Source organism: Capricornis sumatraensis, chromosome 11 (assembly GCF_032405125.1).
Source record: "Capricornis sumatraensis isolate serow.1 chromosome 11, serow.2, whole genome shotgun sequence".
Taxonomy (NCBI): Eukaryota; Metazoa; Chordata; class Mammalia; order Artiodactyla; family Bovidae; genus Capricornis; species Capricornis sumatraensis.
In genome coordinates this window covers 90,744,718-90,816,806 of record NC_091079.1, presented here as the reverse complement: position 1 = coordinate 90,816,806, position 72,089 = coordinate 90,744,718, and positions in this window count along the sequence as shown.

Below are 72,089 nucleotides of genomic sequence, written 5' to 3'. Positions count from 1 at the left end.
CTCTTTTGAAAGTCAAATAGCTCTGAGAGGAGAATGTACATATATAATAATATAGTCTTGCTATCCTAGAAGAAAAGTGTCATAGCACATTGAGTTCAAAAGTTGAGGAGAGAAATTATGGAGTCAAATTTTACATGTTTTAAAGTTTGCCTAAGAATTATATCCATTTTCTTGATCAAAAAATAGTGGTATTGAGAGGAGCATGTTCAATAAATGGACTTATCATTATCAATGAATTTTAAATTGCTTTAAAGAAACATATTCTTAAAGAAACTTGTTCTTGATTAATTTTGTCTTGATTTATAGTTTTAAAAAATGTAAATGTCAATGGATTTAGCAACAAATAAATAATCTTTATAGATACCATGAAGTATATTTGAAGGAAATTAAGTCAAACAAGAACTTTCTATATTTTGACCTTGTTCTAGGCATAAGGGAAACTCCAGGAACCCTACTATTCCCATCAGTTCAAATGAAGTGGTTGATTTCTTTTTAGTTGAAATGAACATTTATTTTAATTATTTTAAAAATTGTCCAGACAATCATAAATTTCAAGCTATCAGAGAGAGCAGAAGTGTGACAAGGAAAGCAGTAATGAGTTCAGCTTTTCTATTATATGTGACCACGTGTGCGTTTGTTGTCTTGGGGCAGAAGTGAGAGCAGAAATAATATTGATGATCAAACTTGTGAATTGCTGATCCAAACCCCTATTAAAACTTTGTTAAGGTCACAGAAAGGTAGATCTTTGGCAAAAATTAACTCTCCATATGGGAAGTACACCACTGAATACTCCTACACGAAATAGATATAGTGTCAACACGCTGCTCCTGGTCACTTGGTGTCCACTGAGCTCTGTTTTTGGGCCCTGTTATTTATGAACTTTGTGACCTAGGTTCAATATATAAATTTCTGAAAAATTCAGTTTCCTCTTTTGCAAAATTTGCTTTATGCCATTACAAAAATATACTTTATTGAATGCCTGAGAGTGAAAGTCGCTCAGTTGTGTCCAACTTTTGGGTCACCATGGACTATACAGTCCATGGAATTCTCCAGGCCAGAATACCAGAGTGGGTAACCTTTCCCTTCTCCAGGGGATCTTTCCAACCCAGGGATCAAACCCAGGTGTCCCACATTGCAGGTGGATTTTTTACCAGCTGAGCCACAAGAGAAGCCCAAGAATACTGGAATGGGTAGTCTAGCTCTTCTCCAGCGGATCTGCCAACTCAGGAATTGAACCGGGGTCCCCTGCATTGCAGGCGGATTCTTTAGCAAGGAACTATCATATGGCAAATAACATAGATCATCTCATTTCATTCTCATAACAGTACTATGAGCAAAAATGAGGCAAAATAGAAAAAAAAAATCTTGCCCAAGACCACAGAGCTGATAGATAAAGCCATCTTAATCTAAATCTTGTAGTCTTCTAGTACTTCATACAGCCCATCAGGACTTGGCATAAAAAATAAAAACACACACACACTCCCCAAATGTTGAATCTCCTCTTTGTTTCATCCTACAAAGTAGTATTGTTATTGAGATGGAACTTTCAACAAAACTTTCTGTGGGGAAAGTCTGCGAAGGTAAGAAAAAAAATAATACTTTCAGGAGTCTTTCCATACTTTCAGTGGCCCACTAGTCAGTAGATGAAAAAATCTTTAGCAAAGGAAAGGGGTGACAGGAGAGATGGAGGAAGGGAGTGGTGAAGAGACGGGCAGTGGACAACGTGAAGATTATGGGGGCAGAGGAGGATGGTCAGGGGTAGTGAAAGGTTTTAGCAAGAGTTTTGAGTTTGAAATTCTGGGGTAAGAAAGTAGTGTCTGAGGAGACAAATCTAAGAAATGTTTCTATCTGAAGCACTGTGTGAAACCACTGCAATGCTCTTTAAGGAAACTCAAAACAAAGATCTGCCTTATTGTCAAAGAGTATGGGTCTCAGTTGCTGTTTTTCTGTTTTTGCTTTTTAAGTGAGATGTTGTGCAGGCACCGGGCCAGACCATTTATGCAGTTTTGCTGCTTCAGGTAAGGATCACTGCATCGTCATCACCGTTGTCTACAATACCTAAGAACTGCAGGTCACGGGAGAGCGGCGAGAAGGGCACAGCTCAAGTCCTGGCCTGAATTGCTAGAGCTGAGTAGCATACTCCTTTGTATACTGGGGATCAAAATGTCTGTCTCAAAGGGGTGTGAGACGGATGTGAGACTCACTTGTGTCTGACTGTTTGCGACCCCATGCACTGCAGCACACCAGGCTTCCCTGTCCTTCACTATCTTTAGGAGCCTCCTCAAATTCATGTCAGTTGAGTCAGTGATGTCATCCAACCATTCCATCCTCTGTCACCATCTTCTCCTCTTGCCTTCAATCTTTCCCAGCATCAGGGTCTTTTCCAATGAGTTGGTTCTTTGAATCAGGTGGGCAAAATATTGGAGCTTCAGCTTTGGCACCAGTCCTCCTAGTGAATATTCAGGGTTGATTTTCTTTAGGATTGACTAGTTTGATCTCCTTGCTGTCTAAGGGACTCAAACATTTTCTCCATACCACAATTTGAAAGCATCGGTTCTTCTGTGCTCAGGCATCTTTATGGTCCAACTCTCACATCCGTACATGGCTATCAGAAAAACCAGTTTTGACCTTTGTCAAACAAAAGGAAATATCTGCTTTTTAATACGCTGCCTAGATTTGTCATAGCTTTTCTTCCAAGGAGAAAGTGTCTTTTAATTTCATGGCTGCAACAGTTACCATCTGCAGTGATTTGGGAGCCCAAGAAGATAAAAGCTGTCACTGTTTCCATTTTTCCCATCCATTTGCCATGAAGTGATTTAGGTGGTGACAGTGTATTACAAACTATAAAAGCTTCATGAATGTAAGTTATGATTATCATGCTGTACTCAGATTTGTTAGTTCCCAAGTGATTCTATGATGAGCAAAGACCACCTTACTTAAAGGCACATTTGAATTTTTCTTTCTTGTTACTCAGTGGCTTTCTATAAATTAGTCATTGTTACATGACTCTGTCCTAGAATGAGGCTTGGAGAGTCAGGAATTTTGGAGAATTGTACTTTAAGTGTATGTTCTGATGATAAGCCAGAAGCAGTAATCATATTTTCTAAATCAAAACTAAAAACAGGATCAGACAACAGAACAGAGTATTTGAAACAGGGTATTTCTAGAAAAATCAAAGTTCATTGGTCACTAGAACTATAGACTAACATTTCTAGCAAAGACTCTCCAACCCTTTTTTCAAGGTCTTTGATGAAGGGCAAAATTCCAAGTTTATAAATGGATGCACTATAAGGCTTTTAGTTTCCCCGTCTTCACCCAGGGGGACAGATAATTAGTGCTTTCGCAGGTCTAAATAGGAGAACAGAGGCCAGAAATTTGACTATCAATGTGAGCTTACTAGGAAAAGACATATTTGTGCCATGCATCACTAAGGATTATAACAGATTAGCAACTACATTTGAGTTAATTAAAAATAATCAACTATAATAAGAAGAGAGTTTCCAGAAAATTAGCATATTGATCAAGTTGCTGTCTAAACAACTTGGAAAATACAGAACAAATTTTGGAGGCCCAATGCCAAGTATCTGAAGAAACTCATTAAAATTTGCTTAAATGTTACACAATTCAATTAATTTTATTAATAAAGGTCATAAGATATATAACAACTAAATAGAAGGCATTTAAGCTTCAGAGTCTATATAATAATACAGAACTTAAAACATAAAATGTGTGACTTGAAGAAGGTAGGATTGACTATAAAAGGTGAAGATTTAAAAAGTGAGAATAACAATGTTTGGCAATAAATAAAACTGTAGGATGTGTTATGAAATACTTGAACGATGACTTAAATTTTGAAATAGATAACACTGTATTTTTTTCCACAGAACATACTTTTCTATAGAATGAACAAAGTTGAGAGACCATGGTGTGGTAGCAGAAAGAAAGCACAGGCAATTATGAGAGTCCCAAGCGATTTCCAGGTGCAGCTTCAAATACAGCATCCTTTTTAAGTAGTGTAAGATGTACTTTGTCTCTGGATTAGCAGCCACCAAGAAGAATCTGGTTTTAGAAGAATTTGGGTGATGGTTTACAGTTGGGTCTTCTGTGCTCCCCTGATTGTATGGCCACTTAAAACAAGTGTAAACCACCAATCAATAGGTCCCCGAACTATGTAAGCAATCTGGCCGTGGGTGCCACCACTCGGGTTTCAAATTTTAAATAAATAGCACATGAAGAATCAATAGCTAGCCAATCTTTGCAATACTATATTTTGCAAAATAAATTCTCTTATCAAATCAAGGGGTCACAAAGCTTGCCACTAATTTATATAGAAAGAAAAATCTATAAACATGAATCTTACTTAGCTACTTGTATAGTTATAGCTTGATTGGATTTAGATCTAGTTACGATCTATTTGAAAGCGTTTTTAAAAATCTTTTAAAACATTGCCACTTGAGAAACTCCTAACTTATCAAAGTGAGTGTCTTCTTAGCAAAATAAAATGTTTGTTATATGAAGGTTTCAGAGTCTTTAGACAATTAAAAGTTGATTTGGTAAAATAGATGACCTGATCTAGTTTCCAAAATTTTCATAAAACACATTGGATGACGCAAATTAACCAATGTTAAAATGTTTCTACTCATTTGAAAATTAATAATCTTTGTTTCATTTATCAGATTTACTTGATCCAGCTATTTTTCAAAAGGATTTATGATAGTTTTTTTTTTGTTTTCTTGAACACTGGTGTCTACTCTGATGTTTCATTTTTGTAACTTCAGTTCTTCTGTTCAACAAAAAATATACATGGGAAAGGGTGACTGAGAAAACAACCTTTCTAGGAAGTAAAGGTAGAATCCAGACTTGGAGGATAACCTCTGCCAAAAGTCATAAGCAAACTTTTCCTTCACTCCGGCAGCTCTGAGCTCACTCATAACCCATAAAGTGAAGATATCCATCACTCAGCTAGGCAGTACCTACACCAGTGGGAGGGTGCGAGCCAGCAATTGCTATGCTGACTGCTGAGCTTTGATAATAAACTTGTAACTATAATGGGAGTTAGGTGCCCAAAGGAGAAAAAGACAAACACAGGCCCAGGGCTCCTTAGTAAGTTATTTCAAAAATAGGATGAAGAGTGATACAGAAATTAGAACTCAATATCGTGAACAGATAAACAGTTCTCACTCCTTCCAAGTTGTCTAGGTGATTTGCAGAAGACTGGGGAATTACTTGATTCCCTTTTACTTTCAGAAATAGATGAGGTAATTAAAAATCTTCCCCAAGAGAAAGTTCTTGGCCCTGGTGGAGCTACAGGAGATTTCTCTAAAACCTTTGGCTTAGCCCTCTCTGTACATTTGCTTGACAAGCTCAGTCACTTGAAGGACTCAAGTGGATTCATCCTTGCCAGCCCTTACATCCAGATTATCTTAATTGCTAAAAGGGATAAAGATATAGAAAACTGTACCACATCTAGGTTGAACCCCCTGATTAAAGTGGATATCAGCCCTTGGAAAGGATCCTGACAGTTCTCATTATTTAAAATCTGGGGCACAGTAATTAGGTGGTTGTTTGAGGATGGTTCATTCTTTGCATAAAATAATTTTTTTAAACCTGGATACCAGTTGTTCTGTCAGAATCACAGGGCACTAGCAACCCCCTTTTTTTTTTAAACTAAAAGATAGTTTTTATTTTTTGACAGAGCAGTGTGTATCAGGGATGTATCATAGGGTCAGCAATTTAAGATCTTCCATTTTTTAATAATGTCTTTTGTTCATTCTCAAAATGAGTAGAATAATCTCTGTTTTGCTATATCTCAGTGTCCTCAGGACTGATGTGGGAAGGCTGGTGTTACATTATACTATTAGCCTATTGCTATATTGCTATACACACACACACACACACACACACACACATGCTCTCACACACAGATGTGGAAGGGATAAATTAAAAAAAACATGTTTGGCAGAAACCAACAAAATTCTGTAAAGCAATTATCCTTCAAATAAAAAACAATAAATTAAAAAAAAAATTTTGCAGTGTGATTCCAGCTATATGATATTCTGGAAAAGGCAAAACTTTGGAGACAATAAAAAGATCAATTGTTGTCAGGGGTTGGGAAGAAGGGCAGATAAACAGGCAGAGCACAGAGGATTTTGGGAGCAGTGAAACTATCCTTCATGGTACTATGATGGTGGATTCATGCCTCCACATATGTGTCTAAACCCACAGGCATACCACATCAAGGGTAAACTCTAATATAAACTATGGACTCTGGGTAATAAAGATGTGACAGTGTAGGTTTATCAGCTGTAACAAGCGTACCACTCTGGTGAGGGATATTGATCATGGGACACCATGTATGAATGGGGGTAGATGGTATACACAGGAAATCTTTATACCTTCTACTCAATGCTGTGAACCTTAAACTGTTCTAAAATATAAACTCTAGTAAAAATACCTTGCAAGAACACATTATTTTTGGTTCTTAAAAGTGAAAAAGAAGCCCCAGGCAACTTTTCGGGTAATGAATGTCAAAATATATGTTTGCCAAGACTATCTAGATGGTTGAGGAAAAAATTTTGCATATGAAATTTCCATTTCACGTGGGAGTAAAAAGTTCTCAGTCTGATGCTCCAGCTAAGACATTCTATAAATATTTCCTTTACTAGAGAAGTGTCTCTAGATGCCTGCATGCAAAAACTGGCATTTAGAATGACTTGGTGGGAATCCCTCTGCCTTCCAAGGAGATCCTCCATGGAAACAGGAGAGGAGTCTTTCTACTGTAATCTACTTCTGTGGGTCTTCACAGTCAACATGAGTGTATCTGAAACAAACCAAAAAAAAAAATATCTTTCCCCTAAAAAGTAGTTCAACTCCTGTTTTAGTGAATGTATCACTAACATTCTCATTCCCTAGCACTTCAGATACAGCATTACCACACTCACACTAGGCTCTGTCTCCTTAGTTTCACGAACCAGGTCGATTCCACCTTAGAAATAAACCTTAAAACTAGTCTCTCCTTTTACCTTGATCTGGACTAGAGTTTCACAGACTATAATCCAGCCAGATCTGGTTCAGTGTTGGCTTCTGTGAATAAGGCTTTATTAGAACACAGCTACCTCCGTTTGCTGAAGTACTGTCTACGGCCACTTCCCTGCTACAACAGCAGCGTGGAGTAGCTGAGACAGAACTCATGTGGTGGCAAAGCCTAAAACATTTATTCTCTGACTCTTTACAGAAACATTTCAGACCATTTATCTGTAGACTTCATCTTTTGCTTCAGCTATTAAAATAGCTCTTAAAAAAAAAAAAAGCTCTACATTTTTTTCTGCCTGCATCTTTTCTTGCTACATTCTGCTTCCTACACCAGAGGTCCTAAAACACTAACAAGCTTGTTTCTTACCTTTTCCAAAATGAGCATACTTTTTGTCACAGGAAAGAAGCCAAAATGGCATAAGGGCCTTCACAATAAGCCGCAACACGTCTGCTGGGCTTGCCCTTAGCTGTTTCCACCGCTGTGATCCGGTGGTGTTGTTCACTCGCCCAGTCGTGTCTGCCTCTTTGTGGCCCCATGGACTGCAGCGTGCCAAGTCTTTCTACCACATATTCACTGAGATCCTACTTCAGTGGATATATTCAGCTTTTGCACATGCCAGCCACATTACCAAAGACGACCTCCCTTCGAGAGAGATGGAGATTTCTCCACCCAGCTCTTGAACCTTCACCTCCAAAATCCATTTTCTTTCTTAAAAGTCAGCTCAGCTGCCATTTCCCACCCGAAGCTGTGCATCTGTTCCCTGGGCACTTTCTCTAGCATCCCTTTGTTTTCTGGACTTCTATGGGGCTGAGTGCCCACACTGACCGTGGCATCCACAGCACTCTATTGTTACTCATCTGTGTTTGTGTTGTCTGTTTGCACGAATCTTGTCTCACTTAGTTTAGCGTCAGGAACATTTAGCACAGTGCTTGCCATCACTTGGGCATCGGAAAATCACTTTCACTCTAGCATGGAGCTGATCACACATGTCTACAGTGTTCAGATTCACATTTTTAGAACTGGGCAAAACCTGGCTCGATAAAAATTTGTGTATTTTCTGTTTTTTTCCTTATTATCAATTACTAAGAGTTACATCATAATAGCTGTCTTCAATAAGGTAATGATCTATTTGCAAAAATGAAAAGGAGCTAGATCCAAAGAGAACATGTAAGGCTGAATTCAAATAAGAGGTGGAGGAAATCTTGAGTTGTAGGGGCTTTCATGAAGATTAGAGCAGACAAAACAGTTTTGCAGAAGAGACAGGACTAGCTTTCAAGTGCCTTAACGGACGGATAGCTTGAGTAAGTATCCAGTGAAGAACAGACTTCACTGTTTATCTACGCCTCACTTTTTCACCTCTCAAGGAGCAAGGGTCTCCTTGCTCCACACCTGCAGAGCGTCTCGTTCTCCTAGAGTAAGCTAGGAGTCCTTTCACTTCAGCTGGCGTTTCATTGTGTTGATACTTTCAATTTAGGGTCTCCTGACCCCAAATTTGGGTACCGTGTACTTTCCCCTTCATATCCCCTGTACAGAAAAACCAGTGTTTGTTTGGCAAGAATCTCTCCAAACTGTACAAGGTGATCAGTATCATATCTTTCGTGTTTACCTACAGTGATTGGAACATAGTATGCATATTTGGTCCTTGATTTTTCAATCATTTGACTGACATTTAGCGGGCATCTACTATAGGCCTTGGAGAAGGAAATGGCCCCCCACTCCAGTATTCTTGCCTAGAGAATCCTGTGGATGGAGGAGCCTGCTGGGCTGCCGTCCATAGGGTCACACAGTCGGACACGACTGAAGCGACTTAGCAGCAGCAGTATAGGCCTCTGTACCACAGTATTGCGAGTACCATAAGGAAAGTACTAGAGTACCATAACTAAAGTAGTAGTATTATAAGTGAAGCTTCAGGATATGAACTGAAAGGACCTAAAGATAAGTAAAAGATGTTGGAAAATCATTAAATGGAAAAGATGATGCATGACTGCCATATACTGTTCTTTAAACCATGAAGAAACATATCTGGGAGGAACAAAATCTTGTTTATTTTTATATTCTGTATGTTGGAATGGGAAGAACCAGTGCTGGTAAGTGGTGGTTGAACAAATGAATTATTCAATAAAAGGGGGTAGATTTTCAGGCTTCAAAATTCCTGCCTCTAATGTGGGATTCAGAGCACTGCTTTTTATATCCTTTCTAGAACTGCCAACACCTGGTGGAATTCTTCTCTGCATCTGAGATTTTAAACTTCATGCCCAATCTAGGACATTTAGCAAGGGGGTGGGGAGCAGCTACTGATAGCCGGTGCTGTGTACCGAGCGGTCAAATGTCCCCAGCTCTGTTTTCAAAAGTTGCAGTGTTTTGTTTTAAAACTGGAATTAACGGTATAGGAATGTGAGTGGGCGAGAAAAAGAGTATGCTAACAACAATAAGAAAAGTCCACTGCCATCAGCAAAATTGTCAAAACTTCATGATTCTTCTCAAATTTGTGGAATGTTTATGGTCATACCACCTGGGGTTAAGACTTCACAGATCTCAGTATCTAAAATGCATCTCATTCTGTAAGTGTTTGGGGGAAAATTCTCCAAGGAAAAGCACAAAATGCAAGGAGAGGAAGTCTGGCTTAAAGAAATTTTCTTTAGGAATTTGAACAGTGAGTCATGAAATGCTCTTTATGAAACTTTCAGATTGACACCCACTGTAGTGTCAAGTAGGTAAGGGAAAAAGTAATCTCAGTCTTCTGTGTGGTTACCAAACTTCTCACATCTTAGCTCGTTAAGGAATTGTCACAGGCACTGCTCTGAATCCCAAAAGCGGAGGGCTTTGTCTGAAGCTCTGTGCTTAATAAATGTGGCCCTAGATATAGTATAAAAATTCTCTGGTTTGAGGACATACGAGGCTAGAATGATTAATAAAATAGTTGTATTTTAAAAAGTGAATTTGGTAGTGCAGAGTCCAAATTCCCTTTTTGCTATAATTTTCAATTTCTAATTATTTGTGTAAAGCCAACTAGATATAAGACATAAATGGGCACAAAATAGACCCCCGATTCAAGGATGTATGCTTCTCAGAAGTTGAAGCTTCCAACTAGGGGAAAGGCTCTAAGGTAAGAGTTGGGATGGTAAGATCAAAATTAGAGTATTAATCCAAAGAGCCAGTAAGGCAGTGAGGACCAATATAAAAACTCAGAATTAAAGTAGGGTATGGGAGAGTCACACTAAATGGAGAGAGGGTTTGAGGGAACCAAGAAAGAAGGAATAGTGTAACCAGGATGGTATGTGATATGAGCTCAGAGAAATTTTAGAGGTTCAGGACTTAACTAAAATACTGGGATTATTTAAGCATTCAAAGGAGGGTGGGAAGCAGACTTTTCATATATTAATAAGCAAATACTGTGAAGATACTCAGGGTTAGGAAGGGGCCTGTTCCCTATTTTCCCATTCTGATCACTCGCTATGTCGTTTGTTCCATGGACTGGTCTGTCAATAGTTGGAAACCGTGGGACCTAGCCCATTTATATAAAATCAAATATGGGCTGCCTTGTCCTCATGCCTTCTACATTCACTCTCTTTCTGTTGGATTCCAGTTTGCATCTTGCTGCCAGGAGATCTCTGTCATAGTGCCGCTTGACTCATGAACTTCCAGTGGCTCCCTGTTTCTGCAAATCCCACGTGCAGACATCCAGGATCTCCATTAACCCCAATGTCTTTCCCGACTCTCCTTCCACGGCTTCCTACAGGGCTTTCTATTCTGGTAAGGGCTGTAATTTTCTCTCCTCCAATCCCTACCTAGTCTCTTAAGCTCCTTTTCTATCCTTCAACCCAACGTCTCCATTTCTTTCAAAGCCCACATTAAGGTTCCCTGGGTACAAGAAGCATTTATAAGTTTACCTTGCTTAAACTTTGATATTTTATTTTTCCATAATATACACTCTCTTAAACTGGCATGTAGCCTTAAAATTATTTCCAAGTTGACTCATATATGTGTAGGTTTTTACCCTAACTGCATGGTAAATTCCTGGGCAACAGCCTTTGCTTCTTTTGTATTCTCTTTGAGCCTCAAATAGAAGCTTGAGTGCATAGAAGGCACTTGAGTGATGCTTAGAAAGTAAATGATGACATCCCCCCTACCGTGACTCCCTAGTACAGAGTAGTAAGAATTGGGTTGTAATACAGCAAATGTTTACTTTTTGTGGTTCTTAATCAATGCTATATATAAGATTCCATAATTTACCTTACTGGTTACAGTGTACTTTATCTCAATGTGGGAATTTTAGGGTAAATTATTTTACATTTACCAACATTTCTACCTATTCGAGTTATCTGGGGTAAGAAGAGTTGGGTTGCTGCCTTGGTGATCATAGGGTAGCAGGGATTCAAATAAAATGAGACTGTTATTAACACAGGTACATTTTAGGTTCAGTCAGCAGGGCACAGTTTTCCAAAGCTAGCTCCACCAAGCCATTGTTAATCTATGGAATCTTATTATAGGCATATACACAGGTAGATAGGTATTTTTATAGCTATAAGTAAACACATAGAGATAGACAGATGGACCTATAATAGAAACTCGCATAGATGCCAGTGAGTGCAACCTCTGTTTCACATGCTCTCTTTCTTGCTTCTAAAGTCTTTATTGTCAAATCTTTGATTAGTCAGAAGGTTGCTGTGCAGTCTTTTATCAGTGTCACTGGGACTCTAATAACTTTTAAGGATGACTTGGTTCTATGCCCCCAATCTTATTTCCTTGTGTTTCAACCCAACAATGAGTATTTTATTAATGACTGTTCTGCATATTGAATGGAGAATGTTTTGCTTAAAGAGACCTATTTTTCTTTCAGATCAGTAAGAATATCATGTGCCAGATGGTTAATTCCCATGGGTTAATGAGTGTACCCACACACTTCATGATTTGAAATATCCTGCGGACATGTCCTTTGGTGAGAGGATTGCTAGATTTTAATTTACATCTGTATGAAGTACACATTTGCTTTTTTTTTCTGCTGACACCTGGAAATACAGATTTTCCTTATAATGTGTGAAATGTATGCCATTCTACTTATATAGTCCTTTGATGTTGGTGACTTAAATAATTTACAGAAATACAAATTCTGGTTGAACTTTAAGACTACATTTTAATTATCAATTGCATTTAAATTAGAGAGTGAGAACACAGTTTTCTGATGTATGTGAGAAAGGTAATAGTTGACAATATTCAAATGAAGGATTCTTCTGTCCTTGTGTCAATAAGACTCATATTTTTAACTGATAGAACTTCTTTATCATGTCCAATTGATGGGCTAAAAATTTATAGCTATTTAAGATGAAAGGGATTCTTCTAAAGCAGTGACACTAAAATGTTAGTATAATATTCAGTTCAGTTCAGTTCAGTTCAGTCACTCAGTCATGTCCGACTCTTTGCGACCCCATGAATCGCAGCATGCCAGGCCTCCCTGTCCATCACCGTCTCCTGGAGTTCATTCAATGTCATGTCCATCGTGTTGGTGATGCCATCCAACCATCTCATCCTCTGTCATCCCCTTCTCCTCCTGCCCCCAATCCCTCCCAGCATCAGAGTCTTTTCCAATGAGTCAGCTCTTCGCATGAGGTGTCCAAAGTACTGGAGTTTCAGCTTTAGCATCATTCCTTCCAAAGACATCCCAGGGCTGATCTCCTTTAGAATGGACTGGTAGGATCTCCTTGCAGTGCAAGGGACTCTCAAGAGTCTTCATGTAGAAAGGCAGAAAATAACATTTGAATATTTTTTGAGAAAAGCACAAAATAAAAACCATCACTATGTTAGATATTTTCAAATAGTTGTGTAAGAATGGTTGATACATATAGCTGAGTTTATATAATAGTTTATGCTTTAGTGATTCCAGAATGTAAAAGATGAACATAAAACACAAACAAATTCATAACAAAATATTTGTACTAACCAACAATGCATTTATAGGTTTTAAAACATAAAACATAAAATATTTTTATAGAACTCTACAAATGACTAATTTTTATGTGCAACAAAACTATATGGTCACAGCATGAACTGGTTCAAAAGCTCTATTACCTTTTTGATGTCCAGAAGAATAGCATTGTTATGGCCTTGGAAGTTACTTAATGGGACCAGTTTGAAGCAATTTAGCAGCAGCAGCAGCAGCATAGAGTATACAAGGAGGTGTAGAATTGCTTGGACTGTCGTATCTCTGGGAGGAATACAATGCATCAAGAGAACAGGAGCACGTGATAAACCATGTGGAGAAGCACACGGTGTGGAACATCTCTGCACAGCAGGAGAAGGAGACAAATGCCAAGTGCACTGCAAGGTAAAGCTGCTCATAAAGAAGGCTCGAGCACAGCCCGTTCTGTAAATGCATCTATCCCAGTTGAGACAGCTAGACATACTTGACTGACTAAATGGAGACTAATCTATTTGTGTCAACTGAAGTTACAGTTGACCTTTCCTAAAAATGAAAAGTTTGAGTTTCATATAATATGAGAAATAAAACAATTTATTGACTAGTAAGATGTTTCTCTCATCCTTCTCGCTCTACCATTGAGTTGTTCCATGATCACTTTTGAATAAGCAGTTCACTTTGAATAATTTGGTACTGAACTAAAGATTATGAAATTATAGTTTAAGTCTGTAATTAATTCAACCATTTGCAATAAAGTGATAGTTGAAACAAATTAAAAATAGAACTTTTACAGAATCTCAGAATTCCACTCCTGAGTATTTATTTTTTTAAAATGAAAAACACCAATTTGGAAAGGTAATGCACTCCTATATTCATTTCGTCATTATTTACAATAACCATGATATAGAAGCAACCTAAGTGTCCATTGACAGATGAATAAATAAAGCAGATGTAGATATTATTAGTTATAAAAAGGAATATATCTTTGTGTATGGTGTTAGGAAGTGTTCTAATTTCATCCTTTTACATGTAGCTGTTCAGTTTTCCCAGCACCATTTATTGAAGAGTCTATCTTTGTCCCATTGTATATGCTTGCTTCCTGTGTCAAAAATAAGGCACCCGTAGGTGCATGGGTTTATTTCTGGGCTTTCTATCTTGTTGCATTGGTCTATATTTCTGCTTTTGTGCCACTACTATACTGTCTTGACGACCGTAGGGCAATAGTGGAGAAACAGACATAGAGAATAGACTTATGGACATGGGGAGAGGGGAAGAGAGGGTGAGAGGTACGAAAAGAGTAACATGGAAACTGACATTACCATATGTAAAACAGATAGCCTAAGGGAATTTGCTGTAAGGCTCAGGAAACTCAAACAGGGGCTCTAGATCAACCTAGAGGGGTGGGATGGGGCAGGAGATGGGAGGGAAGTTCAACAGGAGGGGATATATGTACACCGATGGCTGATTCATGTTAAGGTTTGACAGAAAACAGCAAAATTCTATAAAGCAATTATCCTTCAATAATAAATAAATAAATTTTTAAAAAGGAATAGAATTTTACCATTTGTGACAGCATGTATTATCTAAAGGACCTTCGCGCCTTTGTCGTTGTTGTTCAGCCGCTCAGTCATATCCAACTCTTTGCGATCCCATGGATGGCAGCACACCAGGCTTCCTTGTCCTTCGGTTCTCCCGGAGCTTACTCAAACTCATGTTCAGTGACGTGGTGATGCCATCCAACCATCTCATCCTCTGTCAGCCCTTTCTCCTCCTGCCTTCAATCTTTCCCAGCATCAGGGTCTTTTCTTATAAGTTGACTCTTTGTATCAGGTGGACAAAGTATTGAAGATTTGGCTTCAAAATCAGTTCTTCCAATGGGTATTCGGTATTGATTACTTTAGGATTGACTGGTTTGATCTCCTTGCAGTCCAAGGGACTCTCAGGAATCTTCTCCAGCACCACAGTTCAAAATAACATTCTTGGGTGCTCAGCTTTTTTTATGGCTCAAATCTCACATCTATACATGACTACTGGATATACCATAGCTTTGACAATAAGGAGTTTTGTCATCAAAGTGATGTTTATGCTTTTTAATATACTGTCTAGGTTTGTCATAGCTTTTCTTGCAAGGAGCAAGTGTCTTTTAATTTCATGGCTGCAGTCACCATCAGCAGTGATTTTGGAGCCCAAAGAAATAAAGTCTGTCACTGTTTCCATTGTTTCCCTATTTATTTGCCATGAAGTGATGGGACCGATTGCCATGATCTTAGTTTTTTAATGTTGAGTTTTAAGATATACCCATTTGAATGCAGAGTTCCAAAGAATAGCAAGAGATAAGAAAGCCTTCCCAAATAAACAATGCAAATAAATAGAGGAAAACAAAAGAATGGGAAAGACTAAAGGTCTCTTCAAGAAAATTAGAGATACCAAGGGAACATACCATGCAAAGATGGGCACAATAATGGACAGAAATGGTATGGACCTAACAGAAGCAGAAGATATTAAGAAGAGGTGGAAAGACTACATAGAAGAACTATACAAAAGATATCTTAATGACCCAGACAGCCAGAATGGTGTGATCCCTTATCTAGAGCCAGACATCTTGCAGTGTGAGGTCAAATGGACTTTAGGAAGCACCACTATGAACAAAGCTAGTGGAGGTGATGGAATTCCAACTGAGCTAGTGCTGCACTCAATATGACAGAAAATTTGCAAAACTCAGCAGTGGCCACAGGACTGAAAAAAGGTCAGTTTTTACATTCATTTCACATGCTAGCAAAGTAATGCTCAAAATTCTCCAAGCCAGGCTTCAACAGTATGTGAACCGAGAACTTCCAGATGTTCAAGCTGGCTTTAGAAAAGGCAGAGGAGCCAGAGATCAAATTGCCAACATTTGTTGGATCTTTAGTAAAAGTAAAAGAATTCTAGAAAAACATCTACTTCTTCTTCATTGAAAACATTAAAGTCTTTGACTGTGTGGATCACAACAAACTGTGGAAAATTCTCAAAAGAGAAGAAAATAGCAGACTACCTCATCTACTTCCCGAGAAACCTGTATTCAGGACAAGAAGCAACAGTTAGAATCTTACATGGAACAACAGACTTGTTGCAAATTGGGAAAGGAGTACGTCAAGGCTGTATATTGTCACCCTGCTATTTCATGCAAAATGCTGGACTGGATGAAGCACAAGCTGGAATCAAGATTGCCCAGGGAAATATCAGCAACTTCAGATATGCAGATGACACCACCCTTAGGGGAGAAAGAGAAGACGAAGTAAAGAACCTCTTGATGAAGGTGAAAGAGGAGAGTGAAAAAGCTGGCTTAATACTCAGCATTCAGAAAGGGCCTTACTTTATGTGAAATAAGTCAGAGAAAGACAAATACTGTATGTTTTCAATTATATGTAGAACTTGAAAAATAGAACAGAGACGTACAATAAAACAGAAATAGATTCACAGATACAGAGAACAATCTAGTAGTTGCCAGAGGATAACAGGTGAGGGGATATGTGAAATAGGTGAAGGACCTAAGAAGTACAACCTACCAGTTATATAAAAAATAAATCATAAGAATACAATGTACAGTGAATATAGTCAATGATCAGGTAATAACTCTTGGAATTTTGCGTAATGCATAAGAATGAGAAATCACCATTTTGTATACCCCAAAGTAATACAGCATTGAAATTTAATTCGACTTTAAAAAAATAGACAAGCAAATCAATTCAAGAAATCACTTAAAAAGGGGTGTCCCAAGGGTATTTAATAATAAGATAGTCAAGTGGGCCTTAGGAAGCATCAGTACCAACAAAGCTAGTGGAGGTGATGGAATTCCAGTTGAGCTGTTTCAAATCCTGAAAGATGATGCTGTGACAGTGCTGCACTCAATATGCCAGCAAATTTGGAAAACTCAGCAGTGGTCGCAGGACTGAAACAGGTCAGTTTTCATTTCAATCCCAAAGAAAGGCAATGCCAAATATTTCTCAAACTACCACACAATTGCACTCATCTCACACGCTTGTAAAGTAATGCTCAAAATTCTCCAAGCCAGGCTTCAGCAATATGTGAACTGTGAACTTCCAGATGTTCAAGCTGGCTTTAGAAAAGGCAAAGGAACCAGAGATCAAATTGCCAACATCCGCTGGATCATCCAAAAAGCAAGAGCGTTCCAGAAAAGCATCTATTTCTGCTTTATCGACTATGCCAAAGCCTTTGACTGTGTGGATCACAATCAACTGTGGAAAGTTCTGAAAGAGATGGGAATACCAGACCACCTGACCTGCCTCTTGAGAAATCTGTATGCAGGTCAGGAAGCAACAGTCAGAACTGGATGTGGGACAACAGACTGGTTCCAAATAGGAAAAGGAATAAGTAAAGACTGTATATTGTCACCCTGCTTATTTAACATATGCAGAGTACATCATGAGAAATGCTGGGCTGGAGGAAGCATAAGCTGGAATCTAGATTGCTGGGAGAAATATCAACAACCTCAGATATGCAGATGACACCACCCTTGTGGCAGAAAGTGAAGAAGAACTAAAGAGCCTCTTGATGAAAGTGAAAGAAGAGAGTGAAAATGTTGGCTTAAAGCTCAACATTTAGAAAACGAAGATCATGGCATCTGGTCCCATCCCTTCACGGCAAATAGATGGGGAAACAGTGCCTGACTTTACTTTTCTGGGCTCCAAAATCACTGCAGATGGTGATTGCAGCCATGAAATTAAAAGATGCTTACTCCTTGAAAGGAAAGTTATGACCAACCTAGACAGCATATTGAAAAGCAGAGACATTACTTTGTCCACAAATGTCCGTCTAGTCAAGGCTATGGTTTTTCCGGTGGTTATGTATGGATGTGAGAGTTGGACTATAAAGAAAGCTGAGTGTCAAAGAACCGATGGTGAACTGTGGTGTTGGAGAAGACTCTTGAGAGTCCCTTGGACTGCAAGGAGATCCAACCTGTCCATCCTAAAGGAGATCAGTCCTGGGTGTTCTTTGGAAGGACTGACGCTGAAGCTGAAACTCTAATACTTTGGCCACCTGATGCCTAAGAGCTGACTCATTTGAAAAGACCTTGAGGTTGGGAAGGATTAAAGGCAGGAAAAGAAGGTGACGACAGAGGATGAGATGATTGGATGGCATCACCAAGTCATTGGACATGGGTTTGGGTGGACTCTGGGAGTTGGTGATGGACAGGCAGGCCTGGCATTCTGCGGTTCATGAGGTCACAGAGTTGGACATGACTGAGCGACTGAACTGAACTGAAACCAAAATAACATTTAAACACAAGTATAAGAAAAATTCTTTGTGTTAGAAAAATTTTAAATTACTATGTATCATTCAGAGTAAAATAAGTGCAGCTATGTTTTTTGGTATCCATGTAATGTTGGACTTTAATAATGATTCATTGGTAACTAACTGAGGAGATAAAAACTAGAAGTCATGGGTTTTTTGGTTTCTTAATTTAATTTTGCATTTTTTTTTTAGCTTTTTATTTTGTATTGGAATACAGATAATTACCAATGTGATAGTTTCAGGTGAACAGTGAAGGGACTCAGCCATACATATATATATGTCTATTCTCCCCTAAAATTACCTCCCATCCAGACTGCCCATGTGAGTTTGTTTGTTTGTTTGTTTTTTTGATTCACGCATATTTCTAATATCATGTATACAAAGATATTACATCGTGATGTCAAAGCGTTTCTCATATTTTTACTTTGAATTTAAAACCAAAATCAGATAATAGATCTATCACATTTAAGAATTCATTTCTCACTGGAATTTGGTTATTTTGCACTGGTATTTTCAATTAGCTTATTGTTCCTGTACTATATCTTACTTTTGTTTTCTTTTTACATCTGTTCACTTTTAAAATTGAAGTTTAGTTGATTTACAGTGTTGCACAAATCTCTGCTGTATAGCAAATGCTGTTCAGCTTTACACACGTATACGTTCCTTTTTAAAACACTCTTTTCCATGATGGTTTATCCCAGGAGATTAGATATAATGATAGTTAGCATCTACCAAGTCCAAATTCCCAGTCCTTCCCTCTCTCTCCTCCACATCTCTACATTTCTTTGCTTCACCCAGTTCAGTTTACTCTGCTGATGGTAGAAAAGATTTTATAACTCAGCCTTAGTGTAATAGTTTATAGCCTTCTGATTTTGTGATCCCTTTAAGCGCTGTTATATTGACAAGTAAATTACTTCAGTACTTCAGCCAGTTGTATGTACTTATGTCACTTCAAAGTTAACTTTATCACTAGTTGTCAAATTCTCCCCTGTGGCCTTTTAAATGTTTCAATGTATTCAGCTATATATATATTCAACTGATATTTCAATTTTGTTTTGCAGCATGCTAAATTTACAAGAAATAAATGACTAAATGTTAAACCTGAGTCAACCCAGGCTAAAATTAAGTTTAGGAATCTTTGGGAAGACCTTATTTTTGTTGAATTGGTTGACTTCTGAACTCACTAAGACCCAGAACTATTCAATGAAGATCCAGATGTTGAACTTCACTTACTAGGCATAAGAACAGGGACAGGGATCCTCACAAAACCAGTCCAGAATTTATATATATATATATATATATTACTAACTGTATGCTTTCATTTCTCGTTTTGTGTTCAGTGAAGGAAATCTCATGAAAGACGTTTAATGAGAAACGCTGGATGAAGCACAAGTTGGAATCAAGATTGCCAGGAGAAATGTCAATAACCACAGCTATGCAGATAACACCACCCTTATGGCAGAAAGTGAAGAAGAACTAAAGAGCCTCTTGATGAGAGTAAAAGATGAGCGTGAAAAAGTTGGATTAAAACTCAACATTCAGAAAACTAAGATCATGGCATCTGGTCCCATCACTTCATGGCAAATAGATAGGGAAACAGTGGAAATAGTGACAGACTTTATTTTCTTGGGCTCCAAAATCAGAAGATGGTGATTGCAGCCATGAAATTAAAAGACGCTTGCTCCTTGGAAGAAAAGTTATGACCAACCTAGACAGCAAGTTAAAAAGCAGAGACATTGCTTTGCCAACAAAGGTCTGTCTAGTCAAAGATATGGTTTTTCCAGTGGTCATGTATGGATGTGAGAGTTGGACCATAAAGAAGATTGAGTGCTGAAGAGTTGATGGTTTCGAACTGTGGTCTTGGAGAAGACCGTTGAGAGTCCCTTGAACTGCAAGGAGATCCAACCAATCCATCCTAAAGGAAATCAGTCCTGAATATTCATTGGAAGGACTAATGCTGAAGCTGAAACTCCAATACTCTGGCCACCTGATGTGAAGAACTGACTCATTGGAAAAGAGCCTGATGCTGGGAAAGATTGAAGGTGGGAAGAGAAGGGGATGACAGAGGATGAGATGGTTGGATGGATGGCATCACTGACTCAATGGACACAAGTTTGGGTAAGTGGGAGTTGGTGATGGACTTGGAGGCCTGGAGTGCTGCAGTCCATGGGGTTGTAAAGAGTCAGATATGACTGAGCAACTAACATTTTCACTTTGATTTGACAGTTTTACTGGCTACTTGTACTGTAAGCTTTTTAGAGTTGCACTATTCAGTACAGTTGGCACTAGCCAAAAGTGGCTATGCAAAGTTAAATTTAATTAAGAGTAAATAAAATTTAAGTTTCATTTTTTTCCTCAATATACTTGCCACATTTCATATGCTCAATAGCCTCGTGTGGCTCTTAGCTACTGTATTAAAAAATGCAGATTACAAAAGTTTTTCCATGTTGTAGAAACTTCTTTTGGAAAACTTTGCCTTAGAATGCTCTCTTAGAAGAAACCCAAAGTTGGTTATTGCAGAATGATAAAAATTCCTTCCTTTATGACTTCGTATTGCTTTGGGAAATGTCTGTTAGTTCAAATCTCCAGTAGAGACCCAACTATTCCTGGCACTAAGTGGATAAAAATGGCATTAAATTGACTGCCACCAAAACCACAGAGTAAGATTAAAATGCCAGAAGTTATATCTGTTAGAGGACTTGTAGTGGCTCTCTTGCTTCTTTCCTAACAGTTTCAATCATGCACCAATGTCTTTATAGATTGGCTTGGCCTGTTTCTTTAAGAGAATGGACAATGGAGAATGTCATACATAGAGCATATTTTCTGGATATCTGTCCTCAAAAAGAGAGAAATATCGCTGGGAATGTTGAAGGCAGATACCTCATATCTTACCACACTTCTTTTAGCTGCCACAAGCAAATGTGAAAAGGGAAGTGTTCTGGTATCTGCATGTCACTGCCTGAGAGATACATTTTTAAGTTCAGATTTGTATCAGAAAGTTATGCTTCCTGCCAAAAGGAGATTTAAAGACTGCACCCTCCCTGCATCCCGAAGAGAAAAAGGGTCACCCAGAACCCAGACAGCAGATAATAAATATATTGCTCTAATTAGGAATACATGTAATATTCAATAAACAGAGCCCAACCACCTCTGGGCAGTAAAAAGAGTGAACCTTTAAGAGTTCACTTGCTGATGTTCTTAAAAGGAGCCTTTAATAAATTATACACCATGACTAGGATTAAGGGCCTCCATATGAAACAGTGACTTTCCATCATAGACTAGCAAAGGTCTAGAAAAGTGTGATATATTAAAAAAAAAAAAAGAAAAAGAAAAAAATCCACATGAAACCAGAACATGCGTTATTCTTTTTGCTATACCACTGAGTTTTCACCAGCTCTGCATAAAGGGAAACTAGAAATTATCAGAATCCCATTGTTTTGCTGATTCAGTTCAGTTCAGTTCATTTCAGTCGCTTAGTCGTGTCTGACTCTTTGTGACCCCATGAATCGCAGCAAGCCAGGCCTCCCTGTCCATCACCAACTCCCGGAGTTCACCCAAACTCATGTGCATCGAGTGAATGATGCCATCCAGCCATCTCATCCTCTGTCATCCCCTTCTCCTCCTGTCCCCAACCCCTCCCAGCATCAGGGTCTTTTCCAATGAGTCAACTCTTTGCATGAGGTGGACAAAGTATAATCTACCATTTTCAAAATATGTCTGAAAAACTGGTAAGTGGCTAGGGAGAAAGCCACCATGGTAAATATGTTTAGGAAATCCTGAGTTCAATAAGATTAAATAAACTGAAAAATAACTATAAGACTTCTCAAGACTTCATGCTAATGTGTCCTGTGATTCTCTGAATATCTGTGTAGGAATGACAAAGTATTTCTTATGCTTTTAATAACTATTTTGTATTTTAGGTAGCATCCCCAGGCAGAGGAAGTAGCTATAATAAAAGAAGCTTCATATTATAAAGAGTAGCTTCTAGACACATCTTCACAGGACTTAAGGGTGACAACATGATGATAAAGATGACGTAAATAATAAGCGACTACTTATGAAACTCTTAAAGCAGTGCCTTGCACATAGTAAATTCTTAGAAGTGATAGTTATTATATTGTTTGGAGACTTGATGGACTGTGGCAGATAGAAGACATATGGAGACATTGTTGGCCAAGCAGAAGCAAGGGTGCTGTACAAATCTCAATGTCAGAAAGCAAAAAAAATGTGGAGTGTTCTCATAGGGCCTGGAGGATTGGCTCATACCTTAGCCCCTCCCACACGTGAGACTAAGTGGTGGGCCTGGATCACTTAGAGAGCCAAACGTGGAATGGTGGTTCAGGGTAGTATGGGGTGGACGGAGCTGGCTGATGTGCAAACAAGCTAGAGGCTGTAACTAGAGGTGAACCAAAGCCTTATGGAAGTGGAAACCTTAAATCCAATTGAATTCATCTCTTGGCAGCAGTCAACAAGCTTTTCTAACTGATTTTGATGTTGGGGCAAAGTAAGCATTCCAGAATTTATTTATTTATTCAGTGTTGAAATAGGAAAAAAATATTGGATACAATCTCCATCAGTTTCTACTCTGACATCTAAGTTACTGTTGTCCTTGAGAAGAGGTCTACTCAGGACCCATCATGGCTAAAAACGTCATCAAGTTATTACCTGTGTGCACTGGGTGGTTCTTTTGCTGTTCTTGTCCAACTTATTCACGAGGCTTCCTTCAGCTGGAGAATCACGTTAAGTGGCTGGAATGGTGGCGATAGCAGGGTCTCTCTCTCCATGTCCTTTTATCTTTGGAGTCTTCAGAGCATGGGGGTCTCTGGTTCTGCAAGGGCAGAAACTGCAGGGTCTTTTCAGCCCCTTGGAAGTCACACAGCTTTCCTTCCACCACATTCCACTAATCAAAGTAAATCACAAGGCCAGTCCAGATTCCAAGGAAAGAGAAACAGATTCTATCTCCTGACTAGAAGCATAGCAAAGTCACATGGTAAGGAGGCTCATATCTAAGGAAGAGATTTGTGGTCATTTTTGCAAATAATCTATCACAGCCTCTTAGTCATTACTGAGCAATAAGAAGGAGACAACAAGAGAGGGATGGATAGACAGAAGGCTTTTTCTAAGGAATTATTTTGCCTCTTTTCACACTTGAAAGTTGAAACTTTAGACCTTTGGTTTCCATCTGATTGATAATGTTGACTGTAATGTTTATATTGATGTATAAAAGGAAAAGCTATGGTTTTTTATGGTAAATGGTAAAACCATGGTAAATACAGATGCACCGTATAGCTGTATTCGGGAAACAGATGAATTTCTTCAAAGATCATGCTGGTTTTTTATTCATAAATTGACTTTCAACTTTGTAATTTATAAGCTTGAAAAGAATAGTCTACATTTATTTTGCCCTCTTTCCAAGATATAATCTTTCTAATCATCAAAGAATCCAGCATATTTTAATTCTAAAATTGTTTTAATTATGTTATTCAATTATGTCAACGTTGTTGACATTATGAGATTTTGAATTGTGAATTCAATAAAGTAAAATACAGTTGATGTTTATATTTTAATTCCTTTTATTCTTTGTGTTCCAAATAGCCAAACAGGCTGGAAAGACTGACAAGTTTCTTGTGCCTGTGTTTATATTTCTTTAAAAGTCAGGATATCAAATAGAATAATTTAGTGATAAATAATGCTTTAGTAGTGTAGATAAATAAGGCTTTATTAGTGTAGATAAATAAGGCATTTAGTGTGGTTGGGGCTTCCTTGATAGCTCAGCTGGTAAAGAATCTGCCTGCAATGTGAGAGACCTGGGTTTGATCACTGAGTTGGGAAGATCCCCTGGAAAAGGAAATGGCAACCCACTCCAGTATTCTGGCCTGGAGAATTCCACGGACAGAGGAGCCTGATGGGCTACAGTCCATGGGGTCACAAACAGTCAGATACCATTGAGAGACCTTCATGTTCACTTTTCACTTTTCTGTGGAAGGAGGGAGATACTGAGAAAATTTCAAGCACAGTTTGACATTGCATTTGGGGCTAGAAAGGTCATCCTAACGAGTTTGTGGAAAAAAGTTGGAATGAGAATGAGTCACAAAGATCCATCATGAAAGACTTAGTACATCATTATAAAGACTTCCAGACAGCACAGAGTGCTACTGAGAGGTTTGAAGAAGGTAAGTTATCTTACTAGATTTGCACTTTAAGAAGTAAATTTTCCTTTTCTGGAAACAATGTGAAGGCTGTGTTGAGACGACAAGACTGGCTTGAAGAATGAGCAGGAGGTCTGGAGAGGGGGCAGTGAGGGGAGGCGACAGATACCTGAGCTCATGATGGAATAAAAGCCACCAAACTTGGCTTTGGTGGGATGTGGTATATTCAGTTCAGTTCAGTCAATCAATCGTGTCCGACTCTTTGTGAGCCCATGGACTGCAGCACGTCAGGCCTCCCTGTCCATCATCAACTCCCAGAGTCCACCCAAACCCATGTCCATTGAGTCGGTGATGCCATCCAGCAGTCTCATCCTCTGTCGTCCCCTTCTCCTCCTGCCCTCAATCCCCCCTAGCATCAGAGTCTTTTCAAATGAGTCAGCTCTTCGCATCAGGTGGCCAAAGTATTGGAGTTTCAGCTTCAACATCAGTCCTACCAAGGAACACCCAGGACTGATCTTTAGGATGATGTCCAAGTAGAGAATGACTCAGTATTTCTAGATTCCAAAAATCTAAGTTCTGCCATATGCCAAATAGAGGCAGATTTTGGCGGGAGGAGTATGAGTTCATCGTTTAGATCTATAGGATTTAGGGTAACTTGGAAAATCTGATTGCTATTAGAGGCAGATTTGCCACAAAGCAGATGAAACAGCTCTCAGGACCACTTCCTCATACAGATCCCTTGCTAGGTCTTGAAAGCTAACTTAGAAAACATGTATTTATTGTTTTCTAAAAAACTTCTATAGAAAAGAAGCTTATCTTCTATAAAAGGGCCTTCCCTAGTGGCTCAGTGGTGAAGAAAATGCCTGCAATGCTGGAGACCCAGGTTTGATCCCTGGCTTGGAAAGATCCCCTGGAGAAGGAAATGGCAACTCACTCTAGTATTCTGGCCTGGGGAATTCCATGGACAGAAGAACCTGTGGGCTATAGTCCACACTGTCCCAAAGAGTTGGACATGGCTGAGCATCTAAGCAATGACAGCAGCTGATGTAAAGAAAGCCTCAAAAGTATAATATTCAGGTTCCACAAACCTAGATCTCTCCCTCCTAAGAGGCAAATGATTCTGTGAGTCTGAACCCATAAGGAAAGAAAGGTGTAAGAGAGCAGCGTCTATGGAGGAAATGAGAGATTACTGATGATGTTACTGTGTTGATGGTTGCTTGAAATTAATGAGCTATCATCTGTGCTTTAACTATCTGTTTGATGTAAAGATGTTTGCTTGGGTTTTTAATATATAGCTCTATATTTGGCTGCTCTGAATCCTAGTTGTGGCCTGTGAGGTCTAGTTCCCTGACCAGGACATTGAATCTCGGTCCCCTGCATTGGGAGTGCAGAGTCTTAGCCACTGAACGTCCCAAGGTGTTTCTTTTATTTGATATACATAAGGCTTAAGGCTGTGCTGCTGATCCCTACATATCATTTCACAAATTATTTCTGGAATGTTATAAAAGAAGCACTGAATTGATGAGTAATCAGGCAGGAGAAACTTTAAAATCCCTTGAGCTAAAAATTTTATGTTTGGCATAACATGGTTATGTTCTGTGGCCCAGTTATTCCAAATCATTTGTAGTTCCTGGGAAATGTTAGTTTGTCTGTTCTTTTCCCAGTACACGTCACAAAAAAAAACCTATTCATCTTTTGTACCAAGTTTCTTGTGACCTGCAGAGAACTACCTGCACAGGACAGGCACTTTCTCTTTCATGCCTTTGTACTATCTTATTACTTATAACACTTTACTGCCCTTAAATTTCATGTCTCCAATTACGTAGAACAGGGACCATCAACTGTAGCTCAGAGGCAAAATTCAGCTTACCATCTGTTTCTGTAAATATAGTTTTATTGGAGGACAGTCACATCAATACATTTATGTATTTCTAGGGGTATTTTCGTGCTATATATAGGGCAGACTTGAGTAGTCGTGACAGTGTCCTTATGGCCAACAAAGTTTAAAATATTTACTACCTGGTCTTTTACACAAAAAAGTTTTCCAACTCATCACATGAAGAATTCTTTGAGAGAAATTAACATGATATATTCTTTTCTGTATCCTTAATACTTAGCAAGTTCCTGGAATAAAGGAGGTACTCAATAAATATTGAGACAATTTTATCTCCATCATCCTTCTCATCATGTTGGAGAGTTATATATCAATGCACAATTTTCCAATATGTTTAAAAATAACCAGGGGTGTTTCCAGAAAAGACAATGGAAGCCCCCTGAATTGGAGGTTTTTGAAGATTTTGGAGGCTCAAAATTGAATAATTGAGTTAAGCATGATGGTCTCCAAGAAGCAAGAAGAATGCAAACAAAACAAGGAAGAGGTCAAAACACATAGAATGAGTAGAGTGTCCTCAGCCTTCCTCATTTTCTGCCTGTCTCTCTATCTCTGTCTTTCTCCTTTCCATTGGACATTCATAGGAATATATACAAACATATGCTACAAGTTGACTTCAACCTGTTTATCATCAAGAGAATAAAAGAAGAGAAGGAGAATTTAAAAAGAGGGTCTATGACCATTAATAAAAGACTTTCTAAAATGACAATCTAGTGGATTTCTTGATCACATTTATGGCTATTTTTTTCCCAGAAACCCAGAAATGTCATCTACACTAATCTGAAAGTTGCTCAGTTGTGTCCAACTCTTTGTGACCATGTACAGTCCATGGAATTCTCCAGGCCAGAATACTGGAGTGGGTAGCCGTTCCCTTCTCCAGGGGAATCTCCCCAACCCAGGGATCAAACCTGGGTCTCCAGCATTGCAGGCACTTTCTTCACCACTGAGCCACTAGGGAAGGCCCTTTTATAGAAGATAAGCTTCTTTTCTATAGAAGTTTTTTTAGAAAACTATAAATACATATTTTCTAAGTTAGCTTTTGAGACCTAGCAAGGGATCTGTATGAGGAAGTGGTCCTGAGAGCTGTTTCATCTACTTTGTGGCAAATCTGCCTCTAATTGCAATCAGATTTTCCAAGTTACATTAAATTCTACAGATCTGAATAATGAACTTATACTTTTTCCCTTCAAAATCTGCCTCTATTTGGCATATGGCAGAACCTGGATTTTTGGAATCTAGAAACACTGAGTCATTCTCTACTTGGATCTCTCTAATACACCACATCCCACCAAAGCCGAGCTTGGTGGCTTTTATTTCATCATGAGCTCAGATATCTGTCGCCTCCCCTCACTGCCCCCTCTCCAGACCTCCTGCTCATTCTTCAAGCCAGTCTTGTTGTCTCAACACAGCCTTCACATTGTTTCCAGAAAAGGAAAATTTACTTCTTAAAGTGCAAATCTAGTAAGATAACTTACCTTCTTCAAACCTCTCAATAGCACTCTGTGCTGTCTGGAAGTCTTTATAATGATGTACTAAGTCTTTCATGATGGATCTTTGTGACTCATTCTCATTCCGACTTTTCTTCACAAACTCATTAGAATGACCTTTCTAGCCTCAAATGCAATGTCAAACTGTGCTTGAAATTTTCTCAGTATCTCCCTCCTTCCACAGAAAAGTGAAAAGTGAACATGAAGGTCTCTCAATGGTATCTGACTGCTTGTGACCCCATGGACTGTAGCCCACCAGGCTCCTCTGTCCGTGGAATTCTCCAGGCCAGAATAGGGAGTCTGTAGCCTTTCCCTTCTCTGGGGGATCTTCCCTATCCAGAGATCGAACTCAGGTCTCCCGCATTGCAGGTGGATTCTTTACCAACTGAGCCACCAGGGAAGCCTCTCCCATAGAAAAAACATTTAAACTTCTTTGCACAGTATGCAAGAACCAGCATGAGCTGGTCCCTACTAATTCGTCCAGGATCATCTTTCTCCAAGCCTCCAAACATGTCCTATTCTCTCAGGCTACCTTGACCTGTACACACTATGAGTGTTGCCCAGCACACCTTCAACTTTTGTCTACCTGGCTAATTACTTCATTATAATTTCATCTTCCTTGAGCTCTTTGGCTTATACCAGGTATGATTTTTTTCTTCTACATTTTGTCTAGTTCTCTAATAAAGAGATTACCTTTTATCTTATATTGGTTTATTTTAAAATCTGTCCACTCTCTATTATCTAGATTTAGACTCCTTAAGGAAAAATCATACTTTTAATTTTTATATTCCTCTTTGATCTGTTCACTCTCTATAATCTGGAGTTAGGTTCCTTTAGGAAAAATCATACTTTAAATTTTTAAATTCCTCTTTCCCTGTACATTATTTCATACACAGTAACAAACAATACACACTTCCTGAATGAATGAATGAATTTGAATGTGAAAAAAGGCAGACAGATGAACCACTGATAACAAAAAATTTTTGTTCAACGAAAAGATATTCTGGTTCCTGCATATTAAATCATTAATGAACTCTTGTCATTTGAGTTTGAGTATATACAATCCTTCTAAGTCACAATCTTCCATAATTTGTTTTAGAAGAAGCTGTTATCACTTGAATGCTGAAGCCCTACTCAAGCATGCCCCTTCATGATGTTAGTATTTAATACAAAAGTCTTTGTAATCAGTGCAGCTGGAAAACATTTCGCCATTCCTTGGCATGACTATTTTCTTTTTTTCTAAGGCTGACAGAGAAGCTAAGGAGAGTGGATTCTGTAATCACCTCACGCGATGAACTCGGTCTTGGCCAGCCTTCCCTCTTGGTGACTTCTCTCACATTTAACGGACTCTGATCTGTTTCCACCCTGGGGTAGCCTTACTCTGATCAGCCCTATATCCTCATTTCCAACAATGCACTTCTTCCATGTTAGATGTGCTCCTGACTCCTTCCTACTAGTGTCTTCATTTGTCATCTCATTTTAAAACAAAAATCCTGTCTAACACACGGACCTCCCTGTACACTGTGATCGGTGTTTCTTTAGCATTTGTGTGAGTGCTGCAACCTGCAGCTCTGGCTACCCACCTTAAATCCATAATAACAGGGGCAGCATGGGCGCAGGACAACAAAGCAGGTTGAGGCAGAGCTTCTGAAAGTGGGATCCGCACTCCAGGCATTGGAATCACATAGGGGTGACTGTCGACCTTTCAGCAGCTTGGACTCTACTAAGTCAGAGTCTTAATTGACCAACCAGCCCACGAAATTCTTAAGCAGACAGAAATTTGAGGATGTGTGCATGGTGATATATTTTTAAAATATAATATTAATATAACATGCCTTCTTGTTAAACAGAATTTGGAAAACAATGAGCATCATGAAGATGCTTTATAAACCTGTAGGTTAGTGAATTTTAGTAGATCACAAGTTTCTTATAAGAATAATGAAAAACTTAGTCTCATCTGAGCTCAACATTATAGGAACCCAGAAAATAGACATTAAATTAATTGTATTTTGAGTCAGTAACTCTGAAAAGTGAAGAAACTCGGGTGGGGCACTTGCTATTTAGACATTAGACTGTGTTCTGGTCCTAAAGGCAAATCCTATAATCAATTAATGTTGTCTAAGAACAGAGAAATTCCATCATGTTTAAGGAGCAAAGAAATTCCATCAATTTCTTGCTCTGAGATTAATTGCCTGGGTGGCCTGGTTGATTTTATAGCATTTCCTTGCCTCAAGGTTTTCATCTTTCAAATGGGAAGCCTAGCTATGGAAATTCCCTTTTTAGACATGCTAAACATATTAAAGAAGGCATGATATGGAAAAACACAGCTTTTCTTCAAATATATTTTACAATAAAATCAACACCAAAGTATTTTTTAAACTTTTTTGAGTAGTTTGGCATTAAATGGTTGCTCATTTAAAATCTTTTTTCCTTATTTATGCCTCTTAATAACTATCTGCTTAACGAGTGAATATGTGACATTAGACCCATTTCCTGAAAAATATGCAACTGTTTTCATGGCACCCAAGCCTTCTTAAACCAATAATTTGAGAATTATTTTATATTGTTATTCAATTACTGTATAGTTTTAGAAAAAATACTTTTAGTTTATCAGTATGTTGATAATTTATTATGAAATGGTGACATTTGAAAAAAATACCATTCACCTCTGTAAGGATTCAGTATTAAATTTACAGTCCTGTACTAATAATTGTATACAGATAAGGCTATGGTTTTTCCAGTGGTCATGTATGGATGTGAGAGTTGGACTGTGAAGAAAGCTGAGCGCCGAAGAATTGATACTTTTGAACCGTGATGTTGGAGAAGACTCTTGAGAGTCCCTGGGACTGCAAGGAGATCCAACCAGTCCATTCTGAAGGAAATCAGCCCTGGGTGTTCTTTGGAAAAAATGATGCTAAAGCTGAAACTCCAATACTTTGGCCACCTCATGTGAAGAGTTGACTCATTGGAAAAGACTCAGATGCTGGGAGGGATTGGAGGCAGGAGGAGAAGGGGGCGACAGAGGATGAGATGGCTGGATGGCATTACCAACTCGATGTACATGAGTTTGAGTGAACTCCAGGAGTTGGTGATGGACAGGGAGGCCTGGAATGCTGTAATTCATGGGATCACAAAGAGTTGGACATGACTGAGCAACTGAACTGAACTGAACCATACTGTAGTTCTTAAAATTCCCATTTTTATCTTGCTGTTTATTTTCTTTGAATATTTCTAGTTGTCCTTTCGGTTCCTTCTGCTCCGCACACTTTCCTAGACAAGGCTGAGAGGCTCTGATGTCAGCCTGCTGTTTGATGAGGAGTGCATTTGACCTGCTTGGAGTCTGGACGTTTCCTAGCCCCTTCACATTCCCAGGGTGAATGGGAGAGAAACGCAGTATGGCTTCCACAGCTCGGTTCTTCTTGCTGACTGAATAACACGGCTCTCTGCCCCGTCTGCCCTGATGGGGAAGGGGATGTTGCCAGGGATGTCTCTTCTGCCTCTCCCTGGGAACCATTGTTAGCAGTGCACTCCAGGGCCTTAAAACCCACCGTTAGTCTCATCACCGAGGGTGAATTTATCAACAAGGAGGTGCCATGGGCCATGGAGTAGCTGTCCTACTTTGGACTGAGAGAAAATAAAAGGAAACCAACCTGACTCAGTGCCCCGCTATTGAGCAGAGCCTCTGCTAAGACACTGACAAACTTTTGCTACAGCCTTGTGAAGTGGCTGTTACTGTCTTTATTGGTCAAAAGATAATTAAGCTAAAAATTTAATTAGCTTGCTTAAGTCGAACGGCTACTAAGAAATGGAACTGCAACTAAACTAAATGTGAGAACTGGAACCAAACTCCGTGTTAAATGAGTTTAAATCCACATAGATACACACATTCCCTAATATGACCCAAGCAAGCCAACTTTTAGAATTGTGCTTATATTGCATATCAATAGGTACTGACCAGGGTCCATGGGGCTTATCCTTTGAATAAAGGTCACACTCAAGAGGAAACAAACAAAGCCCAGAGCTTTCAAGCTGAGTGGTCTTTGGGTGATTGAATGTTTGTTATTTCAGAGTATTCATGATAATAAGTCCAGATAACATTTTTGATTGATACTTAGTTGAGTATTATCAAGCTTGTTTTTGATTACAGCAACAGCAGAAGAATATCTCAGAGTATGTTTACCTATCTCCCTTAAAAAATTATACACCATCACTGAATTGCTGGTGATGAATTCAGTTTTACAACTTGTTCCAGTGTAGATACTTTTGTTTCCTGACTTCTGATTCATGTGCTTGTCAGGTCTATATAGTTAGCAATGTGTACTTAGTGATTATTACAAGGCAAGAATAGCATTGATGGAAAGAAAGAGAATATTTAATCCTATATGTATAGTTTTAGTCTTACACAGAGAAAACTATGCCATATGTAGTGTTATACAACTTAGAATATGATTAGGGCTGACCCTTGGGCAAATTATAAATGGATGAAATTTGTTTTCAACATCTTTAGCTCCTAGTTTCTGAATTCTTTGTAGCATTTTGTAACATGTAGTATTATTCTTGATGCTACAAAAGTAAACAGTCAAATAAATGAGTCTCTAATTGTTGAAATGCATCAAATAGAAGGAGATATGCAGGGGCTTGTTGATTTGTTCTGAAATCCTAGCATAAAGGTAGCGTTGTGTATTATTTGTTACAAAGGGTCACTCTTTAGCTTTACAGAGCCCTAGAGGTAAGGTTTCACAATATCAAAGACTAGAGAGTATAAACTTAGTCCCTAGGTAGAAACACTGAAACAATTCTTTGAAAAATGAAATCAAGCTAACAGGATGACAGGGGTTCACTTCTAGCAGAGTTGGAGACAAAGACCGTGTCGGTTCTGATTGTCAAAACACTCAGAGTTATCTGTTTACAGTTGCCATCAAAAATGAATGAAAAGAAACTCCTGCTTTGATACAATTTTTTTCCCTTCCAATCAAGATAAAAACAGAAATCTTAGTTCAAGGTCTTCTATTAATATTCCAGAATAAGCAGGCAGAATTGTGAAAGGTTTTATAAACCTTTAAATTGCCATTAGCTAATCAGAATCATTGTTCAGTGATCATTATCTTTTATTAAATGACCACTGAATCAGAATGTTCATACTGCTTTTCAATTAAAATGTAGAATAGACAGAACTGACTCAATGGCATACAGAGCAGCAGCAGTATGACCCAGGGAAGCTGCCATTACCCAGAGGTAATTGACCACTTAAGAACTTAAGTTAACTTCTCAATGTAGCCAGTTATTTCTGCTAATGTCGTTTCTAAAGGATTTTTCCTACAGAAAGAGCACTCATAAACAATATACCCTGTAATAGGGTGTTTGGGATGAAAACTGATCATGATTTTGAAAAATTCCATCAAAGCATGATGCTATTTTTATTTCCTTGTCTTTTGTTAGGGATTCACGCAACATCCTAGGGGAACTGAGTGAAGAAAGGTGATAGAAAAGTAGAGGCAATATGGATAGCTCAGGTATGACTACTAAAGGATAGGGCTAGTAAAATTTATTCTGAATTGAAAAGTCCTTACACATGTGCTCAGACACACACAGATGTATTTAGCTATCTGAAAGATGAAAGCAATTGATGGCACAATGGAAAATTTAGTCCTTAAATTTACTCAAACATGGCAGTAGATAATGTTTGGATATTTCTTTCTCTTATAGAATGAACAAGATTGTCCTTTTAATTTTATTTTTATTGTTGCGTCGTTCCATGGAAAGTAGAAAGCTTAATTACCCGAGATAGGATGGACTAGTTACCAAAGAGTTAAGTTTTGCATAAGAAGAGAAACACAGTTAAATACTACATCACAAATTACCATTTTTATGTCACCACCCCACCATGACTTTAGCACTAAGCCTGCTACATCTTCACACTCTCATTAGGATATAATGCATATTCATGGTCCTGATTATATAGCCACTTTCTTGACTTGTTTTAATTGTGCATAAAGACACTCTGACAGGAGACCTGACCTTTTCAAGATCATTTTCTCTCCATTGCTTTTCACAAAGCTATTAACTTGTCTCCTTCCCAAAGATTGCAATAATTTATTTCCCATTAATAAAAAATTCCTGGTGCCATGTAAATTAAAATTTATTCAGCAAATAGAATTCTTTGGATTATTTTCTAATGGCTTTAAATACTTCCAGCTTAGGAAGAAAAATAATATTAACGGGCACAGGCTGAGTGGATAATTGCATACACTGAAGAAAAATGAATGTACAACCAATGCTGTACCTTACCTCACATCAATTACCCAGAAGAGTTGCTTTATTTTTTCAAAAAATATATTAAATAATTTATTTCAGGGGGTATCATTATGGTCTTGAAATTATCCCAATTGAATGAAAAGCTCAGCAGCTTAAACGTATAAGCAACACACACGTTGGTACAAGAAAACCAGACCAAGTTAAAAAAAAAATCTGTGTAGGCATAAATGAGGTTATTTAAGGGGGTCACTAAGCTAAAGTGGCAACTGAATTGCAATGTAATGTGAACATGGAAAAATGAAATTCAAGGATGTGAATCTCTTTTCTTACTAAGTGGCACCTGTCTTCCTCTTTGTACTCAAGAGCACCTCATGAGAAAACCAAATTTCCACAGGACGTTGTTTTTTGAATCTCATTCTGAGAAAAGTTAAGTATATCTTCTTCATCCTACGCCCTTTTTCTCTTTTCTTTGCGTATTATGTTAATGTGATGAAACTTGTGTGTTAAAATGTTTATATGCAAAATGTTTTAGACCTAAAGTGCTGTGGGTAACACATTACATTTACTGACAACTTATTTGCTCCATCTAAAAATAATATCAGTGCCTAAAGGATGTCAGTTCAACTTGGAGCCATAACTCTGGTTTTTGGCATACTAATTGCTTTGGACAAGTGGGGTTAGAAAGCCCAAGAGAACTTTGTGGGCTTGAAATTTTCCAATGGAAACAAAGCCCTTTGAGTGTTTTCTTCATGGTCTGGGAAATTAGAAAAGGAAAGAGTGGGTTGGCAATCTAGTTAACCTGCCAACTGGGGCAATTTTCCCTCTTAAATAGAAGGCTTCATTGTCTGATCCAATCTAATTTTAAAGACTTTTCTCCCTTTTCTCTCTCATAAGCCAAAAGAAAAAAGAAAGAGGAAGAGCTATTATTTTGATGCTGCAGACTGTGCAGTGAGTTTTACACATATTATCTCATGGAAACTAATAAACAAAGATTATTCTTTGAGCCAGTTAGTGTAATTGTTCACACCTAGCTTTACAGATAAGGAAACTGAAAGCCCATATGAATGAAATTATGTGTTTGAGATTTTAGGCTAATAAATTAAGGAACCAGGGCTCAACCTAAGATTCTGTGGCCCTTCCTAAATGCCTGCCAAAAATCATTCAAATAAGCTAGACTTATCAGCCTCTGCACCAGTGATTGTCCACTGGGAACAATATAGTTCTCCAGAGAACATTCCACAATATCTGAGGTCATTTTTTTGTGGTCACTACTTGTATGTATGTGTTGGAGGGTATCACGGATATTCAACAGCGTCTTATAATCTAATGCACAGGACAATCTCCACAGCTCAGAATTATTTGGTTCAAAATACGAGTATCATTATCAAGAAATCCTGGTTTATAAACATGAGTTAAAAAAAGAAATGAAATAGAGTTAAACAACTTTTGAAATAAAATTCTTTATAGATGGATCTTTAGTGTTATTGGAAAGTATGATAATGGCTCTGTAAAGCAATGGAAATTAAAGTAGGAGAAAACCAAAAAGCAAACAAACAGAGCAAGAATATAAGGCAAAATAGTCTTTAAGAGAAAACAAATCCTCGGTGGAAATAGTGAAGGAGTAAAAGAGAATTGTTTAGATGCAAAATCAATGAGAATCCCAGAGCACAAAGCAGATGAAAAAAAAAAAAAACTCTAAAGTTGGTTCAGAAGTAAAGATAAAGATGATATGGATGACTGCGCATCAGAAAAGTACACCATCCTGAGACTGAAGACATTTGACAAAGTCCTAGAGAAATTCAGGAACAGGAAATACTATTGTTAATATATGGATCCATCTAAGAAGTGCGTAGAGGAAGAAAGAGGCCAGGAAATATTCTCTTATGCAAGATGCAACATTGCAAGTGCCCAGTGTATGGGAAGTAGGGAGAAGAAAAAGAGCAGCTACCTTAACAATGAATATAAACATGGAAAACAACCAGAGAGGAGTTTAAACTCAACATAGAGCGTTTTTGCCGCGGGAGTTCATCTTCCTTGTTCTGAAATCTTCAGATACTGTATATCATAATTCATTAGAGGAATATATTTTGCCTTGTTCAGTCACAAAAAAAATGAAGGTTATAGAATAAGCTAATGCTTTGTGAAATTTAAGGCAGGGCTGGAATTTCGAATAGAACTAGGAATTTGAAATTAACAAGTTTCAATAAAATCGTGTGTGTGTGTGTGTGCGCGCGCGCGCGCGAGCATGTGTGTGAAACATGACAGATCCAATTGGTTGAAAATAAAGCTTCTCAACAATGTATAGCTCTCTGGGGTTCCTGGAACCAATACTGAAGCTAACGTGTGTGTGTTTGTGTGTTCTGGGGGTCGGGGGAGCGGGGCTTGCTCACAACAACAAGCGATTCTCAGACAGCAGTAGGGTGTCTAGGAATTCTCAGCTCAGTTTTGACCCCACCTGAGAGAGCATTAGATTCCTAGGTTAACGACTCACTTCTACAAGGCTGCATGTCCCTACCCCTCTCCCCGCCCTGACCAAGGCCATTTCACATGCCAGCCAAGGGCCCCATTATTACCTGTGTTTCTGACAGACTGTCTGTAAAACTGGACAGTCCCCAGATTTCTTCCTCGGGTTTGGTTAATTTGCTGCTGCTGCTGCTGCTGCTGCTGCTAAGTCGCTTCAGTCGTGTCCGACTCTGTGAGACCCCATAGACGGCAGCCCACCAGGCTCCTCCGTCCCTGGGATTCTCCAGGCAAGAACGCTGGAGTGGGTTGCCATTTCCTTCTCCAGTTAATATGCTAGGGTGGCTCACAGAGCTGCGGAAACATCTCACCTACTAGATCAGATGGGAGCAGCCAGATGACCAAGAACAGAGATAAGGTGCGGAAAACGGGTGGGCTCTTCAGGTACCACTCCCTCAGGCCCTCTAGGCGGTTACCCACCCACAGGCTCTCTGAGCACCTTCTTCTGGGCATTTTTAAGAGAAGCTTCTTACATGGGAATGATTGACTGAACTATTGATTGTTAGGTCCTCTCCCCTCCTTGGAGGTCAGAAGTCACAGGGCTGGCTGTCCCAACTATCAGTTCCCATCCTACGATGCTTTCCAAAAGTCACGATTATCACAACAAAAGACTCTCATCACTGTGGAAATTTCGAGAGTGTTAGGAGCCCTGTGCCAGAAATGGGGACAAAGACTATGCATTCCTTAAATCACTATATCACAACAGTCTCAGCTAAACTCCCTTGCTTCTTGGCCATCTAGTTGAAACTATGAGAGAAGACAGTTTAGGATCCGACAACCTGAGAAGATGCCATGAAGCCCACCTCTAGTTCTTACTGGCTTATGTTGTGTGAACATTTCCAAACTTTTCAAACATCATTTTCCTGTTTGGTAAACTGGGAATGAAAGTGGAAGTGAAAGTCACTCAGTCCTGACCGACTCTTTGCGACCCTATGAACTATACAGCCCACGGAATTCTCCAGGCCAGGATACTGGAGTGGGTAGCCGTTCCCTTCTCCAGGGGATCTTCCCAGCCCAGGGATCGAACCCAGGTCTCCTGCATCAGAAGTGGATTCTTTAACAGTTGAGCCCCAAGGGAAGCCCGAGAATACTGGAGTGGGTAGCTTATCCCTTCTCCGAGGGATCTTCCCGACCCAGGAATCACACCGGGGTCTCCTGCATCGCAGGTGAATTCTTTACCAACTGAGCTATCAGGGAAGCTCAAATTAGGAATAGTAACAACTATTTCCAGGAGTGGTACTAAAAATATTTCACAATTAGTATAGCATGGATCCTGATCAAGCAGAATGCGTACACTGGCTAATCAGAATAGATTAGTTATAAACAACAAATATGACCAGACCAGTCACTGATTATCAGTCCTACCTTGCTTACAAAGTTCTGGGGAGACATATAATTTTGTCATTTATGCATCTATTTATTATATATTTATTGCACATGTACTAGGCTCCGCTTGTTCTATTGGTACTGGGAATATAGAGATAGAAAAACACAATTTTAATGAAAGAATCAAAGACTAATGAGATAAATAAACATATAAATTAATAATATAATATATATGTATGAGGGATTATTAATATTGAGCTTTATTCAATTATCACTTGATTTTGGGTTTCACTCACATCCAAGTCTCATGCCGTAAGTTCGATATTTAGTCGTGCATTTTTAGCGTCTGCTGGACATTTTCGGCTAACTGCAGTTATTTCAAACAAAATAACATCCCAAACCAAATTTATAACTTTCTAGCCAAATAAGTTTCTCTACCTTGTATTTCATAAGGATGCTGTTTCTGATGTCTTTATTGTCAGGCCTAAAACTGTGAAGTCGTCGCTGGATCTTTTCTGTCATTCAGGTCCTATATCTAGCCCTTAGCCAATCCTGTTGACATTTCTCTGTCCGGTTTCCCTTCATTCTTTTCCATGTGCATAGTTGCTCAGTCGTGTCTGACTCTTTGCGACCCCATGGACTGCAGCCCTCCAGGCTCCTCTGTCCATGGGGATTCTCCAGGCAAGAATAGTGGAGTCCAGTGTCCATGCCCTCCTCCAGGGGATCTTCCCAACCCAAGGATCAAACCCATGTCTCCTGCACTGCAGGTGGATTCTTTACTGTCTGAGCCACTGCACTCCTTTCAAGGCCCATGCCAGTTCAAACCTCACTAATTCCTGCCTTGGCCCCTTCTGTGTCTGAGTCACTCAGTTGTGTCTGACTCTTTGCGAACCCATGGACTGGGGCTCACCAGGCTCCTCTGCCTATGGGATTTCCCAATCAAGAATACTGGAGTGGGTTGCCATTCCCTTTGTCAGGGGATCTTCCCAACCCAGGGGTTGAACATGGTCTCCCATATTGCAGGCAGACTCTTTACTATCTGAGCCACTAGAGAAGCCTCTAGGGAAGCCCCTTCTTCTTGTATGTATTCTCGGTTCTTAACTTTTTTCAACACATTGTCTGTATTTTGTTTATTCTCCAAGACCTGTTCTACCTCTATGTTCTGTTTTCTATATCCTATTCCTTTTGGAAATTAACTTGCTCCTGTATTTTTTTATGTGAGCCTCATTATGTAAGAAATGTTATGTGTCTCATTCTCTTTCCCCTCCTGATCTTCCCTGACAATTAGCGACATAAGCAAAAACTTGGCATATAGTGGGACGGTCAGTAAATATGTGGTGAATGAATGAACACATGAGTGAAAGAATAAATGATTTACCACCTTCTTCCCAACCCCTCAGATACAATTGCCTGAATCCCTACACAACTTTAACTGTTTGTCTTTTGCCCAACTCTGGATTCTCACAGTTTTAGCATATCATCTCACCAGTCATTACTTCTCACAGTTCTTAGAACTCTTGAAGAAACAGTTCTTCACATCACTAAAAATTATAGTTTTGCCTGACCATGATTTTTCTTCTTTGATATTGCCACAACATTGTTGCTAAAACAAAATTCTCTTTTAAAAATTTATAGCTTTGACATTAAAAAGAAACTTTAGCCTTAGTCCATTAGAACAACCTATCAAAAACTCATTTTCTTCTGCACCTAGATGAAAGCAAATTAAAGAATGTAGATTAAAACTCAAAGTATGTAAACCCTGCTGTTTCTCATTTGCTGTGTTAATCAAGGCTGCAGGAAGGAGTTTCTGACTCCATTACCCTGTGTTTTCATTTTCCGTTTCTCCGTTCAGTCCTTGCGTTCTATGCCATCCATCTGAGACTCTGATACTTTCCCAGATAAAAAATGGGTCCTATTCAGACATAAACTATCCAAAATACTTGTGCTAATTGTAGTGCATTGACAGAGAACCATTGTAAAGTCACAGAGTAACCTGTTTTATTTTAAAACTTTTTTTTCTGAATGATAAAATATATGTTTATTTTTAGCAAGCTTGAAGATTACGGACAAAGAAACACGCTAGACAGCATATGCTAAGTGCCAAATTAGTGGTCCTGACAATGAACAGTTCAGCAGTACTATAATGACTGATTTCCAAATGGCTGGATCTGAATTGATACTATAACATTCAGAGGAAAGGAAATCTGGACCGGTGTTACCCTAAAGGAGACACTTCTGCTTTTGCAAATCTTAATTTACTTACATTTTAATCATATTTCAAAAGAATTCCTTATTTAGCTCCCTTTCTTACTCCTCACTTTCCCATAGCATTTGACTCATTGCAAAATTTTATATTCGTGTTTAATGAAATGCTATTTTTTACAGAGGTTAATACAAAAAATTGCTGCAACAACTTAGCAGATCTGTTTGGGGAGTTCCTATCAACAAAGAGAGGGCTACCATTGGCCATTTTTGCTAAAAAGTGATTTAGCAATCATTATTTAGGAGGTAGCCACAGGATATTTATTTTTTCAAGAAAGGCTCTTAAAGGTGCCCTAATTTATGTGGCCATTTAAAAATATTGATTATTGCCTAGTGGCATGGAGATATGGATGCTGAAATCAGGAGTGAGTTATGGATTAGACAGTTGAAAATTTATGCTCTGGACGCATATCTGCCTAATTAAACAAACAGAAGACTCAGTGGTAAAGAATCTGCCTGCCAATGCAGGAAGCATGGGTTCAATCCCTGAATCAGGATGAAACCTGGAGAAGGAAATGAGTCACTCCATAATTCTTGCCTGGAAAATCCCATGAAGAGAAGAGCCTGGTGGGCTACAGTCCAATAGGGGTCACAAGGAGTAGAACATGACTTACCAACTAAACAAGTATATGTACCACATATACTACATATACGTATACTACTCATACATATACTACGCATACTTTTAAGTGAGAACTTCAGCTTTGCATATCAAACAAGAAGATAGAGCAAAAATATTTACTTATGAAGAGGAAAGGCAAAACTATTACAAGCCTGTAGCTATTGGAAAGCCTCAGACTCAGAAACACCCCATGTCATTTGATGAACCCAGCTGAGTTTCTACTGTTTGAACTCCACCTTTACTTCTGCTGGGAATTGTCTTAGCACTTCCTGATGTACCTGAATAATGAGGTTGCCGCACCTGTGAAATAATTATCACACAAGCCACCATCACCCATGGGATGTTCAGATCATCATATGTTCCAGCTCATTGTCTGTCTCCTTCTTATACCTGTCCTGCTTCTTCTCTTTAGTGCAAACACGTTATTTAATCGAACGAAAACTAACTTGGCAAACAGCATAAAATTCATCTACTCCTTCTTCAAATCATCAATGAATATAGATTTCTCATCTCCTATTTTATGTTTGAAGTATGGAATTAATATAAGACAGGCATATTTATGGTTACCAAAGCTGCTCTGCTAAAGAGAAAGGGAAATAAAAAGCTGATGGGAAGGTACATGTATCAAAATTTACTATTTGGAAAAAGAACCAATAAAAAAATAAAATTATTTTTCTTATTGAGGAAGTGCCAATTTAGTTTAAGATAGTGTGATATAAAAAGTTTCCTTTAGGTTTCACAAAAATGTTCCACATACAGAATGCATGCGCATACTGGGATTCTTTTGGAAACCAAGACATGGAAAACTCCATTGTAAACTTAATTTTCACATGCACACACATAGAAAATAGAGTTTTTTGATGTTCACAATGATGGCTTTAGTGCTTTTACAATAATTGCAAAAAGACACACAGCAGAATCTGATAGTGGTGAATGTTAACGCATTCTGAATTTCTGAAAACAACTCAGAATAGTACATCGATGGTTTTATGTGATAAGTGGTTTAGATTTCTGAGTATTAAGTGTCTGGATTAGCTCCCTTATCCATTATAACCTTTTTCTTTTTGAAAGTGTTGGAAAGTTAAAAATTGCATTTCTTACGGTATCTCACAAGCATGGTTCTGATTACAAACCAGTTTCTACCCATTATACTCAGTAAGAGACTTGGTGGGTAGACTTGAAGGAAGGGTCACCTTCTGAGACTTCTAGGCCAGTGGTTCCCCAAGTTTGGTCCCTGAACCAGCAACAGTAACATGACTTGGGAACTTGTTAGAAGTGTAAATTCTTGTCCCCACCCCCAACCAACTGAGGAATTGTTGAGGTAGCTCCAGCAATCGATGTCTTCATTTAAGCTTTCCATTTGATTTTGATGTACACTGAAGTTTGAAACCACTGTTAGGCTATTGGTAGCTGATTAAGACCATAGTGGACACAAGGCTGCCTTGCACAATGGTCCATTTCTACTTTTCTGAATGTTGAGATGCAGTCAAGCAGATGCATCTTCCTGATCTGACTTCCTAATTGAAAAGATAGTGTGCATTCTCCCGTTTCTCTGAAACGAGACGCAGTTATATCCCTCACATTGGTGTCTTGTGTTTAGCGCGGTTTCAAAGGCAGCCTCCAAGACAGGAGCTGACCTAGTGGATCACCTGTATTGTTCTGGAAGTCTGAGGCGGACGACCCCAAAATTTGCTTCTTCTATCTATCCTAACCTCTCATGAGCATCTATTTCTATTACATACTTTCTACTTAAAATACCTAGAGTGAGAGCTGTTTCCTTCACTGAACCATGGTTCCACCATTTACTGAAGCAGTTCTGAAACACGGACCCCCAAATACTTTGCACATATTTTTCATGGAGAGGTGGAACCTCCCTTTGGATTCAGAGTTTGTGACTGCTTGCCCAGTAGCACACAGAAGTGACACAATTCTAAGGTTTTAAGAAATTGGCAGCTTCCACTCCTTGTCTACTGGGACACAGACTCCTGTAATGCAGATGCTAACTTGTGAGGAAGTCACACAATAGCCAGCACTGAATTACCAACAATATAAATGAGAAAAGGGCTTCCCTGGTGGCTCAGAGGCTAAAAGCGGCTGCCTGGAATGCGGGAGACCCGGGTTCGATCCCTGGGTCAGGAAGATCCCCTGGAGAAGGAAATGGCAACCCACTCCAGTACTCCTGCCTGGAGAATCCCATGGAGGGAGGAGCCTGGTAGGCTACAGTCCTTGGGGACGCAAAGAGTCGGACACGACTGAGCGACTTCACTTTTCTTTCCTTTCCTTCCTTTAAATGAGAAATGTTGGATGAGGATTTTCCAGCCCCAGGAAAACAGGCCCAGCTGATGGCACATGGAACAAAGATGAACCCTCCCTGGTGAACTCTGCCCAAATGGAAGACTCAGGAGCTTGGGGGAAATAAAAAAAAGATTATAAAGTTAGAAAAATTTTAAAAGGGCTTTTTAAATGTTACTACAAAGTTTATAGTAATTATCATTTTGCCAGTCTGATGTTCTTTGATTTGCCTTTCTACCCTCCCTAATTCCTCACTCCAGTATTCTTGCCTGGAGAATCTCATGGACAGGAAAACTGGGGGGCTACATCCATAGGGTTGCAAAGAATTGGACATGACTGAAGCGACTTAGCACACACACACACCCCTAATTCCAGGGCTTTATTATGAACATTACTCTTAAATAAGGTGAAACTGATTAAATGTGGACACTGATCCTTCTTAATTAGATAAAGACATCAGAAGACTCTGCTGTTGTTTTAAGTCGCCAGGTTTTCTCATGGTATGCTATGCAGCAATAGCTATCTGGAACACACTCTAAACCAGAATATTTGTAGAATTAGTACCAGGATGTCTAATCTAGGCCAGAGAGTGTTTTCATAGTTTGGGTTCCCCTCAAACAGACCCAGATATGAGGTGGTTGGGGAATGATATTACAAACAAGATCAGAGGGGATTTTGAAGACAAGAGATCTGTTCATAGTTCTTATATCACATGACAGAGATAGTTCTAATATTTTCTCTAAGTCTAGTTATGTGAAAGCAGAATGTTTTCTGCCTTAGAGGCACCTGTGTACTAGAGAGAATGTACAATTTTCTCTGTATATATTTTCAAGAAGACATAACTTTTCTCTTTTCCAGATGAAACAACATAAGTTCAGAAATATTAGCTAATACTCACAGCATCACATATTTAAAGAGTGAATGACATGACTGGGCAGCGGGCCCTGGTCTCTCTGAATCCTATGCAATATTCAATCAAATGGAACATAGAGAAGCAGAAACTTGGCCATTCTTATCAAAACTGTAGATCTCAGTGACATCATGCAAATTAGATAATTCAAGACTATAATAACTAAAGTAAATTATAGTTATATTATTTTAAGTCATTCACACAATGTTTTATTTGGTCTTTACAAAAACTTTATAAGTAGGGCAGAATGTATTAGTGATTTGTCCAAATCAATGCTTGACCAGAGTCATCTCTTTTGGTTGTGAACATGGAGAAAATTTCTTGGGTTATTTCTAATTTTCCACCATAATGGCATAACAGATAGGTTATTTTAGTACTTTTTTATTAACAATTCATTGTTTTATGTTTTAATAACCTTTTGCTTTGAAACTTCTTAATTCCACTATCTTTAATCACAGAAATACAGAGCTAAATTTAGTAATTATAACTTTAAACTCTTCATTTTTAACTAAAAATAAAGTCATGGAATCATAGAACATCAAGACTTGAAAAATATCTCTAAGAAAATCTTTTAAAATGTCCCTTTTTACAAATAGGACTTCCCTGGTGGCTCAGATGGTAAAGCGTCTGTCTACAATGCAGGAGACCTGGGTTCAATCCCTGGGTCGGGAAGATTCCCTGAAGAAGGAAATGGCAACCCACTTCAGAACTCTTGCCTAGAAAATCCCATGGACGGAGGAGCCTGGTGCAGGCTACTATCCATGGGGTTGCAAAGAGTCGGACACGACTGACCGACTTCACTTTCACTTTTTTACAAATAATGAAACAATTAAGGCTCTGAGAAGTGAAGTGACTTTTCTAAGGTTTGGTTAGTTTGTGCAGATTGTGATCCAGGACCATACTTTTTGACTGTTCCGCTCAAGACAGTGCATACATATGCTGTCTTCTTAACTGCTGTGTACAAGTGTGCCTGTCATAATGTGGGGTCTTTAATGTTTATCAAATAAATAAACAGTATCAGAACTAACTCTGTTTGTTTCTACGATAAGCTACATGAAGGCAGGGATTATGGCTTATTGACTTCGTATTTCCTACAATGTCTAATGACAAATTTTAAGCTCAAACCAAATACCCAACTGGTTGAATTTGATTCAGAAATGAGGATGTCAGTGTCAGATGTGTGGGTGTTCAATGGTAGGTCATTTTCTCTCTTCTTCATTCAAGAAATTTGCATTTTAATGTATGCTCTCTCCATGAGCACTTTCAGTTGTCACAAAACAGTAACAACTAATGTCTGTATGTCTCCTTTCAAAATTATTTCCCATACACGCTTTTATCTGACTCTGTCACAACCACGTGAAGGATTGTATGGGGAGGGAGCATACTATAGAGAGGTTAATGAATTTGTTCAAAGGTACACAAAGAACACGTGTAAATCCGGGGATCTGGATTTAGGCTTCATGTTCCAGAACTTATGCTCTTTTCAGGCCCTGTCCTGAACCAAAGGACCACCTAGAAGATCACTCAGTGAGGACCATGGCTAAAGAAATATGAGGTCAGGTCTGAAAGATAGTTTTACCAAACAAAATCTGTAAACTTAGGCAACCTTTAATGTTTCCTGTTTGTTGATGGAAAAAGTCCATGTAAGACAATCCCAGGAGGAATAAGAAAGGTGTGGGATAAACAGATACCTCCCTCCTTTTTATGCAGTAAATACTACCCTCTGTTTTCTAAACATTCTGATACAGGATAAGAAATTCTAAGTCCTTTTAAGTGCCTTGACATCTCAAACCATGTTATTAGTAAATACAGATATTCAATCTCAATTTGAAACAGGGGAAAATACTTTATGTAGATATGAGATACCAGCCAGATATTTTTTGTAGCAAAATAAAAATGTGAGAATACTACTTCACAGTTTGTGTGGCAGGAAAAATGCTGCTTTTCATTTCTTCCAGAGAATAAGTGGGTGCACATCCGTGGGCCATCTACTATGCCGTTACCAATTTCTTTGTAGTATATAATAAAACCCAAGGAGAATCTCTGTTGTTCACACTGTGAGTCTGGAAAAGAGAAGACGTATCTGTTGACCAGTCTGATACTCCAATAAAGAAGGGCTGTCATTAGAATCTTGCATAGTATCAAGTGGGAAAGCAGCCTTATATTGCAATTACTTTCCTATTAGCTGCTGCCCATTGCCCCTGACAGGTATAAATTAGATCTCGCTAGGTTGCCTACAGATTAATGAGTTCCCAAATTGGCATTCAATTGTTTGGGAGTGAAAGGCAGAAAAGGGAGGGAGATGCAAAATCTTTATACACCTGTGATTAGAGGATATTTACTTTCATTTCATATTTTTCTTCCTTCCTCAGTATCGCTTGGGTGATAACTGACACTTCTATCTGATTCCTTTCCGAGTAGCAGAAACTTGCAGCTGAGGCGAGGCCAGAATTAATAATTTGCGTGAGCAAACACACAGCTGCTGTTTGTGGAGAGATTCTATTAACGAACAGTGAATTCTCATAATTAGCTGAGCGGTTTCTGCAGCTGCCCGCCTGACCCCCAGACTACACAAATTGTGGGTGGTGTTCGGCCTCGAAATCAATCTTACCTAATTACTCTGAGCATGTTCCTCCAGTCCTAATGACTGCAAAAAATTAGACATTTCTTACTCATTCAAAAGCTTCTTATTAGATTTTCCTTTGTACCTAAATTTATATTTTTCTATTAGCATTTCTAAGAGTGTACAGGTGTAGGTACAAATCAGGCACAGAGACGTATAATTCATGTTCCTGCAGGCATGCACCCGCCAATGTCTACTCTGCAAACAGAAGCAAGATTGGCGCCCCCTGAAAGCATCATCTCCCCAACTACAGAGAACATTCTTCAGACTGGTAGTTATTCAGAACCCTGTTTCTCTTCTATCCCCTGGGTTCCTTTCACTCATCTTCCACTCCTCTCTTCCCCCATCCAACTCCTCTGAACTCTAGTCAATTAAAAAGAAAGAGATTATTCAGGCTACGGGTAAGTCCCCGCCTCACGGAAGCCAGATTTCTACTTGTCATTCTGTCACCCTGAAATCACGCCAACTTACTTGACACTGATTCAATTGACAAGGGTGTGTGGTTGACTGTCCCACTCTCAGCGTTGCCCACCCACATTACAGCAACTTCTAAGACAAGCTCGGTATTAGTTTGCTCAGATAGTTAGCTCTATTTTCTTTTCAGAGGCCAAGTTAGGACACAGCTTCCCTGCTGGCTGGAATGGATTTTGCTGGTCTTCTGCCCACATTCCCTTAGCACAGGGAGCTATGTCTGCTGCTATGCTGAGAACATGTGCCCACAGCCCAGATATATTGTAGATATATCACTTTTCACTGAGCCTTAAGAAATGTAAACATGCTTATGCTGAAACAAGGTTATTGCACTAGGCAGTGTGGGGTACTGTACTCAGAAAACATGGTTGACTCTTTTTCCTCCATGAACAATATCCAGGTCTGAGATGAATGAAACTACTATGAGCATCACTAGGAAGCCTTTCACTGAAGCAGATGTGAAGCAGAGATGCTGATCATGAAGAGAGTAACAGGTGTTTTCTTGGCAGTGAAATTACACGTGCAAATACTTAGAGGCAGGACATGCTTTTGTGTTCCAGGAACTAAACACAGGCCAGTGTGGCAAAGGGTCCAACACTGGATGCTGCTGCTGCTAAGTCGCTTCAGTCGTGTCCGACTCTGTGCGACACCATAGGCGGGGGCCCACTGTCTCTGGGATTCTCCAGGCAAGAACACTGGAGTGGGTTGCTATTTCCTATTTCCTTCTCCAATGCATGGAAGTGAAAAGTGAAAGGGAAGTCGCTCAGTCGTGTCCGGCTAGTAGTGACCCCATGGACTGCATCCTACCAGGTTCCTCTGTCCATGGGATTTTCCAGGCAAGAGTACTGGAGTGGGGTGCCATTGCCTTCTCCGCCAACACTGGATAAATCAGAATAAAAACTTAAATGGTTCAGAGACTAAGCATAAAGAATGCTTTTAAATATCCTTTAGAGAAACCAATGTCACAATTCAATGATCATCATAAATTCTATTAGAATTATTGGTCTTAAGATGAGAAACAACAGAATCCTCTAAAATTGTGCACTGAGAAAAATAACTGTGATCTGATTTAGTGGGTTGTGAGTTATTTTTTTCTTCTTCATCAAGCCCTAAGTCCATTTGTCTTAATGGCAGCTACAGTAAAAAAAAAAAAAAGAAAAGAAAAGGTTTGTATGATAAGATTTCATTGGAATAAAGATCACATCAGAGCTGAAACAAAAGAAACAAGAAAATTTGCAAATCAAACCTAGTGAACTCTGGGGTGTGGAAAATAGAACATTCCCTATCCTCAACCCCAAATCACAGGCTAGCACTCACGTTAGAACCTCAATCTTTGGAGCAAGCTTGACCTAACTAGTTGTAAGTGGATGTGGGAAATGCTTCCTCGCATATCTCAGATAAGGAAAAGGAGTGTTACAGTCACATGGCAGGATGAGAAATGAAGAGACACTGGCTTCCAGTTACCCAATTTGGAAATAATCAGAGGCTAATACATGCTCTGCAAGGGAAAGACCATGGTACACTACTGTTAAGAACCTGGTACCTCTCCAGACTTGGTGGTTTGGGGCACCAGGTGAGGTTATTTCCTGTGGACTTATAAACAGAAAAAAGTATATTTTAAGACAGACCAAAGCCATTCACATGAAGTAATTAATTTAGGATTAAATAAATAAGCAGCATTATGTAATGTTTTAAAGTATATGAACATTCCAAAATCGTCAATTTATATTTGGTCATAAGCCAAGACCAACTCTTTAAAGAAGAATTTAATTAACTTTTCAGCACATAGTAGTAAGATAAGGGAAAACAGTCCTGAGACTTCCTCTGTCGGGGGTAATCTAGGGTCCAAGTTGCATCATTCTCTTGATCCTGTCTACCAAGGGGGCTGGACACGAACGTAGGTGATAATCAGGGCTATGATTGGATGCTAGGACATATTGTCACATAGGAAAAGTCATTTAAAAGGTTTTTTACTGTAGGCTGTTGTACCTGAAATTTATGGCCAGGATCTGAGTTTCCAAGGATGATTCTTAGTGTGATTCCTGCACTTGCATTGGAATCACTTGAAATGCACACAGTTAAAAAGCAGATTTATAGGCTCACCATTCACTGCCTAAACCATAACCTGAGGGGAGCAAGGGAGAAGACTGGACCATAAATTTCCAGTGATTTTTATTCTCACTAAAGTTTGAGGATACTGCTTAGGGTGAGAAGATGAGACTCTTTAAGATTTACACCAAAAGAATGGAAGGAATTCAATTTATGAATGGATATTATAGAAATGTTAGGTTTTATTTTAAAGGAAATTTTTTAGTATAAAAACTTACCATTCCAAATTTTAAATTCTCCTTAACTCACCTTGTTTGTGTGACTCCTACAGTAACCACTAGTCTGGATAAAAATCATTGAACTGACAATATTAAATGCTCTTGAAGTTGTGGAGCCACAGGAACTCTTGTTCATTGTTCATGGGAACACAAAATGAAACAATCACTTAGGAATTCTGGCGGTTCTTAACAAAACTGATCATACTTTTACCATATCATCCAGCTATCACAGTCTTTCAGATTTACCCAAAGGAGTTGAAAACTTATGTCCACATAAAAACCTGAACATGGACATTTGTAACAGTTTTACTCATAACTGTCATACCTTGAAAGTAGCCAAGATGTCCTTCAGCAGGTGAATGGATTAATAAAATGAGGTACACCCAGCAGACAATGGAATATCATTCAAATCTAAAAAAAAAAATATGATATGAAGCCATGAAACAATATGGAGGCATCTTGAATTCATATTACTAAGTTACAGAAATTGATGTGGAAAGATTACATATTGTATGACTCCAACTACATGATAGCAAGGAAAAAGCTCAACTAGGGGGATAATAGAAGGGTGAGTGGCTTCCAGGAGTTGGGAGGGAAAGAAATAAATAGATGAAGCACATAGGATTTTTAGGGCAATGAGACTACTCTGTGTGAGACCACTACAGTAGTGGGTATATGTTAAGATGCGTTGGTCCAAATCCACAGAATGTACAACATGAAGCGTGAACCCTAATGTAAACTGTGGACTTTGGATGGGAATGATGTGTCAAGTAGGCTCATCAGCTGTAACAAATATAGCACTCTAGCGTTGGATGTGGGGAAGGATATGCCTGTATGTGATGGAGAGTATATAGGAAATCTTTTTACTTTCTGATGAATTTTGCTGTGAGCTTAAAACTGTTATAAATTTTTCAAATAAGTGAATGCATTTTTTAAAAAAATCACTAAAAAAAAATCACTGAGCAGCTCAGAAAAAATTATTGAGTCATTGGTGCTTGAAATACCACATTCAGTTCAGTTCAGTTCAGTTGCTCAGTCGCGTCCGACTCTTTGCGACCCCATGAATTGCAGCACGCCAGGCCTCCGTGTCCATCACCATCTCCTGGAGTTCACTCAGACTCACGTCCATCGAGTCAGTGATGCCATCCAGCCATCTCATCCTCTGTCGTCCCCTTCTCCTCCTGCCCCCAATCCCTCCCAGCATCAGAGTCTTTTCCAATGAGTCAACTCTTTGCATGAGGTGGCCAGAGTACTGGAGTTTCAGCTTGAGCATCATTCCTTCCAAAGAAATCCTAGGGTTGATCAGAATGGACTTCAGAATGGACTGGCTGGATCTCCTGGCAGTCCAAGGGACTCTCAAGAGTCTTCTCCAACACCACAGTTCAAAAGCATCAATTCTTCAGTGCTCAGCTTTCTTCACAGTCCAACTCTCACATCCATACATGACCACTGGAAAAACCATAGCCTTGACTAGACGGACATTTGTTGACAAAGTAATGCCTCTGCTTTTCATTATGCTATCTAGGTTGGTCATAACTTTTCTTCCAAGGAGTAAGCGTCTTTTAATTTCATGGCTGCAATCACCATCTGCAGTGATTTTGGAGCCCCCCAAAATAAAGTCTGACACTGTTTCCACTGTTTCCCCATCTATTTCCCATGAAGTGATGGGACCGGATGCCATGATCTTCATTTTCTGAATGTTGAGCTTTAAGCCAACTTTTTCACTCTCCTCTTTCACTTTCATCAAGAGGCTTTTTTTGTTCCTCTTCACTTTCTGCCATAAGGGTGGTGTCATCTGCATATCTGAGGTTATTGATATTTCTCCCTGCAATCTTGATTCCAGCTTGTGCTTCTTCCAGCCCAGCATTTCTCATGATGTATTCTGCATATAAGTTAAATAAACAGGGTGACAATATGCAGCCTTGACATACTCCTTTTCCTATTTGGAACCAGTCTGTTGTTCCATGTCCAGTTCTGACTGTTGCTTCCTGACCTGCATATAGATTTCTCAAGAGGCAGGTCAGGTGGTCTGGTATTCCCATCTCTTTCAGAACTTTCCACAGTTTATTGTGATCCACACAGTCAAAGGCTTTGGCATAGTCAATAAAGCAGAAATAGATGTTCTTCTGGAACTCTCTTGCTTATTCGATGATCCAGTGGAGGTTGGCAATTTGATATCTGGTTCCTCTGCCTTTGATCTTCCCTGGTGGCTCAGATGGTAAAGCGTCTGCCTACAACGCCTACCATGTGGGAGACCTGGGTTCAATCCCTGGGTCGGGAAGATCTCCTGGAGAAGGAAATGGCAACCCACTCCAGTATTCTTGCCTGGGAAATCCCATGGATGGTGGAACCAAGTAGGCTACAGTCAATGGGGTCGCAAACAGTTGGACACAACTGAGCGACTTCACTTCACTTCATTTCCTCTGCCTTTTCTAAAACCAGCTTGAACATCTGGAAGTTCATGGTTCACATATTGCTGAAGCCTGTCTTGGAGAATTTTGAGCATTACTTTACTAGCGTGTGAGATGAGTGCAATTGTGTGGTAGTTTGAGCATTCTTTGGCATTGCCTTTCTTTGGGATTGAAATGAAAACTGACCTTTTCCAGTCCTATGGCCACTGCCGAGTTTTCCAAATTTGCTGGCATATTGAGTGCAGCAATTTCACAGCACCATCTTTCAGGATTTGAAATAGCTCAACTGGAATTCCATCACCTCCACTAGCTTTGTTCATAGTGATGCTTTCTAAGGGCCACTTGATTTCCAGATTCCAGGATGTCTGGCTGTAAGTGAGTGATCACACCGTCATGATTATCTTGGCCTCTAAGATCTTTTTTGTGCAGTTCTTCTGTGTATTCTTGCCACCTCTTCTTAATATCTTCTGCTTCTGTTAGGTCCATACCATTTCTGTCCTTTATCGAGCCCATCTTTGTGTGACAGAATGTGGTCCACTGGAGATGGGGATGGCAAACCACTTTAGTATTCTTGCCTTGAGAACCCCATGAACAGTAAGAAAAGGCAAAATGATAGGATACTGAAAGAGGAATTCCCCAGGTCGGTAGGTGCCCAATATGCTACTGGAGATCAGTGGAGAAATAACTCCAGAAAGATTGAAGGGATGGAGCAAAAGCAAAAACAATACCCAGTTGTGGATGTGACTGGTGGCAGAAGCAAGGTTCGATGCTGTAAAGAGCAATATTGCATAGGAACCTGGAATGTCAGGTCCATGAATCAAGGCAAATTGGAAATGGTCAAACAGGAGATGGCAAGAGTGAACGTCAACATTCTAGGAATCAGCGAATTAAAATGGATTGAAATGGGTGAATTTAACACAGATGACCATTATATCTATCACTGTGGGCAGGAATCCCTTAGAAGAAATGGAGTAGCCATCATGGTCAACAAAAGAGTTCGAAATGCAATACTTGGATGCAATCTCAAAACGACAGAATGATCTCTGTTCGTTCTGGACATCATCAGATGGTCAACACTGAAATCAGATTGATTATATTCTTTGCAGCCAAAGATGGAGAAGCTCTATACAGTCAACAAAAACAAGACCGGGAGCTGACTGTGGCTCAGATCACGAACTCCTTATTTCCGAATTCAGACTTAAAATGAAGAAAGTAGGGAAAACCACTAGACCATTCAGGTATGACCTAAATCAAATCCCTTATGATCACAGTGGAAGTGAGAAATAGATTTAAGGGCCTAGATCTGATAGATAGAGTGCCTGATGAACTATGGACTGAGGTTCCTGACATTGTACAGGAGACAGGGATCAAGACCATCCCAATGGAATAGACATGCAAAAAAGCAAAATGGCTGTCTGGGGAGGCCTTACAAATAGCTGTGAAAAGAAGAGAAGTGAAAAGCCAAGGAGAAAAGGAAAGATATAAGCATCTGAATGCAGAGTTCCAAAGAATAGCAAGGAGAGATAAGAAAGCCTTCCTCAGTGATCAATGCAAAGAAATAGAGGAAAAAAGAATGAGAAAGACTAGAGATCTCTTCAAGAAAATTAGAGATACCAAGGGAACATTTTACGCAAAGACAGGCTCGATAAAGGACAGAAATGGTATGGACCTAACAGAAATACCACATTAGGTGCTGACTAATGCCATGGGCTCTCAGATGCCAGCCCTTTGCACCAAGTGGTCCTTAGAAACTATTGGTTAAATTGATGCTGGGTGGTCAAATCTGTGATTATCCAACATCTGAATTAGAAACTGGGTATTTCATTGCTTCATCTATTTTTTAAATTGGAAAAGAGCAGTGCCAGCTGGGGTGGTTTCTCACAGAGTGAGGCTGTTCATCCTGAGCCTGAGTTTCTCTATTTTTTAAATTAAAGATGATGATATCTCAATATTGCTGGGAGTAGGAGATAAAGTAGTTTTTATAAATTTGTTTGATTGAACAAATATAAATGCATCTACGAGATAGTTCATAAACTTTATACATGTTTGGTAATTGATTTCTTTACAAGCACCAGCTCGGTTTAATTGGGAGCAGGTTTGTGGTCTCAATACTTTCCCCAACATATTAACTGGTTAGTATTAACTTTTGGAACACAGTTCAGGTCTCCCATATCTAAAACTGAGGTGGATTGTGAATCCCTTAAGGTTTCTTTCACAATGTATTTAACTATTAAGGGGGTAGAGAGGGAAAACTGGAGAAAGCTATGAGCACTCTTCCCAGGAAATGTATGTGGACTTTTCAGGAGGCTCAAGTTTAGATCCCACCTGAAGTTTCTCCAGGGAATCCAAGTTAAGAATACATGCATTAAAATGTAACTATGCGCCTTGAGAGGGCTTCCCAGGTAGCGCTAGTGGTAAAGAAGCTGCCTGTCAATGCAGGAGACATAAGAGACGCAGGTTTGAATCCCTGGATCAGGAAGATCCCCTGAAGGAGGGCATGGCAACTCACTCCAACATTCTCGCCTGGAGAATCCCATGGACAGAGGAGCCTGGTGGGTTAAGGTTCATAGGTTCACAAAGAGTCAGACACGACTGAAGAGAGTTAACCTAGCACAGCCTGCTCCTTGAGAAGGACTTCTTTTATTTATTCATTCATTCATTTACATGTCCACTCATTCATTCAATCAATGTTCATTAAAACCTTTTTTGTACTGGAAATACTGAATGCTTAAAATGCTTAGTCCATGCTGAGACATGGACTCATCTTCCAGGAATTTACAGTTCAGTGATGAAGAAAGAAGATAATGTCTTAGTGAATCAACAATGCTACAGCAGAGAAAAAGTTGAGTGTAAGTGCTCTGACAAGTTAGGAAAAGCTTCTAGAGAGGCTAACCTGTGTTAGTCCAACCATATTTTTAATGGGTAAACAGAAGATGGCCAGAAAGGTCAGGGGGAAGTTAGGGTGAAGTAAAGAAGGACATTGCAGGGAAAGAATGGCATATATACAGAGTGCAAGGTTGAGGTTATATTGCTAAGGGTGTTGGGGGGCAGAAGAGTGAGACTAGGCTGGAGAAACTAGTGGCGGACAGACTATTAAGGGACTGTTTGACATGCCAACAATTCTTGGCTATCTGAAAGGCTTGAGAATGCACCAAGGAAGATTTCAAGCAGGAAGCAACTTAAGTGTGCATTAAAAAATACCATAGCATCTTTGTGAAATATAGATAGAAACAAGCAAGATGAGGAGTGAGGCAACAAGCTTGGGGGAATTACAAGTGATCCAAGAGAAGGAGAATGAAGATTGGAACTAAGGCTGTGGGAATGAGGCCAGAGCAAAGGGAACAAATTCTAGACAGGTTAAAAAGGGTGAACCCAGCAATTCAGATCAGATTTTTTGGCTGTGGACTCAGAGAGTTGTAAAAGTTTAGAAGGACTAGAGTTTAAGGCTTGGTTGGAAGCAAAATGGGCTCACTGAAATCAGAAAATGGAAGACGAGCAATAGATTGGGGATGGGATGGTGGGGGAGAGAATGAATTTAAGGTGCCCATGAGAATTCTAAGTAGTGATGTGTATACAGACATCTGGAGGGTCCAGAGCAAGACACAGACTAAACTGAGAAAATTAGGAGACATTCATAAATAGTTGGAAATGGAAGCCACAAGAGGGGCTAAGGTGGTATGCAAACGAAAGAGTTATGAGGAGAGAAGAGGACCAAAGAAAGAAACTTAGGGATTGGCTTCATTTATGTGATCTAAGAAGGGAAAGCCCACCAGCGCCTTAAAGCCAGGGATATAAAAGCAACGCCAAGTTTCATAGTAGACAAAGGAGAAGTTTCAAGGATGAGAATGTGGTCAATAAAACAAAGGCTTCACAGATCTTCGGACTAATGGTGTTCACCCATTTTCAAAAGAGAGAGACCATTGGTAATTGTAAATGAGGAGAAAAATATTTTGACAGATTTCAAGGCATAGAGAATCAATGGAAAGAATACGACACACGACAGGAGCAATGTCTGACACACAGTAAATGCTTTTACACCAATATATTCCTCTGGGAAACTTTAGATCTTTGACATTTCTCGAAGCAATGTATTCTCATTATTATTCCTAGAGTTCCACTATTTTATTTTAGTCATTATAATAGCCATATGATTTTAACGATCAGATATTTAGACACTAGTCTTTGGGAAAAGATTATACATTTTTAAACACGCTTACAACCTTTAGAGACAGACAAAGTGATTTTTAAAAGTTTTCCTCTGTGTTTTTATTACATTGTTATGGGAAATATTTTTTACAAGTTGTATAATCAGAATTTTCAATTAAGAAATACAAGAACCTACAAGTTGTATAATCAGAATTTTCAGTTAAGAAATACAAGAACCTAAATTATGTGGTAAATGAGTTATGAAATGTCTTTTTTTTTTTTTTTTTAATAAGGGATTCTCTGGTAGTTCAGTTGGTAAAGACCCTACCTGCAGTGCAGGAGACCCAGATTCGATCCCTGGGTCAGGAAGATTCCCTGGAGAAGGAAATGGCTAATCACTACAGTATCCTTGCCTGGAAAATCCCATGGACAGAAGAGCCTGGTGGGCTGCAGTCCATGGGTTGCAGAGTTGGGCACGACTGAACGACTGACACTTTTTAAAAATCAGCACTTCAGATGAGTTTGACGGAGGTTAAACAAAGGATAGCAGATTTGATTAATAAATTTGATGTTTTGAACACCAAAAATTGGACCTTCTTTTAAGCTCCAGATGGACATAGAGAATAATATTAAAGTTTAGAAAGTTACTTTCAAGGTAAAAGAGATTTATCCAGGACACTGAGACCTAAATGAAGCATTATTTAAAATATAAGAAAAGACATAAAATAAAAATTAGAAAAGTATTAAATATAAGATTTATGATTAAAGACAATTATAAATATCACTTTGTTTCATATTATCATGGTATTAATTAAAGATCTTGAGAAGTCAATGGTTTCATCCCCTTGAAGTGTGCCTCAAAGATTGCAAACAGGAACCTCAGTTTTAAAGTCATGTTTACTGGGCGTTATGTCTTCTTTTACAGAGTGTGTATACGCAGGTATGGGCATCATTATTTACACATGGCAGCTATAGCTCTTCTGGGCACCCTCCTATGTTCTCTCATCACCAGTTCCTAGCATTCACTCTCTGGAGCTTACAGGCCAAAGTGATAGGATGTTCTCAAAACAACAACAACAACAACAACAACAACAACAACAACAACAACAAAAACACAGCCTGGCTGAATATTACAAAACACTGGGCCCCAAAACACAACACACAAAACACAACATTTTTTAAAATGTTGATATCTGGGCCCCAATCCTACAAATTCTGATAACGTTTTATCTCTAGTAAAAGACTTGGGCATTGAACTTTTTTGAAATCTCTCTAGATGATTCTAATAAGAAGTAGGGTTAAAGACCCCTGTGATAGAGGTTTCTTGCACCTGCTCCTCATAAGGAAAAATTCATCACTCATTGGCATGAATCAGATGGAGATATAAGCAAGACTGCTAGGTGAATTTCAGTTTGTATTGATGTAGCAAACATATTTCAGAAGTCTGCCATCCCTCTGCACCTTTAGCTTTAAAGATTCTTTCAATTTCAAGATACAAAATAGGAAAAAGTAGGCTACCTAGATGAACTTTTGCTCTACTTTATCTTTCAAAATAATTCTTTATTTTGGGCAGTCTCAGCTCTTAGCATTAGAGTTAGGTGCAAAAGCTTCTCCCTAGCTGTGGTTCATGGGCTCAGTTGCCTCACAGCATGTGGGATCTTAGTTCCCCAATCAGCCAGGCATGGAACCCACATCCCCTGCTTTGGAAGCTGGATTCTTAACCACTGGACCACCGAGGAAGTCCCCTTTTGCTCTCATTTTATTACTAGTGCCAATTTGTCAAACATCTTTAAGTTGGTCAATAATAGAATCCTATACTTTGTGTGTGTGTGTGCACGTGAGCATGTGTTTTGTATATTCCCATTCTGAAGGAGATCAGCCCTGGGATTTCTTTGGAAGGAATGATGCTAAAGCTGAAACTCCAGTACTTTGGCCACCTCATGAGAAGAGTTGACTCATTGGAAAATACTCTGATGCTGGGAGGGATTGGGGGCAGGAGGAGAAGGGGATGACCGAGGATGAGATGGCTGGATGGCATCACGGACTCGATGGACGTGAGTCTGAGTGAACTCCTGGAGATGGTGATGGACAGGGAGGCCTGGCGTGCTGCGATTCATGGGATCGCAAAGAGTCGGACACGGCTGAGTGACTGAACTGAACTGAACTGGTGCAAGTTTTCTCTGCATTGTTTCTTCAGGATGGTTTTGGTCAGTGAATTTAATATCAAGAGGTTAGCATTAGGCTACAATTTCTTAGTTAGAATGAACTGTTCTGATTTTTAAATTTTTCATTCTTGAGATAATGCTGTGACAAAGAATCCAATTTAAAAAAATGAATATCCAGTGGAAATTGACTTGAGTTCATTTAAAACAATGGATTGGGAAATAACAATTTTTTCCCCCCCACATCTAAACAGGAACATTACTTTTGCTGGCAAAGTAGAGACATTACTTTGATGACAAAGGTCTGTCTGGTCAAATCTCTGTTTTTTCAGTAGTCAGGTGTAGATGTGAAAGTTGAATCATAAACAAAGCTGAGCACTGAAAAATTGATACTTTTGAACTGTGTTGTTGGAGAAGACTCTTGAGAGCCCCTTGGACTGCAAGGAGATCAAACCAGTCAATTCTAAAGGAAGTCAGCCCTGAATATTCATTGGGAGGACTGATGCTGAGGCTGAGGTTCCAACACTTTGGCCACCAGATACGAAGAACTGACTCGTTTGAAAAGACCCTGATGCTGGGAAAGATTGAAGGTGGGAGGAAAAGGGGACGAGAGAGGATGAGATGGTTGGGTGGCATCGACTCGATGGAGAGTTTGAGCAAGCTCCGGGAGTTGGTGATGGCCTGGGTAGCCTGACGTCCTGTAGTCCAGGGGGTCATAAGTAACCAGACATGACTGACTGACAGAACTGAACAGAACTGCTCATCTTTCTTTTCCCCAGAGTTTTCTCATACAGAGAAATGGGCATAAATGTGCTTTGAGGGCAAGGACAGCTTTGCCAAGCCCATTAGCTAGAAGAGGAAACATTTCCTTCATTTCTATTTTGTGGTATTAACCAGTGTACCAGAATGCACTTTTTACACCTGAGGTTAAGTTCCACATGTTTCAGGAACCCTTTAGGGGCTCCAATGTGAGGATATACATTATTCACAGTAAGAACCTCTGTAATGCAAGCATCCACCGATTAACCTAAGATCATTTATTGGGATAGTTCTGAATGGTTACTTTACAGATTTGTACATTGGGCAGACATTCGTGCGTGAAAATCAGCTCTCTGTGATGTTTCACGGCAAGGAAAAGAATTTATTTTCTCTGACCATGAGAAGATGGATGCTAGCTTTTATGTGCATACTGCTTTAGGCTTCAGGGCAGTCTAGGATTTCACAAGATCTGTGAAATCCTTTTTTCTTCTCCCCCTCTCTATTCATGGAAAATAACTCATTGAGGCCTCATCTGATAGCTTTTCTTTCAGTGGGGGTGCTAAATCCAGTGGTATTTGATGACGGGACACATTGCCTTGGGCCAGAGCATTTTAATCATGTGGGCAGACCAACATTTATCATTCATTTCCTTCCATTTCAACTCCAAGAAAAGAAAAGCAAAAGCAAGGTAGGAGATTTCTTCTTTGTATAGCTCAATCTTTAAAACTGTTGGATTCCTTTGTTCTAAACTGTATAACGTGAATTATGAAGACTTACTTAAACATCTCCCAAACAAGTTACAGTTCTATCTCCTTTGTGGGTCTGGATGAAGAAATGAACTTTTATTGTGGCAAGTTTCTTTTTTCTTTTACAGCTTCAATATCTACATGCCCTCCTACCAATGACATGTTTTAATACAAGTTACAATGATTTTATTTCCTGATTCAGTGAAAGCAGATATAACTAAAAATATTTTTAGATTTTATAAAATGTATACATAGCATGACTAAGGTTGGCTTAAAAAAGTAATTTAAATAAAAACTGGCCTGAGTACTCTGAGCTTTATATATGTCATAATTCCCCCAGATGTCTGAAATAGGTTTGAATGAGTTAGTACCCACTTAAACCCTTGGTACATGGAGCATGAATCTTTGAGACCCATGTGTGATTACATATAAAAAACAAAATGCTATTTCAGAGGGAAAAATCACAACCATCAAAAAGCTTTTAGACATCAAATAGATCTTAAAAATCAACAATTTGATGAGTTAAAATGAATTAGAAACATATGGATTAACATTCTCTTACCAAGCCCATGAGTTTTAAAGGAAAAGAGAACTTAAAAAATGTGTTTTGAGTTTCCTCAAACCCAAAATGTTTGAAAAATAATTTAAAGCAATCATTGGAATCAAATGTGCTTGACTTCTCCCAGTTTTGAGGACCCTCACTTACTGAGCCTACAGTGATAGCATTTCATTTTTAAAATGAATAACAAATACTGAAGGAGATTCAGCTCCTCCTGAATTTCCCCACAACATAAGAATTTGGGAACACATGTAAGAATTAAAGATTTTAAAATTAAAAAAAAAAAAAAAAAAAAAGAACCATTGTGTTGAGAACTGTCCAGAGAGTACTTTTTTATAATTACTAAGAATTATTTTGAAATTTCTAGAGAATATAGCTCATATTTTTTAAAAGTACTTTCTGTTTTCAATGTGAAATTAGCAGAAAAGGAGAAATTTAAATTCCCTTATGGTTATACATACAGCTTACTCTTCTGTGGGTTGATAATCAACCATCTTTTAAAGGATTCTGTGCTGAGGTTCCTTGCATAAGTATTTGAGGTTTTATATATATATATATATACATCAAACATGCTGGAATATGCTGCATTTCACATCAAACATGAAACTTTCAGGTAAAAATCACATTTTTGGTATCATTTTGAGAATCTGTGTGTGTGCCAAGTCACTTCAATCATGTCTGACTCTTTGCCATCCCATGGACTGTAGCCTGCCAGGCTCCTCTGTCCTTGGAATTTTCCAGGCATACTGGAGTAGGCTGCCATTTCCTTCTCCAGGGGATTTTCCTGAGTTAGGGATCAAACATGGGTCTCCTGCACTGCAAGCAGCTTCTTTACCATCTGAGCCACCAGCCCACACCCACACACTGAGAATCTGTTGATTTCTAAATTAATTACTATAATTACCAGGCAAGATTATTAAAACTATATTTGGTGCTTGCTCACTCTTCAGCTGTTGTCTGGATTCTCTGTACTGAACTGGGGCAGAAACTGAGCTTTTTTCTGTCTTCCTGCAGTAACATTACTGAGCTCATTAGCCCACTGAAAATGTCACACTGTTTACCTTTACATTAATCAGAAGTGTTAATGATGGTTTTGTAACAAAGGGGAATTTTGTATTTACATTAAAAATACCTTATTAGAAGAACCACTGGATTGTCTTTACTTAAAACAAAGACATGTATAGCCATATTTCTTTTCAAAGCCTTCCGTTACCTTGGTACTAAAATGTAATACACAGTCGAGGCCACAAGGTAAGATGGTATGTAGGGTACTCATTAAAAGCATGGATGCTGGGTCAAATTTGAACTCCAAACTGAATCTTGGTTTCATCACTTACTAGCTATGTGGCCAGGAGTGAGATCCCTAACCTTTTCATGATTTGTTTATTTAATCTATAAAATGGGGAGAATAATAGTATTGATCTTATGGGAGCTGTATCAAATGACATAATACATAAAAAATGCTTAGAATTGTGCTTAGCAGGTAGCTATGAAATCAACAGAAATTAGCTTTTAATATTATTTACAATGAAAAGAGCCTGGATTGTAGAAATTAAATGAACTATTACATGAGAAAAGTAGACAGTTAAGTTATAAATTACTATATCAAAACTAATAAATATTTCCTTTGAATTAACTAGAAGCATGGTTTCATATTTGTGGGGGCTAAAGAGAAGGAATGTAAGCAAGAACAAATAAAGAGAGATTTCTGGTATCACTGAACCAGTTCACACATCCCTTCTAGACCACTTAATACAAGACACTTATCTGTGGAAAGGGTAATAGAATTCTGGTGTAAATTTTAATAATTGCAGCAGTGATTACCTTTAGATCCTATGAGTTCATTATTGGCTGAACAATTCCAGAGGCTCTCGTTAAATGGCCCATGGAATGAATTGGGCATGGAATTAACCTATCTTTAGTTCCCTAAAGCTTATGTCCCATGAAGGAGTACTCACATTGCTTTGTGCCTATACTTTTGTACCCTTGATCCTTTTGAATATAAAAAAATTATTTAAAGGGGTTAAACCCAGAATTCTAGGTGAACTGACCCTTAAGCGATTAAAAATGAAAAGGAAAAAATCCAGCTGCAGAAATTATTTTAAACGACTACCATCTTTCTTTGCAGCTACTTTAACTGCAAATCATTATTGGCTATGCCCTGCAGTTTAGATGCCAGTTGCAAGGTTGCTGCCCTGTCCCAGCCCGGGAATTCTCTGCAGGGGATTCTTCAGGAAAAGAGGCATTTTGTGCAATGGAAGGATAAGTACTGGGTTAATAACCACTAAATATATCTTTTGCCAATAGCTCCAGTGAAATTCAAATAGCATTTTAGTTACTTGAAGTGTCGCTCTCTAATGGGGACACAAAATTGGGTTCACTGAATTTGTGAAACTATTGCCATGTAAATTTCTTTTAACATGGAAGAAATTTACATTACTACTTTAAAAGTGTTGTCCTAGAAGCATCTTCTTGTCAATTGCTCTTTTAGAGACTTTCTATTTATGCATTCTGGAAAATTCATTTTCTAGTCTTTCTTTGGGAGCTCTAAAAGGCTGTCAGTTCTGTTCTTTTTTTGTTGTTGTTTTTGTTTTTTTTTTTAGGCTGTCAGTTCTGAATCTGAGGGTATGCAGATCATCTCATCCAATCTCTCCACCCATGCTTGAATCTTACACCAAACCAAATAGTTTATAATTTGCACTTCCACTATTGGAGAACTCCCTATATCCCAAGGCAGCCTATTTATCAGAGTTATACTTGTTAGAAAGCCCTTCATGTTCTGATAATTTCTTTATAACACTCACCAACTAGCCTGCTGCTGCTGCTACTGCTGCTGCTGCTGCTAAGTCGCTTCAGTCGTGTCCAACTCTGTGCGACCCCATAGACGGCAGCCCACCAGGCTCCCCCATCCCTGGGACTCTCCAGGCAAGAACACTGGAGTGGGTTGCCATTTCCTTCTCCAATGCATGAAAGTGAAAAGTGAAAGCGAAGTTGTTCAGTCGAGTCCTACTCTTCGCGACCCCATGGACTGCAGGCCTCCAGGCTCCTCTGTCCATGGGATTTTCCAGGCAAGAGTGATGGAGTGGGTTGCCAGTGCCTTCTCCCACCAACTGGCCTAGTTAATAGTAATTGCTACCGCACAGCTCAGATCTGATCCCGTTTCTACATCTCCAGTACCTGTTCCTGATTCAGTTTAACTCACATACTGAGCACTGTCTGTGTGCAGAAGTCACTGCTTATTTGAGATCATTTCAGCTCTTTTACGGTCTGGTTTACTCTTCGGATGCTCTAGTTCACCCCTGTCCTTCCTAAAGCATAGTGCTCTGCAATGGTATTCAAAGAGTGGTGTGATCAGTGCATTATATAGGGCCTATTCTCATCAGTTTCGGACCAGCTTCTATATGGACCAGTGAAAAATAAGTTTACATTTACCTTTATGGAAAGTCTTTTTTTTTTTTTTTTAAGTTGGAGTATGAATAGGTTATAGGAGCGATCTTTATAGCATTGTCTCACAATAAACCTGAAGCCATTCCAGCGCAAAGCAGAGAAACACAGATCTGGTGCAACCAGTGTCCACCTCATACACACATTTCAGCACTGAACTCCTTTACAGACACCAGAATGAGCAAAGGCTGGAGTGAGTTCATTGATCCCAGAATTTGATTAGGAAATATTTTCTTCTTCCATTTACCTCATTTGTCTTTTACCAACACCACATTTCTATAAAATTTTTCCTATAGTATCAAATGTAGGATTGTACACTTATTGCCACCTGTCATCTGTTCAGATTTAGATCATTGTTCTACTTATCAGATCTTTTGGGATCTTTATTTTGTTATTTATTGTATATTCACTATACCTCCCAGATTTTTTTTTTACTAGTTTGATCTGCTTATTATTAATTAGTATCTAGGCTTGTACATATCCAACACTTATCAAGACAGGTAACCCTTGAATAACACAGGTTTCAATTGTGTGGATCCACTTATATTCAGATTTTTTTCAATAAGTATAGGGTACATATGTGTGGGTATATAACCTCTGTATGTTTGGGTTTTACATTTGAGGGTTCAACTGACCGTGGAGTGAAAATTCCACCAACAATAACCACAGTTGGTTGAATCTGTGAAAGCAAAACCCCGTGGATATAGAGGGCTGACTGTACTAGGCCATTTTACATAAGGGACTTGAACATCCTAGGATTTGGGGATAACCAAGCATCCTGGAATCAATTCGCTGCAGATACTGAGAGAAGATTGTACTAGAGAATTGGTACATATTCTATCTTCTGAGTCTGCCACATTTCTGATGGCTTCAGAAAGAGCAATTATCTTAAAATAATTAGTCCATGTCTTTGAAACTACAATCTCTAGGAAATATCAACACCTGGCTTTATCAATGTTTCTTCTAAACCATTTAAGGACTTTCATACAAGTTAAATTGATGTAAAGCAAACAAATACACTTGTGATGACATGGATAACCTACCAGTGAATGAAAACACTTCTTTCCTTTACAGGAAGAATTTGGGCAGACATCCTTTATCTTATTTGTCATGAATTGTTATTCCTCACAAGCTTGAAGTAGGTAAAAACAGAACAACAAAGTAGTTCACAGTTTGAGGGCTTTATGTATAATTTCATATTAGATTGATTTTATGAAGGATAAGTATGGATCACGATATCAACACAATTCATCTCCTTTGAGAATCAGGATGAAATAAACAGGGAATTTAAAAAACTTAAAAGCTTCAGAGAATTGATTAAGATTCTCCCATACCTGGTGGTAGAGTCATTGAACTCAAAAAGAGTCATAAACCTCCTAATCACTAATCTTCTCCAGGCATTGATTTACTGGATTCTTTTAACCTGCTATTTAGAGGGTACGGAAAATACACCAGGCTTTGCCAGTGACCCCAAGTGCTTTAATTCCTATGCATGCATATTTTAACATTATTACAGAAAGGTTTCATTTGCAATTTACAGGCTGAGTAGCAACGAGTCTGTTTCAAAGAGGTCAGTGATTTCACCATTCCTCCCAGTGATGGAATTATAGTTTAAACAGCTGGAGCACTGTCCCAGGAGGACACTGGGGTATGGCTCCTTAACGGCAGAATAAATCCATCAGACATATTTCATGTGTCTGATAACATTAATAGATACCAGGGCTGTTTAAATATTTAATGAACTTACTCAGAGGCTGTTTACCAAGGGGGAAAGAGAGCTATCAGAAAGGATGATCACATCCTTTTGATCTACAATGACAACAAAACCACAATCTCAGCCAATGATTTCTCTTCCTTGCTGCAGACTCCATCAGGGGAACCCATTTGCTACATGACATGTTTCATTTCCACCGTGTGCCTGAGAGTGTTTTCAGTTTTGCAGTTCAAAAGTTAATCATTTCCATGTGGCTCAGTACTTAATAGAGACACCAGAAGTCGTAGAAGAGTTTTCAGTTGGGATGGAGGAAAAGGAGAAGGAAGATAATCAGAGACACGGAGTACAAGAAACGCTGTGCTGTGCACAGATCCCCCAAGGCCGTGGGTGTGCTTATGAGAGGAATCACTAGGAAAGGAGCAAGCTTCACGAAGTGTGGCTTCTGCCCTCTTTGACAAAAGGGAGGCAATTACTTAATGCACACCTCTTTCTGGGAGTGAATAAAGGTCATTATAAAAAATCCTAGTCTGATAGTTGACAGAAGTTTAGTTTAGTCTGAGAGTAATTGCATTTTGGTTTACAAAATTTCACTAAAAGTGGTTTGACTAGGCAGAATAAGGATGGTTTTATTCTGTGGTTTCAGATGCCTGTTTGGTCATGCAAAAATAAAACAATAGCTAAGTTTCAAATGGTGGGAAATTGCTGGCACTGGGTCCTTACTGTCTGTTGGCACCAACAAACACATTGGAAAATGGTTTATTGCACACTTTCCACAGCATCCCCTCGCCTCAATTATGTTGACTATAACCCTAATCCAGTTCTCTTTATGGGATGAAAGCTATACCTAGGCCTCATGTAAACCATCTTGGTCTGTTTTAACACCTGAGAAACTCAGCCTAGATTAGAATAAATTAAAGAGTGCCTCCTAGACTTGGTTGAAAATTTCTGGCCATTTGTCAGTATAAGGCTGATTGTAGATGGTGAAAAAGTCATGACAATTTTCTTCGGGGCCTAAGAGTATTTTGGCTTAATTAAAAATGGATACATTTTTGAACATCTCAAATGAATGCCATTAGCATTATTTATACTCTGTTTTCTCTCAATTCTGTTTTGCTATAGGTTTGTAGCTTTTAATGTGAGCCTAAGAAAGCAGATGGTGGATTTCCTGAGTGCACAGTGTTGGTCTACTTTTTGAAGGGCTGTCATTCTCAGAAATGAAAGACTTACACTAGACCATACCTTTCCCAACAAATCATTTTCAAATATATAAATAGCACAATTAATCACAATGGAAATATAAAATGTTTAATCAGTAGCAGATGGACTGGAACAAAGAAATCTTATGTATAAGATTATTTGAAATGTTCAATGTTGCATAGTTTTAATGTTTGTAAAAAAGGATTTTAGGGCCTATGTTTTTATTTAAACTTTACTGTTAGAATTTTGTTCCTTCTTTTTTTCAAAAGGATTAAGCAGTCCATTTAGCTGCTGTTTTAGGAAAGCAACTGAGTCACTACCTGGCATAAGAGAAAAGCTAGCTAAAATACACATTTACCAGGGAACAGTTTAAATTCTTCAAGTCCTCCCTTTTATAGTAACCAACAATAAAATTTCCTCATGTTCTTGAAAAAATGACCTGGGAGAGACACTATGTGGGAAAATGCTGTTGCTATACAAAAGGCACAGATCTTTGATGTTGATTATCATTTTAAATCTTTTAAGTGAGTGCATTTTAGAAAAGAGAAAATTCTGACAGTAAAGGAGCAGAGACCTCCTTTTGGAAATTGGGTCTGGTTTGGACTCAGCTCTGCAGCAATAAAAGCTGAAACTAATTTCCAGATGGAATAAATTGGTTCCAGAGTTTCTGAAATTTTGGCCAGCATGTTGCACAGCTGAAGTTGATCCTTGTTCAGAACTGTTACCAAACGGGATTGTGGGGCCGGGGGGGGGGGGGGGGGCGGGGGCGCTGCTCTACAGGGATACATTTCCCTAGAGATCACAGGGTTGGCAGTTGGTGTGGTCCAGTTTGCTCCAAACATCCATTGCTTTGTGTCTCAAAGGGTGATGGTTCAAATCAAATCTCTGAACCTAATGTGTCTCTGCTTCTGTCCCTGCAGTTTGTCAGACAGTCTGACGGACACAGTCTGTCAAGGTAATTCTTCCAACATGGAGAAAGTCTCACGCTTTAGATGTGTGTATCCACCGTGCCATTGGTCATGTGCTGAGTCTCCTGAAGTGAGGCGATGCTGTGGGGCCTGTAAACTGACAGGTCTTTTCTTCCTAGGGGGGAAAAAAAAAAGCAGAAGATATATTGCTGGACACCTTAGAAAACAGTACTGAAACTTCAAGTAGACATGGGCTATGCTTCCTTCTCATAGCATCATGGTGTCATAAAGGCCAAGAAGAGCACCTGACCCTCCCTGTCACAGCCCGGTCCCTGGGAGAGGGCGACATTAACATCCTATCATCAGTGTCACCACAATGACTGGGGATGAGCCCTGGGCATGGCCTTTTACGTCCACCCACATAAGGCCCCCCAGAGGCAATCTAGCTTAGTGAAATCTAAGTATATTTCAACTTGGAGACTTCTTGACATCTAAGTGACCTAAGGAGTTGAAAAAATATTCAAAACGTTTCTTCATGGTTTTCAATGGGTTTAATTCTCTACTCTTTCTACAAACCTTCTTGATGATTTGGAGTGGTTAAATTTTCTACTTTTCTTTTCTTTCACCAATGGTGAAAAATTCTGAATTACAAATTGCTTTCCTACAGTTCTATAGAAGTTTTCCTCCCCCATCTGGAATACCGCAACATTCTCTCTATCTATTATGGTGATTTTTTGGATTTATTTCTCTTGTAGTTCTGCTCAGAAGGCAGTTTTGTGGGGGTGTGGGTAGGGTGGGAAAGATCATCTGAAGACCTCTCTCAGACAGTGGCCCTGCCAGGCGCTCCCCAGCCCAAATCAGGAAGCTAGAACTCATCTGCCCCCTCAGCTCTGATGTCGTGTTGTCATAAGGTTCTGAACATTCTACTTCATGGCATCATTTGAATCTGCTCCTTCATTTTTCTTCCTATTTCTTTGGCCTTATTTCAGGTTTTACCATCTCTTAGAGGAAGACTCCACTGAATCACTTGTCTTTGTGCTCCCTTTTCTTCTATCTGTTACCCATAGGGCTGCTAAATTAATTTTTCATAGGCAAGAATCTAAAATCTCTTAGCCATTGTTCCCTATTACCTATAGTGTGAAACTCAAAATTCCTACTTAGTAAAGCATATACATCCTAGCTCATCTCTCCAATCTCAGTTTTATACATATTCCACCTTTGTATATGACGCAGCCTAAAAATCCCAGGAGGACCCACCTGTAATTGATCTTTACCCTCACACCTTCTCACATATTATTTCATCTATCTGGATTGCCCTTTTGCCAACCAAATGTTCCTTCTTTAACAAACCAATGGATCATACTCATTCCCGCTACACCTACATTTGAACCATCTAGAATGTTTGCAGTTCTCCAAGTTTTCTTTTCTTTAAAAGTTAGGAAGAGCTGTGGGGATTAAAATGAGACAAGATATGCAAACTCCGTAGGCCAAAGTGCTCAACAAATTCAAATTGCTCTTACCTAGTGCATAGTTTCATCTACAGGGTTAACTGTATGCTCTCTTGCAGGTGGGGATGTAACATGATGGGGATGTTGGGGATGGTTGATTGAACCTGTTGGCCTCTCCCTTACAACACGAGCCCTAGTGGCTGCCACATGGTAAACACTCTGTGTTGGGTGACAGCAGAGATGCTGGCTTCTCTGAGACATCTGCCACTACAGAGCAGTCTTCCCTCCCTAGACATACTGGATTCTGCACTTTCTTGATACACCTTTCATCAGTCAGATATATTTCAGTTTAATTTAGTATATTTTCTTCCTTATGTTTCCTAAATGTGGGCTATTCCAAAATCTTTATTTTTAGCTCTGCCCTTCCTCCAAAACAGACCTATTACTTGTCTCTCCTACCTGGTTTTCTTACCTTTACCCCCAAAACCATCCTTCAATTGCCTCAAGTCTGATACTCTTGCAATACTGGTTCTATTTAGTTGATTATTCCATCAAAAGCCCTTAACTGACTTCGAGCCTTCCCCGTCGCCTGCAGAAAAAGCCCCATTTTCTTTACTTACACAAGCATTCAGGCTCTTTTTCCTGTGGTCCCCACATCCAAGTGTTCACCATGTCACGTTTTGCTGATTTAACTGCGGTTCAGGGCCCATCATTTCCTGTGTCACTGTGTCCACTTTTGCTCCTCTCAACTGATTACAGGACCACTTAGTGTAAAAATTTTTAATGACTCCCTTCTGCCCTCAGGGTATAAATTCAAATTTCTTAGCACAGCCTTTGAGGCCTATTGTGATCTGATTGCTGTTTATTGCTCTAGCTTCATCACCAATTACTCCACCGTGTTGAAAACAATTGCAGAGTTTGTGATTCAATCAGCTCTCATCTCACTGTTTCTGAACCTTTGCATTAAGCTGGAGACCTGACCTCCCCTCTCTCACCATCTTTCTGCTTGGTGAACTCCCCCGTGTCCTTCTGGTTTTAGGTTTTTAACCAAAAGCCTTTCCTGATCCAACAAACTACAGGTAGGTACCTCTCCAGTGCTGTTCATGTTACATTTTTAACCACATGTTAGCCAAATATTATACTTTTTTTTTGTCTCTTCTGTCCTGGAAAGATGGCAAGTTCCGTGCAATTAGAGGACAGTGTTTGATTTACTTAAGAGTTACATCTGTCATTCTTAGCTCGGTGTCTCATATAGTAGGCACTCAAGTGAATACTTTTTAAATGAATAAATTCTAAGCCATTAAAGCTCTATCTTCATTCAGCCGCACTTCTTAACATGAGCCATGCTGCTACTGCTACTGCCGCTGAGTCGCTTCAGTCGCATCCGACTCTGTGCGACCCCATAGACGGCAGCCCACCAGGCTCCCCCATCCCTGGGATTCTCTAGGCAAGAATACTGGAGTGGGTTGCCATTTCCTTCTCCAGTGCATGAAAGTGAAAAGTCAAAGTGAAGTCGCTCAGTCAAGTCCGACTCTTCACAACCCCATGGACTGCAGCCCACCAGGCTCCTCCGTCCATGGGGTTTTCCAGGCAAGAGTGTTGGAGTGTGGTGCCATTGCCTTCTCCAACATGAGCCATAGTCCCTTCCTATTCTCCAGTTACTTCTTGCTTCTTCTTGCCTCTAGGAGTTCTGTGCTGCTGCTAAGTTGCTTCAGTTGTGTCTGACTCTTTGCAAACCTATAGACTCTAGACTACCAGGCTCCTCCGTCCCTGAGATTCTCCATTCAAGAATTCTGGAGTGGATGGTCATGCCCTCTTCCAGAGGATCTTACTGACTCAGGAATCAAACTTATGTCTCCTGCATTAGTAGGTGGGTTCTTTACCACTAGTGCCACCTGGGAAGCTATATCCATAAATGAGGAATGCTCATGTCTTTCCCTACCCTGCCTGGCAACACCCCTGTGTGGGTCCAAAGCAAAAGTCAGGAAACACTGAAATTCTTCAACATGGAGCTCATTCTGAGGCTCTTATAACTATACCCTTCTACAAACTTCCTATTTTGTTTATTATAATTCATTTCCAGTTGGTCCTGGAGGAAGGCATGGCAAACCACTCCAGTATTCTTGCCTGGAAAATCCTATGGACATAGGACTCTGGTGGGCTATAGTCCATGGGGTCACAGAGTCGGACATGACTGCAGTGACTTAGAATGCCAATTAGTCCATCAAATCATAACTTGCTATGATTTTAACTGTATTTTTGTTGAGCAAGAACCTCAGATGCTGAAGGTTAATCATACTTTTACATGAATTTCTCATCTACCTCTCAGTAAAATGGCAAATTTCTTGAAGGTAAGAGTTGTTTTTGTATTGCTGTTTATTCACAGCCCCAATACAATGTTAGGCACATAGGAAATAATGTCTTTTCCTATGCATGAAATTTTATTTCACTTGAATGAAATTCAAAATGTGATTTTGAATCTATCATGAAAATGTACTATCTAATAGGAAAGGCACTACAAAATATACATAAAATAAAAACAAGTGATTAAACTCTTACCGGTTGATAAAGAGGAGCATGATCTAGGTTTAAACTAATTGTCAGGTTGTGGTTGAGACCAAATGGCCTATGAATCTAGATCCAAAAGTGAAAAAACTTCTTCTGACTCTAAATAGGGCATTAAACTCTTTGAAACCACTGAGGCAACGGGGCCAAGAATTTGCTACACAAGGTTATAACATACTGAGATGAACACAACTAACCTTAAATAATTGATATTCCTCAGTGTGGTTTATTTAAACAGGACAAGTAAATTATTCACCTGAAGGATATAGAATGATTCACTTATTTCTTGTTCTCTTCTCCCTGCATACTTCCACAAACACTTATGAATGATTACATTGGGCAAAGAGGTAAGTGCATGGGAAAAAAAAAATGCCCAGTGCTTTCTTGATGATGGAGTTGTATTTCTGTGCCATGAATTAAAAATAGCAAGTGCAATTTTAAATGAGTTATTTGACATCAATGATATTTTTCAGCTTAGGCATGATTTCTCCCGTTTGCAATTGTTATTAATAAAAGAACATGTGTAAGTTTAGCAAGAGTGATTCTTTAGGAAATTCAGTAGTTCAAAGGAGGGCCCAGATTATTCCCTCTATATCTTCTAATTGTGTTCAAATAAGATGGTAATTCTTTTTTCTTGAAATGAGATTTTATCCATC